Genomic DNA, 70385 nt, shown 5'->3' on the forward strand with positions numbered 1-70385 from the left:
GTTTAGGATGGATCTCTTGTAATCTGGGTATATTCCCTGTGAATTATTTTTCCTTATTTGATTAGATTAGGGTTGTATATCAATACCTCTTTATGAGAAGAATAATATAGAATCGAAAGCACTCTTTCTTCTTACCACGCCCAGCACGTTTGTTCAAACTGCATAGCAGTTCCGTTCAGTTTTCAAACTCCCACGTCCATTTATGAAATCCCTTCAAAGTTTGAGTTTTTTATTGACGTGTTTTTGGGATTTTAGGTTGCTAGCAGACCGTACGTCTATACTTTCAATGGGAAGGATAGTTTCGATCATTTTAGCCATTGCGTTTTTGGTACCATCTTGGCAATTGAAGATATCATACATGGTTTGAGTGAGCTTGGGATCATCCAGTTATAAGAAAGGTTTATATTTGTGATACAAACTAATACAACCTGGGTTGTGTGCAGTGGCTGCTCATCTTACAGGAATTCACAGTGCCATCAAGATGCTAAATAGCAGAATTAGGGTGCTTCATCACCATCTTCTTGCTATGCAAAAAGGTACGCACATACTTATAGTATACTTACACCCTGGTGTCCGTAGTGTAGCAGGGACATGGAATGCACCAAAGCATCTCGAGGATTTGCACACTTTGATTAGGTTTGTACCTTCCTTGGTTGATGTATTTTATTTTTTGCATTCAATTGGTGTGATTTTTTCTTTTCTTTACACCCTTTGATTAGGTTTGTATCATTCTTAGTTTTAATAGGTAGAAGAGTTCTACAATTTTTTCAGTGATTTTAATTCTGCTTTTACATGTACAATATAATATGGGAGGAAAAAGAACGAGAAGGAATGTTACCAGTAGAAAACAAAACAAGAAATCGGTAGAGAAATCACACATTATGGATTCTAAAGCAAAAATGTGACAGTCCATCCCGGATTTTTCGTACCGTATGGATGAAATGACGGTTTTGCCCCTAGTATGTTTGTTTCGTTGTGTGGTTGTTTTGGGTTTTGTTTGGCTGGTTTTGGACCACACACACACTCCCACACTCCCTCACCCCTTTCCCTGTCCCGTATCCCTGTCCCTTTCTCTCTCTCTCCTATTTCTATCCCCATATGTACGAACACACCCAAAAACCATTGAAACCTTCACAGATCGAGGAAACAAATTACATATTCGTGCTTGTGAGGTCTTTAGGAGTTTAACCATTGATAGGAGCATATTTATGCGCCTTAGTTTGCTTGTTTTCTTGCATTTATGTTGCTAGTACTTAGTAATTTTAGTACTTTAAGCTATTTTCGTGTGTTTGTAGGTCCAAAGGGCTAAAGGAGCAAGAAAGTGCATTTTGGTGCATTTTGGAGTAGTTTGGGGCATTAAATGGATTGCATATGCTTAAAGACAAGTAGATGGACGAAATTGAAGACCAAAGGAGGCTAGGAATAAATAAAGAGATGAAGAAATGAAAATGAAGAACAAAGAGTTCACATTCATCACCAACACAACCATGCAGCCACACATTCTTTCTCCACACTTTGCCGTGCATAACCCACCACTTTCCAACCTAATCCACATGCATTCATCATCAGAACCTAGCTGCACAAGCCACTCCACATTCATCACCACACATTCCAGCCATTCCACACACCTTTCCAACCTAATCCACATGCATTCATCATCGTAACCTAGCTGTCATTCCACTTCTCTGCCGTGCATTATTCCCCCTTCATACAAGCCACTCCACATGCATTTCCAACCCATATGCACCCTTTAATCATTCAACCATGCAGCCACATATTCATTCTCCTTTGCCGTGCATTTCATACCCTTTCCAGCATTCCATTTCATTATTGCAGCCACCATTCACTCTTTAATCCACATGCATTCATCATCATTCACCCTAGCTTTAATTCACATGCTTTCACATTCATTTCCAGCACCAAACATCCCATTGCCGTGCATAACCATTCAATTCCAGCACCTCCACACACTTTGCTGCAGCTTTCCAGGTTGTCCACTTCATCATTGCAGCCACACATTCACCCACATGCACTCCCATCCCATTTCCAACTTTCCACCAACCTCCTAGCTGTCATATTCCCTATTTTAATCATTCATCCACCTATAAATAAACATCCATTGCAGCCACAAGGGGGGATTCATTCATACACAAATTCACACCAACAACACCCTTTGTGCCGTGCCACTCCACCATTCCAGAAATTTAGCCATTCACACCATTCCATCCATTCATACACACACCCTACCATTACACAACCATTCCTCCATATAAATACCACCCCAAAACCTATCCTTAGACCTTGTGCCACAACAAAGAGGAAGAGAAGAAGGCCTAAACGTTCATACAATTCAAGTTTGAGTTGTTGGAATGTTTAGGTGTTTCTTTTCCTTTGATTTCAATGTTTAATTTAAATTCTCCTTGTCTTGTACGTATGAGGAACTAAACCCCCCTTGGCTAGGGGGGGGATTCGAAATATATGTTTATGCTTGCAATATGATTTGATTACTTCTAATTGCGTTTCATAAGTTGTGAATTCAATTTGTTTAACTGTTTGATTAATAACTTATTTATGTATGTTTATTGAGAGTGCACGCTTAATTTTCATGCATGAATATGACGCTAGAATATAAGTGAGTTTCACCTAATTGTTACAAACTTATATTCACAAGTAGTAAAAGTTGATGAGCTCAATTGCGTTAAGTAAATTCTTGGCATAAGTTTCATGCAGTTCATAGTAACGAGTGCTTCGTTAATGCTTATGGTTTTCAAAAAACTTAATGATTCTTGCTTGTATCTCTATTATGCAGTTCATATAGGGAACTTGTGGGGAATGCTTTGGGTTGTCGTATGCAATCATCCAATTCAATAACGTTAGGAAAATCTGAGGGTTAATTAGTGCAAATTCACGGTTAATCTGGGGCGTTAAGAATTCGTGGTTTATTGAAAAGTAATTGGAAATCGTTTTATATGAAAGTATAACATGTGTGGAGATGAACCCCTTAGCTAGCATTCATCCATATTTTCATCATATTCATATTTACATTCTGCCTTTAATTACAATCTGTTCATTTAGTTTAATTTCGTCAAAACCTAAATCCCCCTTTACTTTAGCGTCCAATTTAGTTAGAAAGTGTCTTAGTTTATGTTTTAAAGTGTTTTGAATCAAGCCATAATCTTAAATTCGTCCAAAATTGGGTTTAAGGTCAGAAACTGCCTAGTTAGTGTTTTTAGGCAGTTTTGAGTCTTTTGGTTTGTCTTAGTGTTTTAAAGTTTAGTTTTGCATTCTTTGAGTCTAGTTTAGTGTTTTAAACTTTATTTTACGTTTTTGAGTCAAATCCAAGTGATTAACAATCCCTCCTAATCCCCGGTCTAGAACGATCCCTACTTATATACTTACTACAATTGATAAAAAGAGGGTTTAATTTGTGTGCATATAATTCTCGCATCAACCATACCCATTTCAGGTAAGGATACCTTCGTTTTCACGTCGAACTCAGGATACCCCGATTTGGTCACTGTTCATGCACACATTAATTCTTGTGTTTTTGGGAATTTCAAGCTTGTAGGAAGCTTGGTGAGGTTCTTAGAAGGCTCGGGGTGGTTCGTTTGAAGGTTTTGGACGTCGGGATCATGAGTTACAAGTTTGGCTGGAGTTGGTGGTGTTTTCCTGGCGAGATTCCGTGGGTTTTAGTGCTTGAAAGTGGTATGGATTTGTTCCTCTTGTTGTAAGCTTCATTTTGGTACCAATTTTGTGAAATTTGGTTGAAAAACAAAGAAGATACAAGGTTTTAAAGTTTTCCCGGTTTTCCGGCGTTGGCGACGGCGACGGCGCTGGAGTTTGGCCGGAGAAGATGACAGAATATTCCGTCAGTTTGGACGGAATATTGCTAATGGCGTTAACGACATCAGTTAGATTTAATGGAATATTCCTGACGGCGTTAACTGACGCCATCAGTGTGCCAGGCACGTGCCTGTGCATGGGCGGCGCGTGGGGGCGCGTGCAGCGTCGGAAAATTTTTCTAAAAATGTGGGGATGTTCCTGAGGTTGAGTAGATCACGTTGGTGTATTCATACACTCCATTTGAGCATTGTATGAGAAGTTATTTCATAAGGTTGGTTATATGCTTTAAAATTAACATTTTTATAGTTGTTTCGCATATAGGTGAGACCTATCCCGAGGACGAGCGTGGCGACTTGAGGCAAGGGGGTTACGACCCTTCTACATACCAGTGAGTGGGCTCTTGGTTTTCCGTATATACCTATATACTTACGTTTTCCCCAGAAAGTGAATGGAAACGTTTATACATTTATATGTCATGCATTATGTTTGCCGTTTGTTTATGCATTATTGGTAGCATATATATAATTGTATGTTGGTGCTGCGGGCGCACAGGTAAGTGCCATGTGAGTATGGTTTATGCTTATACTTAGTAGTGATTTGAGATGCATAGAGAGCTCATAACCTGCACCCCCGGTGTTAGTGCTCCCGCCTAGAGTTGGGCACTGTCCTTCACGTGATGTTCACCTCCCACACCATACAATCATCTTGGATCCAAGTTAGGTGCACAGTCCTGTCGTACAAACCACTTTAGGTGGTTCCGACTCGTAGGTGACCCGCGATTATTTGCCAAGCCGTCACGTGATCGTAGCACTTGAGCGTACTTATATTACACCCAGTCCTGTCGTACAGATCACTTTAGGTGGTTCCGACTCGTGTGCAGGTACAGTTAGTGAGATGAAGATCTGAGCTCTAGATTCAGCCGTACAAGTCACGTTAGGTGACTCCGGCTGACAGATTACATGGCATTGATTTGACATTTCCTAAGCACTTGCATTCTATTTAGAGGCATTTGACATGACATACTTCCGAGCATGATTTATTTATATGTATATTATATTCTCTAGGAAGTATACACGTTTACGGCGAGGGGTTAGAACTTTGTTTATAGAAAATGGTTTTTGAAAAGCTTTGTTTTTGCCCACTCACGCTTTCTGTTTTGCGCCCCTCCAAGTTCTAGTTGGCTAGCACTTATGGTGGCTCCCCAGGGTATTTTCCCGGCATATCTGACAGATTATCACCAGTGTAGGACCAGCTTTGGGTGTGTTTTTGCAGTGTTGTTTCCCCCGGACTGCATTAGGTCTTCGTGCCCTGAACTTTGTTTTCACACTTACGCTTGCACATGTATGTTTCTACTCTGTGTATAGTTGGTTTTTATTTATTTGTACTTTTATTATTTATTTTATTAGCTTCCGCACTGTGCACATGGTTACGTCACTTCCACGTGACGGCCAACATGCCCTGATCTCGATCGGGATGTGTCAAAAAAAATATGAGTTAGAGCAAGATTACAAATAAACGTTGTATATTTAAAAAAAAATTTAGGCATGCATAGCACCTGCGAGAATAAAAGGTCTAACAAAAGAAGAAATCGGCAAAGAAATTAAACATTATGAATTAATCTAAAGTAAAAGATAGAGGGACTTAGAGCAAGATTTCAAATAAACGTTGTATATTTAAAAAAAAATTTAGGCATGCATAGCACCTGCGAGAAATAAAAGGTCTAACAAAAGAAGAAATCAGCAAAGAAATTAAACATTATGAATTAAGCTAAAGTAAAAGGTAGAGGAATTTAAAGTAAGATTACAAATAAACGTCGTATATTTAAAATTTTTTTAGAGATGTGCAACATTTACGATTAATATAATCTGTAACGTAGCGCGCTGTAATGTAAAAAAGATTTTTTGCACTCAAGAACCGTGCAAAAAGGGTAGTTTTAATAAAATGCTGCTCAAATTGGCATATTTCTAAATTTCTCTTATTTTATTGGGGAGAGAGAGACTGAGAGAGGAATGGCGAGATTCTCGTTAGGCGGAGATGAGGATGGAGAAGGCGAGGGATCCCGCAGCCCCAGGCACAAGAGGCCTCGTCTGAACGGTCTGAATTCTCGTCGATTTTACGCATCCACCTCCGCCAGCACCCCCACCACAATCGTACGACCACCGCCGCCGCCACCAGAACCACTACAACAGCTACAGACCGTCGAGGAAGAAGATGAACGAGTATCCGCAGAAGAAGATGATAGTGAGAGCGAAAACGATGTAGAAGAAGACGACGACGAAGAAAGTCCTGGAAATGAAGACGCCGAAACGGGAGACAGCGACGAAAGTGATGAAGAGGAAGAAGCAGCTGAAATTACCAACTTACCCCAACCACCACCACGCATTCCGCGGCCGCTTCTCGTTCGTTCGCTTGCCCAGTACCTCGCAAGAGAGAACGACCGTCAAGTGGGTTCTGCTTCGGGCAGCCTTGCATCCGCCGCCACCGCCGCCGGAGTCCAAGTGGCTCCTTCTTCCATCTCACCCTCCGCCGCCGCCGCCGCCTCCACCGCCACCGCCACCGCCATCGATGCCTCTGTTGTCTTTACCCTAACCGACTCAGACGTCCTTGATTGTTTCATTTGCTGTGAGCCCTTGACGGTCCCTGTCTACCAGGTATGCTCTCTCCCAGATTTGAATTGGTAGCCCTTTTCGTTTCTAAGGTTGGGTCTGCACTGAGAATCTAGTGTCTGTGATTTTATATGAGCCGTTCGTTTGTTTGCTTTGATTCGTGTATCAGATTAGGAAATTCTCGTGATTTGTCTGCTAGGATTTAGAATCGTCAACAATTCAATTCCGGTTGAATTCGATTGGGGATTTTGAATGTAGTGATGTAGTTTTTTCATTGTTTTGAGGTTAGCTCTTGCGGCGATATGGTTTGGGGGCTAATTTAAATGTCTTGTTTATATGCTGAAACTCAGAACATCCTTTAATTCAATCCCGATTGAATTTGATTTAGGATCGTCATTGTATTGATGCAGTTTCTTATTGTTCTTAGGTAAGTGCTTGCGGCAATATGGTTTAGGGGGTTAATGCTTATAAAAGTCTACTTACCACAAACTTTAGAATAGAGAGAGAAAAGGATACCCCTGAGAGAGGTACTTCAAAGGACATTGGCATGAGCTCCTTATTTACTGTCGTTGACTGATGCGCACAAGAGTGTTGCTCTTTATGGAAAGTCAGCCACTTTCCCAGTAAAGTTGTATTTCTCTTCCCTAGGTTCCCAAGTTTTATGCCCGACCATTCTCCTTTGGTTTTTGTAATGAGAGCCTAATTTTTGCTAACACAGATCCCAATATGATAAGGGACAAAGATAACCCCCCAAGGAAAGATCCAAATAGCTTAGTCTCAAGACAACTAACTGCATCCAAATTCGTGGTTTATTGTGAATTGATTATGGGACCTCCCATGGTGATTAGTGGTGATTAGTGATGCAATAAAGTTGTAGTAATTTTCAAGGTGTTTTTCGATAAATTTATCACGTACCTTTTTGAAGCAACATGTTTTTGTACTTGTTTGTTGTCTATCAGTCAATATGTATGTTTGCCTAGTAAAAGGACACTACTTGGTCTAAAACAGCACCCTCTCTAAAACTCCTCCAAGATTATTATCTGCAGCCAAAGGGACTCCTCATTAGTCTAACTGGTCTCCTTACAGACGAAGACTCCTCCTTGGCTTGAACCACACCACCATTCCAAACGTTGTAGAGGTTCCCCTTGGTTTAAGGCTTAGCATGTCTGAGAGTTGGGTGGTTTTGGTTAGAAGTTGAGCAATTCCAAGGTTTTGACTAATAACTTCGCTTAAAGCTTCATCTGGCGTTAAAAGACACTCGTAGCGTCTTTGCACATAAAAGATCCATTGACTTGGCAAAGAGTAATCTTCTTTCTCCAAGTTGGTTAGTAGAAAGCTTGGAGCCTGAATAATAATTCTCATCATTAATAAAACTGCTCTATTTTGATGTAAAAATAAAAGCAGCATTCTGGAATCTAGATGCACTCCTCTCTTTGGGCATCTGGTTGGTGTTAATTTTATCATCTCCTTGGGTCTCAGTGTCTAATGATTATAGGGGTGTGAGTTTGCCTGCCTTGTTGCTAGATTGGAAGACAGCTATTTTATTTGGTGCTTCTTTTTTCTTTTGTTCCTATGGCTAGTTTTTATTTGATCTTGTTTTGTTTGGGTTGCTGTATACAAATGGATTTCTGACCTCTGAAGTTTTTGGTAGTAACAAAAGACCCTAATCTTTTATTGTGGTCTGTTGTTAGTTACATGTTTTCATAACTTTAGGACACAAGTACAGTAACTTTGGGGTCCACATTGGATATGGAACCTGAGTTAACGATGGGCATGACACGACCCAAATGCATTCAACTATGCTATATGCAGCTTAAAAATTCATGAAAACACAGGAAAGCTTTTCTGCAACGGAAGAAGAAAGGTGTCGTAATAGTGCAAAAGCATTAGGAATAATGGTAACTTCCTCAATAACCTGTATTGTTTTAAATGCTGTGGGGACAATTAATCCCCCAAACCAGGGAAGCTTAAGCGTAAAAGAAAGAGTAGGATGATTTGGAATATAGTCAGTGAGCAAAAACTAACCAAATAGAAGGTGTGATCTGATTAATAGTGGAGGATGAAAAAAGTTCAGAGAGTTTAGACATGGCTGTGAGGGTGAAGGGAGAGGGAAAAAAAAAAACAGAAAGCTGAAGGAAGATCTTAAGAATTTGAGAGCAAATGTTGCTATAACACATGTACTTAAGCAAGCTCTAAGTATTGGTGTGCTATGCGTAAAAGTGGGTCCGGATTTGGACCATTTGCTTCATCCTTGTCCTGTTTCATTGTCTTTGTAGTCTAGGATGTTCAGGGAGGCTGATTTTAGTTGAATGATTCCACGTTCATCAGCTGCTTTTAGTGTGAGACGTATCTCTTTTTTTTCTTTTCAAGGGAAGTGTGTTGTACTTTAGGTTGAAAGACATGTATATATATATATATATATTATATTTTGACCATGTTTAGCAGGGGAGGAGGTGGATAATTTGTGGGTAAGAGTCTGAATTTGGGCAGCTTTATGTGCTTAGGTTCTCCAGAACTTATAGACTATCCTTTTCTGTTGTACTGTCCGATTGGAAAGTTGTGTCCTAGATTCTTGTTGTGGTAGCCTGTTATTTTTAGTTTTTGGTGACTGTCTTAATTTTATAGAGATTGCTAGTTCGTTGTTCTTTGGGCTCTTCGTTCTGGTTTTCTGTCTTAAATATTCTTCTTCTTCTTCCTCTCTCTCTCTCTCTCTCTCTCTCTCTCTATTTGCCAGTGCAAGATATATATGAGTACATGAACTGAATAATATAAGTATCATAGGGTGACAGTGCTACTTTGCTTATGTAAAATTGAACCAAATAGGCTTAGTTTATTTGTATCTATTTCGCTCTTGATATCCCTTCCAGGCACATAATTCATGCCTTAGACCTCGTTTGGTCATTAGTATTGGATTGGAATTGTGAATCCTCTAAATTCAAGGCATATTGAAGGTAGAGGAGAATGAATTTTCACTTTGAGGGGATTAGGCATGCAAGAAGCTTCTCTCTTCTAATCCTACCGTTTTGGAGGGGATTGGAATGGATAAGTTTTCTACTGAGCAATCCATCTTCTACCTCCAAGTTGAACTTTCCATTTCTTCCTTCAACAAACGTTGAAAATCGTACCTTACCCATTCCAATACAATCCTGTATACCAAACGGGGCTTTTTAAGTTCATTAATCAAACCTCTAACTTTTAAATGCTTTTCTGAAATTCAGTGTGAAAATGGGCATATAGCTTGCTCCTCTTGCTGCACCAAGAGTAAAAATAAATGTCCCACCTGCTCCTGGCCCATTGGTTATAATCGTTGCCGAGCCATTGAGAACGTTCTGGAAGCAATTAGAGTTTCATGTCAAAACATCAAGCATGGCTGCAAAGAGTCGATGACTTACAACAAGAAAAATGAACATGAAAAGGCATGTATATTTTCACCTTGTTCATGCCCCCAGTCAGGATGCAACTTTGTCTCTCCAAGCAAGCAGTTGTACCAACACTTCAGCAGTAATCATGTGAACTCTGCAACGTGCTTCCGGTACAACTGTGTTTTTTCCATCACGTTATTTCACAAGGACAAATCCCATACTCTTCAAGAACAGAATGATGGCACATTATTTATCCTTGACAACAAGGAAGAAACTCTCGGAAATGTAGTGTCGATTAGTTGTATTCAACCCAGCTTCATGGGAGGCTTCTACTATGATCTTCTTGCTCGAACCAAGAATGGAAGGGGAAGTAGTCTCAGACTTCAGTCGTTCGCAAAGAGCATTCCTGGCCAGGTTAGCAACCCTTCTTCGACAGATCACTTGATAATCCCATGTGGTTTTTTCGAAAATGGTGGCAGCCTCAAGATGGAACTCCGCATATGGCATAAAGGTAAGCCTCCCCCAAACTTACTATTGCCCGCTCTGTCCCATACCAAAGCTTGTAGTATAAAATGAACAGCATGGTTTTGCTTAACCATTGGTCGTTAAGGTGTATCCTCAAAATACCGATATCACTCAGAACCGTTGGATCCGCTGTTTTTAATGTTTCTAAATGTTACTGAAGATGGCTTTTTCTTTTTATGGACTTCATTTCTTGTTACCGACCGCACCCACGGTCACACCCACACCAACCGGTTATGCCTCTCGATGTACATGTATGCAATAAACGTGATGAACGTAGGTCGCTGAGTTGTTGGTTCTTTCTATATTATTTTTCGGTTCTGTGAATCTGTGATTAGGACCAGCAGCGGTATGCCTGAAAACCATGTCCCATGTTAAAAAGAACTGATGAAGTAGAAATCCGGAGAACAGAAACAAAGCACCATTGTTTGTATTAAGATTGAAGATAAATATGGTTGAGAATTGGTTATGTTTATTTATTTTTTGGGTAAAAAAATTCTTTTTATTCCCAACTAATGATATATAATGATATATTTACATTAGAAGGCTAGGGAATAAATTAGTTTCAAATGCGTTATTTACTAGATTCGAATTTATGATTTTTTACCTGAAAGTGGAAAAGTGCTATTAAATCGTAATATGACAACAGAAACATACTATTAAATCGTAATACGACAACAGAAAAGAACAACAGAAACGAATAAAGAAAAACTTGAATGGGTTGAAATTCCTTAAATGCGGGTGGATAAAAGCCTCTTGTTCCTTTAATTTAATTTAGTAATGTGCTCCATTGATTACCACTTAGATTTCAGTGTTGTGTAACCATTATCAAATTTCGAACTCGAGATGCATCAGTAAAAATGTGACACGCTATCTATTAAGATATTGGAATTATGTGCTTTCAATTTCTTATTCTTTATTAATGGAATAGAAAAGGGTTTCTGAAAGTCTTGGGATGAGTACTAGTTTAACCTAAAGAGGTGAATAGGTTCTAACTTTAAAAACATTCTCCAATTTTCAAATTTATTTTCACACTCATATAACATACAAAAATATCTTACACATGCAGGTAAATAAACAAATAAAATGTGCACACCGGATGTAGGATTTAGTGAGGCAAAACTCACCGCTCGAAATGTCCTCGAGCTTCCAACTAGGACAAACATTAAAAGAAAAGAGTATAGGAAGACTTACAAAACTCATCAACTAGACACGTATACTAGTTGACAGTTATGCCTTTGCGCTTTGTTACTCGATCTCTCTTCAACTTTCGAGTGGAAGTGGTACAATAATTAACATGGCCATCAATTACTTTCTTGTCGAGCTTTTTAAGATACTAACACGATTATGAATAATACGAAATGTAATGATTTTCAAAAATCAACCAATTACAATAATCACAAGGCATATTTTCATAATTGATTTCAAATTTTTTTTTTTGAACAAATGATATTGTTTACACTAAGCGAGATGGATGACTTAGCCTTACAATAAGTTAACAATAATTTGGTTGAAAATTGCCTTTGGCGAAAATCGAATCTAAGACCTCTCACTTACAAATGAAAAAGAAAACCACTAGACAATAATATTAAGTGACCGTAGTTGATTTTGAATCAAAGCCAAATAAAAAAAAAAACATGAAAAATATGATTTTCACTTAAAGTGAGAAAGAAACAGATGTAGAAACAGAAGCTAACTTCTTAAACGAAGGGGACTAGACAAGACATGAACAAGAGGGATCCACTGAAGAAGATCCTTTCCCTTCCCTATTTTCGGACTCACGCAATTGCAAGGGAGAGCTTTGATATGGTTTTGATGCTCATTTGGAGTATTTGGTAGGAACGCAACTCCTTTTATCGGAGTGGAGTCTCACAGCAGCCAATGGATATCCATTGTAGCATTGAAGCTTGGCCGCATAAATACAACAAATGGCACGGAAAGAAAATGGCAATAAAGCAAGTTACTGCGAAGAAGTGGAAGAAGCCTGAGTTGGGTGGTTGAAATGCAATTTCGATGGGGGCGTTGGAGGAAAGTGGCGAAACAGGAGGAGTGGGCGTGGTGTTCAGAGATGAAATGGGAGAGTGCATGCCGCATCAGTGGACTTCGAAGGAGATGCATAGTTGGTTCTTACGGCACTACAAGGGAATACAGAGGATGATACGTCTCCTTTGGGACATTTGGTGAATGATGCTCGACACTTCTTGTGTTCGATTCCCCACACAAGGCTGATTTTTACTAAAAGGGAGGTTAACAAGGTTGCACACAGGTTGATTATTGGGTTTATTCTTGGATGAACAAATGGTGTGGTTCGAAGAACTTCTTGATGTAATCACTGATCTTACGTTTGAGGATTTTTATCGAAACTCCTTAATGCACCTTAAACTTTCATTGTACGCTTATATCATTATCGAATCAATGAATACCTATTTTCTCTAAAAAAAATAATACGGAAGTTAACTGTAACAACCAATCTTCTACCTTTTTATTCGATTCAAGGATCTAAATTAACGAATTTTTATTTTAAAGACAAAATCTAAAAAGAAAATATCATTCTGTTAAAAGAAAAAAAAAAGAACAAAAAGAAGACTGGTTACTCACCTGCTAAATGTGAAAGGAAAACGAAACACCATAGCGAAAATCCAGTTAGTTTCTTTCTCGTTCGACTCCCACTGGCATTCAGCAATCTCTCGTCGCTTTCTCGAAACCCTAGCTTTTTTGAATTCTCCCTTCCAGTTCGCCCTCTTGACCTCAACCGCAGCCTGCAAATCTCCGAAAATCTCCGAAAATAGTACGGCTTCTCAAACTCCGCACAATTTTATTACGTATTGATTGTGTGTGTGATGATTTTGGGTTCGTTACTTATTGATGAATGTACAATGGTAGATGTATAATTGCAGTTTTTGCAACGGAATGAGATCCAGAAAAGCACTTCTGTTAACCTTTTGCTTTTGGGCACGCACTGTGAGTGTGTTTGGATAGTTTGATTGATATGTGAATTCAATTGTTTGATGTAGTTAGATTAGGCCGAAAGATAATTTAGAATGATCTGATTACTTTGAGCGATGGGGTTTGATGGGGTTTATGTACCTCTTGCTGTACTACTGATTTCTGAATTGAAGCATCCTATATTCTGTAAAGTTTCAATTTTGAATTTTTGAAAGAAATCTAAGAGTTGTGATTACGTTATAGAAACAAAGGGAAAACAATATCGCAATGCGTAACTTTGAAAACCATAAGGTGCCTAGAAAAGAGAAAAAAGGTTTGATATTTATAATGTTAAACACTTAAGGAATCTTGTTTATTTCCTTGAAGAGTTTAATTCTCGGTGGCTGAGGTTGCTGTTTAGTTTTCGCTGATCGAACTGTTTCTAGAGCCTCGGACTTATAACTGAAGAGCATTATGGCTACTTCTAGTTTGCTGTTTAGTTAGCGTTGAACTGCTGTCTGTTGAAGCACAATGGCTACTTGTTGTTTGGTGAATCATTGTGCTTTATAACAAAGACATATATTCCATTCAGCAAAGAATGGGTTGATAGATTTTCGAACAAACTTATCGTTTGGATAGCCCTAGGGTCTGGCTGGGCCGCAATGCAGTGTAGTGGTAGTTCTTGGGAATCAATTGGTCCTTGCTTCGTGTCTTGCTTATTCGTAATTATGAAATGATTGGTAGAGCTGCTGCTTATGGAACATGTTGTGGGGGTGGAGCAGAGTAATGCATAAATGACGTAGGAACAATTTTTTATAGTGTATATTCAAGACCCAGCACAATACTTGTAAAAGCAGCCTATTTCACATAATTTATGATGTCTCTGGCCAACTACCTACCATGCATGAAACCTTCTGAACTGAAACCTTCTGGAAGTAGAACTAATAACTCAGATACTCACAAACTTAGACACAGAGAGACATACATGCATGTAGTTTTATAAGGTGCATCCAAAACTTTGTGGAAAGTGACCCGTTATATGGGATAACTGAGATTACCTACTATATGTAACATTTTTTTCAATTTAAATGCTCAACTTTTTTATATTTAGGGTTAATAGTAGTAGCAAATTCAGGACATTTTTTTTAACAAAGGCATGGACAAAAACGTAAATCTAGAATGAAAGTTGTGACTTAATCTAAATGTTTGTGACCTAAACTAAATGAATACATTAAACTTAAGTGGTCCAAGCTATGAAGCATGGATACGGGTACAGGGATGGTGCTACAATACAATTTGACTTTCAGAGCTCCTAAGAAGGACAAGGGCAAGAATGAAGGCAGAGCAGGTCAAACCCGCTGCGTATTGGAAGTAGCTTTTTCATGATTCGCGAGTCGACGCAAATCGGTGGAGAATTGGAAATGTCACCGTTCCCGGACGTGATTTGTCACCCTGGTGACGAATCAGTGCTTCATATGGTCCAACTGAAAAAAAAAAGTGGCAACTACTGTTTTGTCAACAAAAGAAAGCAACTTAGTATTCAGTCTAAATTTTCTGTGTATTGGTTTGCCTATAAAAGAAACACATTTACTGCTGTACCATTTTCTTTTGTTCTTATTGTATTGGTTTTCCTATATAGAAGATCTTCACTAGCTCAAATTGCTTGCTTGCTTGCTTGTTTTATTTTATTTTATGCTTCTTTTCTAAATCCAAACCCCCAGGTGCCAAGTGAAGGAGATGTTAGGATGGTAAGTGCTGAAGAAAATGTTGTGTTACAAGGGAAGATCAAAGGGAAGAAGAAGAAGCAAGTTACCACTCCTCGTCCTGCATGCTCATGGGTGTATTTTAGGTACCAATCAGTTTCTGTAACTTAAATTCCTTTCGTATTACTGTATGTCTTCTTCTCCACATATTCATTGCAAATGTCGAAACCAACTTTTATAGTCGGGATTTCATCAAGGAATACAGCGCTTCCCATCCTGAATCCTCTGGCCTTAAAACTGTGAGTCTCGTTCTCTTTACTCTCCAAATGTTTGGCAGCGCCTAATCTACTTTGATAGTGCAATTAAAATATATTTAAAATGATGACCTTTTATTTCAGGCCACGAAGGCAGCTTCAGATGCATGGAAGTCTATGAGCCTTGATGAGAAAGAAAAATACACAAGGCGTTCTCGTGAAGTGTGGGATAACTACTTGAGTACAGCTCCAACCCGCACCCCTAAGCCAAGAAAACAGGTATCTTTTGTTTTTTTGTGACAGTTGTTTATTTGTTCATTGGACTGGCTGAATCTTTAGCTTTGACAATGCAGGCTAAACTAGTCACAAGATGTTCTCCTGGCCGCCTATTCAATGTGATACAACGTCTTACAAATGAACAGAAGGCTGCAGTGAAAAGCATGGGATTTGGGAGCCTTCTTGACCTCAGATGCCGAACTCTCCGCCGCAGCTTGTGTCTTTGGCTCCTGGAGAGGTTTAACACTACACGACGTAGCTTGGAGATTTGTGGTGAGCGTATTCCTATAACACCAAAAGATGTGGAGCTTGTGATGGGGTTAGCAGCTAGTGGGAAGGATGTGGTAAACTCAGGGTCTGATGACTTGATTGCGGATTTGCGGCACAGTTATGATGCTACAAATCATGGTATTTCAGTCAGACTCCTAGAGGAGAGGTTGGCAGAGCCTGAAGCAGGAGAGGAATTTAAGAGATCGTTTGTCCTCTATGCACTGGGCACGCTTTTGTCCCCAACAGCAAGGCTGGATGTTAGCCCTTCATTCCTTCACTTTTTGACAAATATGGATGTTGTCCATCAGTACAATTGGGGAAAATTCTTACTTGACCGGCTAGTTTGCGAGGTATCTCGTTTTCATCAAGGGAAGCAACGTGCAGTGGGTGGCTGTCTTTTGTTTCTCCAGGTAAAATACTCCTAAAATTGAATTCATCTTAGTTATTGGTACAAACCAAACAGTATTTTCTGAAATCTTATGTTTTCTCAGCTCTTTTATTATGAAAGCATCTCTGTTGAGGAGAATGGTGCATTGGCCCCTGCCCTTGTTCCATCCTTATCTTCATGGGGTGAGGACGAGATTACTGAAAGGGAGAAGCGGGAAAGAGAGCTTGGTGGCTATGGATGCGGGGAGGTACATTTACATTTGGAAAGTTTGATACAAAGCCATATATTGGGTTCTCAATGCTTGTTGCTCCTTTGCAGGTAGTGTGTAAGGAGAGGTGTCTTGATCTGGATTCTTGCGAGTTTATGGGCCAATTGGATAGGCCACGACCAGCATGCAGTACAAATAATGGGGTTGGGGATGATACTCTCCTTGAGCATAAGGAGAACAAGGTAATGATGGATGGATTATGCTTGTTGTCCAACAATGGGGTTGGGCATGATGCTCTCCTTGTTGGGCTTTCTTTTCCTTGGTTTGGTTGGTTGGTTAGCTGTGGTGATCGGTTTCTCCTTTCTCGTGTCCGTCTTTCGGATTTTTTGCATTAGCTGCTCTAGCAGGTAGGTTTTTTTTTTTTTGCTATCCCTTTGTTGTTGTTCTTTTGTTCTTGCTTCCTGGGTTTGCCTTGTCCCCGAGTCTCTTAATGAATTCATGTACTTACCAAAAAAAAAAACTCTTTCTTCTGTTGTAATTGTTTACCAACATTTCTTCCCTCGACAGATTATGAACCCGCAAAAACTCATACTTGTTTTTGGGACTGCCTCTTAATGAGGTTTCTCATTTTCATTTTGTTGTTGCACCATCTGGTAATTCACTTATTAACTGTACAACAACAACAACAAAGCCTTATCCCACTAAGCGGGGTCGGTTGTATGCATCCTAGAATGGCATTGCGCTGGTTTTTGCGCCAAGTCTTCCGTTAGAACGCCACCGCGCTCAATTAATATTCTCCTATTAACTGTAGGGAAAGAAAATGACATAAATATTTACAATGTGCTTATGTACTCTGTAAGTTGAAGAGCAGATTGGTGAAATTACTTCAGAGGAGGTAATAAATTCACTGCTTTTTCACTTGTTCCTTGCATATTCCATGTCTTCTCTTGGATACGATGATTTTGTTTGTTTGTCATTTTTAAGCTTTTGTAGTATTTTCCCTTTATGTATTTCAAGTACGTAGTAGTGAACTAGCAGATAACCCTGACTCTGAGAACAGTAACGAATAACAGATCATCCTGCCATGAAAAGTTTGAGGAAAAGAAGCGAAAAAGGAAACAACAATAGAAATAGAAGATTTAAATTTATTTTCTGTCCATTGTCTTGCTCTGTCATTTCCTATAAAGGTGAATCCCTTGATAGAGTTCTCTTCCCAAGGTTAGTGTAAGTGTAACAGGAAACTGTTGTGATATTTGCAATGTTTGGTAATCGAAGCGATAAATTTTGGGTCCTAACCTAATGTGCTTTAAAGAGAGAAGAAAAGACAGAAAAAAAAAAAATATAATGAGACTTCTGTTTACTAGGATGTCATGGTTACAGAAGTAAATCGATACGTCAGTAAAAGTTATGTTACCAATTTTGAGTCTTTAACTGTTTTGTCCCTCATCATCTTGGTGTAAATAATCTTCGTTAATATGTTTATACAGGAAAATATGCTAGTCTTTGTTGGGAATAAGGACATAGTGTGTGGTGACATTGAACTAGTAGTTGAATCAGTCAGAACACCGTGTCGGAACAGAGAGTATGGGTGTGAGGAAATAGTGGATTACGTGAAGAATATTGACCATGAAGAAACATGCATCTATGCACCATGTCCATGCCCACATCCAGACTGCAACTTTGTAAGCTCATTTGAACAGTTGTCACTGCATTTCAGCAGTAAGCATTGGGATTCTGGAAGGCGTTTCAGGTACAACACCCCTTTAGCTGTCTCACTGGGGATAAACGAACAATTTCTTGTTCTTCAAGCAGAGGAGGATGGCGCTCTCTTTCTACTCAACAAGGGTACAGAAAGTGTTGGAAACACAATCACGATAACTTCAATCAGACCAATTTCTTCAAGCGGAAGGTTTGAGTATGCCCTTGTATCAATACGTGGAAGCAGTTCTCTCAGATTAAAATCAGTGGCAGAAAACTTTCCGGGCGGGGTGGAAGGATTTCGCTCAATGGACTTTCTTCTGGTTCCATTTTGTTTTCTCACTGCAGCCGGGCAACTGAACCTAGATGTGTGTATACAGAATTCTAGTGAGCTCAGTGTGCATGTCCTTGATTGAGTTATTCGTTGGTGAAAATTGTAGTAAAGGACGTGACAAATAATGTTACCTCAGCTGTCATTATGTCCAAGCTAGGTTTCCTGGAAAGTCACTTTGTAAATAGCGATCTCGAAAGTGACTAAACAGCAGGGAAATGCCGTTCGCCAGCCATATAAGGTATGTGTTGAGAATCCGCGACAGGTGTGACTAAGAGTTGATCTGCCTATAAACTACAGTTAAAATGGAGCTTGCAATTCTTCCTGCTTCCTGGAAACCCTCTGCAGAGCATCGTTGTGAAGTTTGATCGGTGACACGTTGATCTGTATATACGATATAATCCAGCACGAAACTGATGAAATACATATGCAGATTAGGATATAGGTTACAGATGCAACTGGGAAATGACGGCGATGCAATTTGTACCATGTAGCACAAATCTTGAGCTTTGTTTCTTGTACAGTAAGTTATGTTTGTCCAAATTTTAGATGAACAAGTTGTTCATCGTATCAAGTAGTCACACTTGTAACTTTTAACAGATTACAGAGCTGTAGATTAAATTGTGTAGATGTTTGATCCATTTCTCCGTTTATTTGTTTTGCTCAACAAACATTACTCTATCAGTGCTATTCTCCCTGGAATTGAGAATCAGCAGCCCCCATCCCTCCTCTTCTCTCTGATTCTTAATTCGTCGTAACCTTCCGGCTTGAGTGTTGGGGTTGAAATCTTCTCTGGAACAACAAAATGGTTATGCAGGACTTCTAAGGTTCGCATCGAACTTCCTCTCACGATGAAGTGGGACGGAAATCTACGTGTGGTTCCGGTATCATTGTGTGAGGAAGTCCTATAATGTCAATTTAGTTAAGTAGCTAAGGGCTCGTTCACGTAACTATAATCAAATTTGGAGAAATTGGATTGAGGAGAAATTGAATTGAGCTGGAGCTGAAATGGCGGGAATCAGAATCAAATTCTCGTTGAAACAATTTACTAAAATGATCAAAAGTTGGCGTACCAGATCATATAAACTGTTTACTAATTCATATGAATTGAAATTAAAATTAATGTGATTATTAAAATGCCCCTATTCTAGTGATTTATTTCATATGCTAATTGTTATTTATTTATTTATTTTTTTTGTAAAACTTTATTTTATTAAAAAAAATTTAATTCTTTTTAGTTTTAATACTTGATTTTTTTTGCTAAGAGCAAAATTTGGTGTCGGGTTAATGTGAAAGGCAGTCTTGGAATTTTAGAAATAAGTGAGGGTATAATGGGGAGGAAAAATTCATTCTGATTCCCTCAATAATCCGGAATTCAATTCCCATCAAATTGTAAGAAATCCAATTTCTCTAAATTCTAGAGTTGCATGCCAAAATTTGTGTGAGTCACACCAAATTTTTGATTCCTCAATATTTGGTAAACACCAGAGTATTTCGTAATTAGAATTTGATTCCACTTTTTTTTATCCCAATTACCCTTCCGTATATGTGCCATAAAAGTACACACAGGAGCTGGGTAGTGCCGATTGAACATCATAGAAAGGAGGATCAGATGATTAATTACTTAATTAGTGGTGTGAGTGTGAGTTGGGAAATCCTGCAAATCCAAGTCCCCCATTGCCATGAAAAACCCATCATAGAAAAAACATTGCCATCAGCTCCAATTGCATTTCCATTTCCATTTCTGTCCACACAAATGCGATCGAATTCAAAATTTTCTCCTTTCACTGCCAATCATATTTGGTTGGTGGTGGTGGTGCTTGTTCTTCTGGGATCTCCGTTGGTGTGGATCAATTGTTGGTTGGAACTTGGAGACTGAAGAAAGTTGGGGTTACTCAATAAAATTAATTCGTAATATGGGAAATAATTCAACTACTTATAAGTACATACAAAATCTCTCTTTCCCCGATAAACGATGATACTCTCCACAGTCCACACGACCCCTCAATTGTGGCCGTTGGTCTTCACATGAGGGACAACCTACTCTGATACCAAAATTCTAACTTTCTTCATGGTACCAGAGCGGGTTTTTAGATCTGGGCCTAAATTATTGGGTTCACTTACAAACATGATCAATGTAGCTCCACGTCTGGCCAACTCAAAAGCAGTCCGACGTGAGGGGGCAATGTTGAATAAAGCAAAAGGTCCCATATCGGTCTTCTTACAAAATAAATCACAATTTTTTTATTAAATGATTCCACTTTTAATTGTATCGAGATCATTTGCATAAAAACTTCACACCTATTGATTGAACAAATAATTAAATGAAGATAATATTAATGTTATTAGTTGTGGACCGTAGCCCATCTCTCTCAAACTTTAACAGAGGCCCAAGCTCTGGATGTTTGCCAGCTCTCACCAACTTTGTAATTGAAGTAGAAAACTCTACATTTCCTATAACTGCGATCTTCTCTTCTTCTGCCTCTATGTTTACACTCTAAACACCTAAATTCACCTCAAAATTCAAAAAGTGAGAAGGGCATTCTGATAAGTACACAATTAATGTTAATAACTCAAAAAGAATCTGATAAAATGTTTATGCGCCATATGTGAGTAAGACAAATTGGCTAAGGCAACGTGACCGTTTCTTTGCATTGAAGTTTGAATCCTACTCCTCATAACTTAAATTTATTCAGAATATCACATTGTCACAAACCAAGAAGTTAAAGATTCTAACAAATTTGCACATACCGTACTCCATCAGTGCTAGGGCTGACCAAAGGCTTCCTATGTGCGTTTTCCCTCACGTAGTTACTAACAAAAATATCCTTTTTCTAAACACAAGGGACTAGTCTCAATTGTTAAGAGTATTTTACTCTGCATCTGAGATCTAATATTTGATTGTTTCCCAATCCCCAATATAGTAGTATGATGGTAGGTTGCCTTGGTGGATAGAACTTCTCTTCAAGACATTGTGTTTTAGGTTCAAACATTCCTCATTCTCTTAATTTAAATAAATTAATATAAATTATCTTATCGTTTATGAAAGAAATAAAAAAAGAAATATTCTTTTACACATTATAAAGTCAGCTGAGATCTAATATGGGGGCTAGGGTTAGTTGGAAAACCATTATACACATTAGAATCCCAAATGCCACCCAAACGAAGTGTTAGAAACCAACCAAGAAAACTGCTAGTTTGCAACAGTCATACAAACAAGGAAAACCACAAATACCAGTAAAAACTAAAATCTATATCGAAAAACAAAAATAAGGGGTAAGTGTCCCTAACCCCATCCGTGACTAATCTAACATCTAATCTAACAAGATATATCATTTGACGAAAAAAAAAAACAAAAACAAAAAAGCAAGGGCATGTTCAAGATATATAGAACCTTGGATCTTTCCGAGGAGTTTTTTAGCTGTCTGCTCACATCCTTCACAGTTAATGTATATATCCAAGTACAGATTCTCTCTGGATCTAAAAAAACTGAGCCTAAGGATCAAATGATTCGGACCATTGAAATTTGATTCAACCGTTACAAATAGGCCCCTCTAAAAGTTGTAATAATTGTAGCTGTTTGATCAAATTTCAACTGTTCGGATCATTTAATCCTTAGGCTTAGTTTTTTTAGATCCGAAGATGATCTGTACTCTATATATCCATCCTTGTCAAAACGGATGGGGTACATAAAAAAGTGAGTGCTGAGTCCATGACCATTTTGGTCTGTTCATATTCAGTCATTCACTTAACTGGAAGAAGTATTTGAAAAAAAAAAAAAAAAAAAACTCAAAAACAAGGAAGAAGAAAAACTCAAACCGAATGTCATGTTACATTGATCAAAACAAGAAGAAGAAAAACTCAAACCATTAGTCTTATTCCATTGATCAAAACAAGAAGAAGAAAATAATTATAAATTGACAAGGCAACTACATCTTCTTAAATACCGAAACATTCTAACATAAATTACACCAAAATTCTAATTTTTCCAACAATTTTGGTTTAAAAGTCTGAAAAATATAATACTTGAGAAAAATTTACCGCTGAATTCTTTTTTATTTACTAAAGTGCTGTTTATCAGTTTCATGATTATCAGTGCCATTGAAAGAATTATGAGGTAAAAAGCTTAAAGATGCATGAAGTGGTTGGCAAGTACCAAGCAAGTACTTGGTTCGTGCCCTCCTCTTGTTTTTTTTTTTTTTTACTAAACCCCCACGGTATGAAGTAAATTTAATTAAAAACGAAAAAAAAAGTTACAAAAGGGTATTTCTTCATTATGATGAGTGAACCCCCAGTGCATATAATAATTGGATGCATCAAATTAAAACCCTTTTTATTAAATAGTAGAATATTATGAAAAGAAGGCAATAATTCATTCCCACTTTCATCCTAATCGAGTGCATAAAACTTTACTGGGGCCAAAAGTGAGTGGAGAATATATAGAACACATTTCAGTTGGCCTAAAGCATTTGGATATAGGAAATTCCGGCCCCTCAGAATTCAAAAATATTAATTTCAGTCCTGATGTTGTTATCAATTGTAAAAATTAATGCATGATTTTTGAGAATTATTAACTCTATTTTTTATTAGAAGTTTGTCATTTCCTCAGTTTTTATTAGAAGTTTGTCATTTCCCGAATATAATGAGTTTCACCTTCTGTTTTATCCACTTTAGGTCAAAGAAATTCCCCGATATACTGGCACAGAAAAGAAAACAAGAAGAAGGAGATAAGTGGGCAAAAGAGAAAGTCAAATATGTAAACTTATTGGTTAGGTTTAGGATCCCAAGGACATGATTACTACTTAGTGGTGCTTATTGTAATGCCAGTTTGATTGGTAAAGCAGGATCTTGACATTGACTCCCCTCCCTAACAGGAACTGAGATGCTTTATGGAACACTATGTTCAAAGCCAACGGATTTGAAGATTCAAATCATTGATCACTCGTTTAAATTTCTTCGGCCTTTATTAGCAAATTCATTGGTTTACTCACGTAAGATCAAAGATTCAGGTCTCTTTCTTTTAAACAATTCGAATCTTTAAATCCATCGACGTCCGACACAGAAATCTGGAAAACATCTCGATTCCACTAACAGAAGCTTCAGTTCTTTTGTTCTAATCTTCGTTTAAAATAGTGAAAAGGTTTATTGTAAACAAATAGTGGTGCTCTTATAATCATTTTCCTTTGCATTTGAATAAAACATATAGGAATGCTGTCTCCATTGTCTATTATTTTAATCATACTTAGCGGCGTGCGGCGTGCAACAAAGATAAGCCAAACACCATGATATGAGTAATGATAGGTAAAACTCAATTTGAAAGCTAAATTTTGAGAACTAAAAATATGGAAGTTGATGATTGATTTATTTGTTAAGTGTTGATGGACGTGCTCATTTCTATTGATGATACATCATTTAGTTTGCAATTTTAGTCTCCAAATTTAGTTTCCCTAACATTACTCCCATGATATATATTTCTGTTTGACCCCCACGCATGTTTCTTCCACATATGTTTCCAAATTTAGTCTCCCTAACATTACTTCCAGGCCTGTCAAGATTTTAGACTGATGGGCTAGTGGCCAACTCCTAACTATAATAATATTGTGTCGCACCCATATCACTTGCACAATACGATATGTATGAGAGTTTAGAAATCAAACTCTTTAAATGTCATGTGGCCTAGTTCAATAATATTATGTTATGGGGAGAAAAACTTACATATGACCTAACATTTTTTAAACCAGGATACCACAACAGCAGGAAATCCATACCATATAAGTCATTCTCAAAAGAGGATCACGGGAATTAATATCCAAAATTTTATAGCTATAAAATGATTATAATAACCACCCTACCATAGTATAACAACAATGATGTCACTCCATTCGTGTAAAAGCCTAAACTTAGGGATATGTCGTTGGAAAATGGACACTGTGAGGCGCATTAATTATTAAGCCAAGCAAACACTCTTTGTTGTTTTGATTAAAGGATACCAAAATTTTTAACGAAATTTGCAAATAAGATGATTTATTGTTAATAAAAAATAAACACGTTAATCAATATTTAAATAATAATTTAATTATTAACAACAACATCATTTGGTTTGCAAATTTTATTTAAAAATTTAGTCTTCATAGTATTATCTTTTGATTAAGGGGTGTGCTATTCACACACCCTATTTTACTTCTCACACATCCTTGATAATTTCTGTCCGTTGATCTTTTTCAATTCATCCGATCCAACGGCCGAAAATTAAAAATATGTGTGAGAAATAAAATGGAATGTATAAATATCACACCCCTTGATTAAAGCATTTTATTCGATAAGACACGAAGAGTTTTGTTTATTTTAACATGTTGCTTTGTATTGTTCCTGTGTGCGTCTGTATATAATTGAAGACATCATTGTAACATTATTAGAAAGTTACCAAAATTTGAGACAAGTAGGTGACTTACTACTGTTGAAAGAAGATGGATAGATAAGTAAACTCATTTTTTATCTAGTGATATGTCTCTGTTCTTAGTAGATTTTTCAAGTTCAAATTCCCTGAGAGGATATATATAAATGTCAAGTTAATTTGTCTTTTTATGAGTGGGGAAATGAGTTAAGTCTTACAATGGACTAATAATAATATGGTTCAAATTCGCTTTTGTGAGAATCAAATCTAAGACCTATCACTTACAAGTGAAGAGGAATACCACTAAATCGTAGTACTAAGTTGTTATATGTGGATATAGTTTCACTATAAAGAAATATAGCATGAGATGAAACAATCATTAGAGACAAAATGTTTTAACTTTCTTGACACATACCACCTAGCTAGTTTCTTGCATGCTACTTTCTTTACCTGGTTTATAATCTTCTATGTTTCAAGGGGCATATGATTTGAGCACGTGGATTTTTATGCTTTTGACTTTGCCTCGTCATACGTTTTTGTCACTCTAACATGTTTCACATAACTAATTCCAAACAAGTAGGGTTAATTACTTCAATTATCTCATTGTTCATTGTCCTATCATATTATCTCATTGTTCATTGTCCTATCATATTACTTTGAACCATTACACTGAGTCTCATTCTCGTAGATTCTATGATTTAAGAAAATTATAGTCATTCACTGTTCGGATCAAAGGCAGAGAAAAAATACAATAACAAAAATTAATGACCATCTACTGTTAAATTAAAATCGAACAACCAGTGATACAATTTTGTTGGACCATAGGGTCTACGAGAACGAGAGTGCCATCAAATCAAACTAGCGTTCTTTGGCACATGTTATATAGCATAAGCCATGCGAAAGTGCATATGATTTTAAGTATATTTACGTACACCATCAATTTTTAAAACCATTCATCATCATTTTTTTTTTAACCATCTTGTCCGTGCCCTACGTACATAAGGCAAATGTGTTTTGATTATTTTGACATCATGATGGGTGACTAAGGTCTGGTTTGGTACTGAGGTGATTCTGAAAAAAGCTGGTATCAAAAAAAGCTGGGAGCTGTTTTTGTGTTTGGTAAACATTCAGCTTCAGCTTTTTTTCACAGTTTTGGGTGAAAAAAAAACCAAAAACAAGAAGCTGCAAAACCCAGCTTTGAAAAATTGGCTTTTTTTTCACATCTGTTTTATATAAAAGTTTACCAAACACTATAATACTGCTTTTTTTTTTCAAAAGCACTTTTACAAAAAAGTTTACCAAACACTCTGCTGCTTTATTTCACAGCTGCTTATTCTCACAGTACAGCAGAAGCAGTTTTTTTTTAAAGCACAGCAATACCAAACCAGCCCTAAATCTATCTAAATTTCATGATGGAGTTTCAAACTTGAGTGTAAAGGTGAATTCACATTATTTTAGTTAACTTGATTAAATTCAGATCTGCGTGTTTGTTGGTTGTTATAGGTAGCCGGGTCCATTAGATGTTGAAGCGAGTGCATGATTAATGAACTAACTCAGATCAAATCAAAGCATAGTGCATAATTAATGAACTAACTTATCTCAATTACACACCTCCCTTAAGGAACAGGGATTCTCCAACCATCAAGCAGTACGTTGCCTAATTAAAAAGAAAGACTTCAGCTTTCATGCAGGAAATAACTGTTACCGCTACATTATGGAACAAGCATTGACATTATCATCACTGAAGAGGGTGACCATGTTCTCCTCAGGTGCATTTATAGACGCCGGAAAAGCTTGAACCACATTCCGGACATAGCCTTTTGGCGCCCGCCAGTCGTATACTCCAGAGGCGTAGGGATAGCGTACTAGATGTTGATCAATGTAGGGCCAGAACTCAGCTCTCTTCTTGCCTGTGCTTTTTACTCGCTTCAACACCTTGTTCGGTTCTACATACCCGCTCACTATCACCCGGCTTTGTTTCCGGTTCACCTCCACAGATTTTACACCTAATTTAGACACCGGTATACACAGCAAAAAACAGTTACTCATTGATCATGTATTAGTCATGACTAAACAAATATACAATATATACTTCCGTGAATAATAAAAGAAAAAGTTTTTTTTTTTAATATGTTGGTTTACATATTCTAAGAGTGGTACGTAAGTCAATAAAAACATAGCACTTCTCCACCTTCCTTTAAAATCCAAGTCTTTATGAAAAGAAGGAACTATGCTGTTATGCAAGAGACCAACCTGCTGTGTGTTTTCTTGTTTTCTCTTACTATTAATTTCTTTCGGTTAATTAGTTAATTAACGTGCTCAGTTTCACCATTATTTTAGAGGCTATCAGCCATCGATTTATATATAAGAACCGATGTAATGAAGTTTCAAATATAGAGTATGGTTAGAGTAGAAAACTTGTAGAGTTGGAATATTATTATGAAGTTATATCATTTAAAATCACATTTTAGAGTTTGAAGTTAGAGTATCGTACGAGATGCTTTTAGAGCGTTAAACCTAAAAGATGGTTTGCTTTTTCTTTAAAATGTTGTTGTATCCAGTTCTTGTGGTTGGTTTTCTGAATATGCCAGAGAACTGCAACTGCAACTGTAGAACCAAAGCTTGAGAGAGAGAGAGAGAGAGAGAGAGAGAGAGAGAGGAATACCTTTCATAGAGGTAACAGCATGCTTGACTCTTCTTTCACAGCCATCACAGTCCATTTTGACTTTGATCTCAACTGTCTGAGATAAATCAAAAACAAGAGAAAGCCATCTTAATTAAATACTTTTAGTTAAGAGTTAATCCAAACAAAAAAACTAGCTTATAATTAACCCACAATAAACGCAGATTAAGTAGTCTAATTAAGCCTCTAAAAAGTAGTGATCAGGGGCTAATTGGTTGGTGATGAAGATAATTATCAATGATGAGTACTGACTGAGTAGTACCTGCATTGCTTTACGCTTGCTTCTTGTGCTGGTGACTGTGCAAAAGTTTGAAAGATAATCAAGAGCACCCATTTTAATTGCTTCTCCTTAATTAGAGAGAGAGAGAGAGAGAGAGAGATGATTGATAAGGTGAGAGTTGGTATCTATATACTACTTTGTTCGGGTGTTATGTATGAAACATTTCTGCTTAAAAGTGCTTTGGCCGAAAGCACTTTTTGTTAGATATGAACATCAACATTTTTAATAAAACCGAATGGATCACTTTGGAAGTGCGCGTGGAGCCGCTTCTTGATAGACTAGTTGGTAGTTATATATTGAGGGAGTACTAATTTTTACAGGGTATATCCACACACTCCATTTTACTTCTTACATACCTTTTGAATTTTCGGTTGTCGGATCGGATGAATTGAAAAAAATCAATGGACAGAAATTATCAAGAGATGTGTGAGAAGTAAAATAGGGTGTATGGATAGCACATCCCTTATCCCTTTTTATAACTCATGTAATACTTTGTTAGACTCAAAGTACTTATTGTATTCTAAAATAAAAAACTCTTTTCTTTTCTGATCAGGTGAGAAGGATTCGAACTTTAAATATCTTTCAATATTATGAATAAAAATACTAATGAACCAATTATTCGTTCGTTAGTTTCGAAACGCTCTCAAACCCTAAGAGAGCTTCTTTTTAGATTTGACGAGCCTAACCTAAGGAGATGAGCAGGAAAAAGCAGTATCTAGCGAATATAAAGTCAAATTGTATAACATAGAGTGAAATGAAATGCCAAAAGCATAATTGAGAGTTTTAACGAAAAACTCACGGTACTATTCACTTTAACGAAAAATCACATTTTTACACTAAAAGATCAATCTTGGTACTATTCACTTTACCCTTTATTTTGTCCTTATCATTAAAACTCAAAGTTTTCAAGTTTTTTTCATTAGTTTTTCTAAAATTTTATAAGAGGCCAACAATGCTTTTGGATGTAGATATGAGTTTAGTCAAGTTGACTAGAAGAAGATAAAAACTAATCAAGTAATTTGGGTCAATTCAATTGTGTTTTCTTCTCTCCTGAGTCATGACGAACGTTGTTAAAGCATTCTTCCACACCAGAAGTGGCTTTGTTCGAAGGAGACCACTTCGAACTCTATCAAATATATCACCGAGTTTAGCAAGAAATTCATTAAGTACTTTTAGTTGAAAAACATAATACCAAACGGAAGAACATGTCATTTATGAAACTACGAATATTATTGATGGAAAACAAATATAAATAAAGAATGTTAAGACGGCTACAAACTGAAGACTACATCTTGACTAACTTGTTCTCAACTAAATATCAAAGCATCATATTCATAATAAACTACTCCAACCCTTAATAAGTAAGAAAAGGAAAACCTAATTCTAATAGGCCAGGCCCAAAACCCAAACGATAAAATTAACCCAAGTATAAATATTTTCCAACACTTTTTTCTTGGTCAAGGAAAATTCATTTATAACTGCAAAGATAACAAACTAAAGGCCCAGAAACGGATAAACATAAACAAGCAAAAAAGAGGACAACCTAACAAACCCACAAGAGCTCAACCAAACCGCTAAAGCACCCCCCCCGGGGGCGCAAAAAAAAAGGACAAAATCGAGAAATCTGCTGCTACTACCTCCGTTGGAACAGTGCATCTTGACCTGCACAAATCCACGCCCACAACTGACCATCGCCTTGCCAAACTCATCATCCAACCCCAAATAGTTCCCCGACCACAACCACAAAGTAAAGATGACCAACAACGATGAAATGAGACGACTCTTAAGAAAAAGAAGCCTATGGAAAACCATGAGCAACACTGCCAAGAAACGATAGGCAATAGAGAGAAGGTGGTGGTGTTGAGAACACCGGAGTTTGTTGAAGCACTAGAACTCTATGCACAATCCCCACGGAAAGTATGACTGAAGATCACATCTTAGATGAACGAGGAGGAGAGATGCCAATGAGGTAAGAAGAGGAGAACAAATTGAGATGGAGAGCAGCATAAAAGGGGCAATGAGGACACAAAGAAAGAAAGGGGAGATCGGCCACCAACCCCAGCCGAAGCTAGAGTCGACACCACTAGATTTGATCAGGATTGAAAACACCCACACAACCATGGGAAATACTCTCACAAGCATAGAGAAGGTCTCTCACAGTTAGGCCTTATATTTTCCAACGCTTTTAAATATCGTAACATTGACAAAACTTATGCGAGAAAGTTGGAGCAATGGTCTCTGAATTTTGGCTCAATTAGAGCTTTTGTCCCTGAACTAACCGTGAGTGCTGGTTCCTGAACTTGTTATAATGTAGAGCAATAATCCTTTTGGCTAACTCTATAAGAACTTCCATCCAAAATAAAGGTTTGAAGGATCATTGCTTCAATTATCTCAATTTATGCAAAGGACTTCAATCGGAATTTTTCGAAAGTACTTGCACCTGAATTATTCAGTATGGAGCGGTATCAAAACATTGACTGTGGCTTTGCATTAAATTTATTATTTATTTAGAAAAAGAACCCGGAATAATGGCTTCTAATGGATTATGGAATAATCTATCCAAAATTACAGGAGGAGAAAAGGAGGAGCTGTGCAGGGAAGGGAAGGAAACAGCTCCACCATTGACTGCTCCACTCAAGACCCAGCCCAGCAACTGCAGCCGACGCCCTCGCAGTGGCAGAAAACTCGGTGCTGCATATGTCAGTGACAAATGATGGCGTTTGGGTTTCTGCCATCGGTTGGGCGGCCGGCAACGAGTATGGCACTTGAATTATGCGACCAAATGTAATTGATAGTGTTGTTTTCTATTATTATTATCTTTTGGAGGTTATTTTCACACCTTTCTTAGCTTCTCACAGACTTCTCTTTCTTGTAGCTGTTGAATTGAATGAATCAAACAGAAACAACATACATGATTGTATCAATTCCCGTTATGTTTATCATTTGATAGAAAGAAAATTACCAACATTTTGATACGAACCAATGGAAATAATGTTCTACTTGTCCATATTTTGGTTTCACTAAATCATATTGGTATCTTTGTACCTTAAGAGATCAATACAGGAAGAATTCCAATAAATATTACATGTATTTCCAATAAAATTAATTAAAAGAATGGGGGATGCTACTCAACAAAATTGCTCAAACCTTTAAACTAACTAGAATTACCGTTTACATTGGAAGCATGGTATATCTTCAGTTTTTGACCACGCAAACCATTCCAGAAGGCAGCTGCACTTATTGCCTTCTTACCCGGAATCTGAACCTCCAATACCTAAATACGTTGTCAAAAGCATACATTCAGTTTGAGAATTGACGGACCAAATGTATCATCCTAAACATACCTTTTCCAATATGTATTTAGATTGAAGACAGTAAAATTAAATTAGACTCGCCAAATGAGGTGTTAGTGCGCGTCAGCATTTAATTTGTTAGAAAGAAAGAGAGGGACAAAGTGTGTGTAGCTTTGAAAAAAATTTAGATTTGGTAAGTAAATATGAGGAGCGTAACAATATGGTCAGTTAGACTGTTGATCCCATACTTGAATGTTGAGGGGGGAGGACTTAAAGGGGGTATTGGGATAGAAGTTGTTTGGTCACAATTTTGGCCAATGACTTGCAGAAATAAAAGACAACAAATTTATAGCTCACAGAGGAATAATGATAGGACATGAAAATGCATGAGCTCTGCGTTATAACTGCTAAGCTAGCAGTAGCAGCAAGACTAGACAATAACAGAAGCTGACAGAGATAGAACGTACCTCAAGGGCTGTGCCCCGTCCACAGGGAAATACTAATGCAGGCTTTATAAAGGTGATTTCATCCGCTTGGTTGACCTGAACATTTCTCTGGCTGCAGACTTTAGTTGTCATAATTTTGAATTCCATGATATTCTCTTGACCAGTTTTGTTGTCAATAATTACAACTTTAGCTCGAGTTCCAGGCCACCCTGCAAATGCACGAACCTGTAGGGGTTGTGAGTCATGACTCCGTAATCCATTATGAGGCAAAAGAAGAGAGCATACCTTATTATGTAGAACTGAAGCCTCCTGATCAAAGGACAGCCACGATTCTTCCGGAGCAATCTATGCAAAACACAAATGAACTCAAAATTAAAATCAAAGGCAACCCTAGAAAACATATCTGGTCCCCATTGTGTCGTAGCATAGAAGTCACTTCAACTGCAAGGTTTACCTTGGGAGCTAAGGTAGCTTTAGAGTCATCCTGGGGACATGCTTTCACCTTAGCTGACCCATCAAATATAGAAGGAAGCTCGGTGATCAATAGTTTAGATCCTGCACAGTAAAACAGTAGGTTACATCAGTGAAGTGTAGTTGAACCAAAGCTGCACTAAATTGGTAAATATGGCTTCAACGGCGTAGATCCGACTCAAACCAATTCGCACAGGTGGCTGCTCATGGAATATGTACAGGATAATGACACATGAGAAAACAATATATGCCAAGGACTAAACACCATGTTTCAGGAAGACTTAAGGAAATGTATAATGCATAATGTCAAATAAGATTCTCAGCGGGATAGCTTAGTAATTTATATTCTGCCACTGAATTCTAAGCATCAATAGATTAGACTGCAGTATTAAGCTAAAGTATAAGTAAGTTATAAACTATAATTAGCAAAACCGAAATTAAGACTATAGAACATATCAGAAAAAAGGGGGAGTAAAAGGAACAAAGCACACCTTCATTAAATAGTAGTGCAAGTAGATCCGGTGCCTGCATGAGAACTAGAATAAACATTACTTAAAAAAAAAAAAAATTGCTTTGAAAGTGGCAGCAACCTTGAAACTAGGCTCAATAGGGAAGAAGAAAGTAGTCTTGAACTAGGCTTTAATACACCTAAAAGTTTCATATTTCCCCAAAATATACACTCAATTTATGGCCGCAAAAAATCTCCCTAACCCAAAGAAAAGTTTCCAATGTACTCTCACCGTTACTATTGAAGTTTGCAACTATGCGTGTGCATGGGTGTGCATCCACTCATATTGCACTCACTAAGATTAACCTTTTTCCTCCCTATTTGGTGGGGAAGTGCTATTAACTTGTAGGCCCCAAGATACACATGTACATACAAACCATCCCATCCCATGGATCTTGCACCTCAAGGATGTCAGATACTACTTGATCCAGACAAATCGTTACTGACTCGAACCCAGAAATAACACAGCTCAGATGAACATCAAAACATCAACATTGTTACGCATGAAGATCAACTTTTTTTGCCCTTCTTTTTTACTAGGAATTTAGTTTACTTGTGGGTACATAGATATATAGAACGTGTACATAAACCATTGTGTATTAAAAATCTGGTACATTTTTTATTTCTTTGATAGGAGAAGATGTTGTACCTAAGGCATGTTAGTTGCTAACTTACTACTTCATCGGTCCGGACAAATCATTACCGACTTTGACCCAAAAATAACACAGATGAGATGGATCCTAAAACTTTTGCATCCATAAGTTCACTAGATAAGCATCATTCATACCTTAATTTGATCATCAATTTCCATTCTTTCACAGGCAATGACAGGCCCGGCATCCAGTGCACGAACAGTGAGCGCTAAGGATACTCCTGTTTCATTAACACCATCCTAATTCAAACAAGAAAATGCAGAACTTCTTATTCAGATATAATAAATGTGACTATATAACACATGCAAAAACTTATAGCCTAAGAGATAGGGAACATCAAAGCCTAAAAACCTGCAAGGCTCTTTGAACAGGTGCAGCTCCACGATACAATGGAAGCAAACTTGGGTGTATATTGACCGTACCTGAGAAAATTGTCACTTTGGATTGAGAAATAATGCTACCAGCTGATTAGGTTTGAACATAGCAATCTCAACTTTAGAAATTCATTTATGCTCACTAAAGATATGCAACTCGCCAGTTCACATTGTGAATAAAAGATGCCGTATCAAAGTAAAAACAAGCATGGTGGAATTAAAGCATACACTGCAGTAAATAATCATGAACCATCTATTATGATCTTCAGACCACCAATTGCCTCGAAAAGGTTTAAAATGAATGCAGAAAAAAAAAATCTTGATCTGCTAACCAAATTATTAGGAACAAAGTTCATCTGCCAACCTTCCTCCCCCTCAAAAGTTAACTTAAATATCCCAGGTACAGATACTGAATAATCTAATAAGTGTGCAATATCCCTTAAAAGGCAAGCTCTAAGAGCCAAGAAACATTTCGAGTTCAATTACTAGTCTCATGCCTCCATATCACTGATTTACCCTTGGTACATGACTACTAGCTGGACAGGGCGTCTCAAATTTGAAGCATTGAGAGGATTACCCAAATTGAAGGAATCGGAATGACCAACTCTCATCAATCGTCTGGATTGCAATGAGAATAAGGTTGGTTTCCGTTAAGATGTTTTTCATTTCTCCTTAATTCTTTCTATTCTAAATAAAAGTTGGAATGGGGACAAATGGCAACAATTCCCCATTCCAAGTAACCGTGCTGAGATTATTCCCATCTGATTCCAAAGTCAAATGCAGAAAAGTGCATGGAAAATTAATATGCAGCAGAGAACAAGAATTCACTTTTGTCAGGGAAATTCATTCGACTAACCCAATGTTGGGATATTGAGAAACTTGGTAGGTAAAATGTTCCCATAAGCAGCAGTGATGCAAAGGTGTGGCTGCAAAGCTCTTAAGTCGGACAAAAACACATCCTGCACGAACATTAATAAAAATGAACCCTCTTCGTCTAAATTCACTCCTAACACTATCAAAGAGACAATAATCTAATGAACACTAGGAATATATGGAAACCTATTTTAATCATATAGAGCAATAAGAAGCAGTATTGGGTTGTTTCTAATGCACATGACCTTCGGCATAAGAAAACCTAAAATGCAGCTCTAAAGAAAGTGTAGCACCCAATATCAGAGATTTCTAAAGATAACTCCATGGTGCTCATAAGCACATCTCTAGTCACTACATGGATTACTCGTAAGGAATAAATAGAGAAATCATTTCCTACAAAAAGATGATAGAAAATTACCTCTCCAGCCCGTTCAGGTGTGAAAATAAGGTTTGAAGGGAAGCCTCTGTCAAGAGCATGCTGTGCTAAAGGAGAAGGCATCAACTTTTTCCCCCTAGACTTTCTGGATGGGGGCTGAGTAACAATAGCTGCAACCTAAATCAGAGCAAATTATTCATTCATAATCCAAGCAATTACTCTGTATTGTTACACTATATCAATAGCGAAAGTATGCATCACCATTTTTCCTGGCCTACGTCAGTCCCTACTATCTTCCCGAAAAAAAAAAAGGGTAAATATGAAAACAAGTTTGACACAAAACCGATATGAAATATTAGTAAGCTCATATGCAACAAGCCTAGGTTCGACAAGTTTGGCATAAACTAATCCAATTGAACCTTTAAGATGCCTTATGATGCCGCAACACAAGAGAAGGCAATGACCGAAACACAACACAACCAGATAAATGATAAGTCTACTGACTGCCTAAATTCCACAACACCAGAAATTAACCCCCATTCACAATTCAATCCGGCACGAACGCTTCTTGGACATAATGTGCTTAAAAGACATGTCACATCACTAAATTATGTAACCCAATAAACCAAGCTCAAAAACAATCAAATTGTAGAATTCTAATGGCATCATAAAATGAAGAAAACCCAAAATTAAAAATTGAAAAAAAATAAAAAATAAAGAAGAAGAAGCCAGAAAAGAAAACCCATTTGAGGTAAAGTTGATAGCATGGAGAAGGGCATCCATTGAATACCTCAAAGAGTGAGTCTGCGGCTGTGGATGCATTGAGAAGGGCATCCAGAACAGTTGCTGACACCTTCAAAACCAGTAGACATTTCATCACCTCATAACCACAAATGTGTGTGTGTGTGTGTGTGTGTGTGTAGAGAGAGAGAGAGAGAGAGAGAGAGAGAGAGAGAGAGAGAGAAGGCAGCACCTGAGGAGAGCCTAAGAAGACGAGGGGCTTCTTGTTGGAAGCGAAGCATAAAGTAGAAGAAGAAGAAGAAGTTGCGGCACTGAAGCACCAGAAGCGACGAAACACCAGCGACGAATTCATGCTCACAATTTCACTTGCCTCCTCGTACAAACCTACCAACTGAGAACGCTTTGGGACTATATCTACTACTGCTTATCCGCTTCTTGCAATTCTACTTCGGCTTATTTTCTTTTGTGCCCTCAATCTCGGGCCCGATTCTCTCCCCTCCTCTTTCTCACCCCTCCTGTGGCCTCCCTTCATCCACAGCCGTCCACAACATCTACAAGTCGATCAAAACACAAGATTGTGCCACGTAAGAAACAAATGAGGCGCTGAAATAAGATGGTCAACAAAGGCGCCATCAACCACCGTGCTGCCGAGGCCCAATACGATGAGGTGGAGCCACTGGAACCTCTTCTGCATGTGGGAGCCGAAGCGAGCTCGGACGGCGCTCATTTCGTCGTCGGAGACGGAATTGGCCTGGCGACCGAGGCGGGAAGGTATGTGAGCCATGGATCGGAGGTAAGCCTCGAGGCTTGAGAAAGAGGACAAGAAGCTATTTCGACACTGGCTGGATTGATTGCAGCCATGGCATTAGTGATGGAGGCAAATGTTGGAGACGACGGGGGGAGAGAAGTAGAGGGGAATATAATTGGGGTTGTAGGACGTTGCATAGCTCTTACCCATTGGACCTGGTTTCTATTATTAGGAGGGAGATAGGAGGGAGAGAATTCGAGTCTTATCAAGCTACATTTTAACGTTCTCTTTTTTTATCAAACGTTATTTTACTTATAAGAGACCATCTACAGAAAAGAGATTGAATTAGGTCCCATAATAAAATATTTAACGTATAATATATTTGTGTTATCTTAAAACTCTATTTTATTTGAGTCGAAATTTAGATCTTTGATTCAAGGAGAGTTTTGGTAACCCTTAAGTTATTTACTCAATTTGATGTAGAAATGGGTTGAGGGATTTGTCTAAATACGAGTGTGCCACTATTAGGCACTAGAAAGTGAATGATTTGCTCCTTAAAGAAAAGTAACACTGACTTCCAATCAAGTAATTGTGCTCCAATGAATGAATTAACTTAATTTTATCATTTCAATGCCTCTAGTGAATGAGGACTTGACAATTCAACTAGATTTAGAGGGTAATTTGGCAAAACAAAAAAAAAAAAAAAAAAAAAAACATTTCAAGTGGCTACATGAAACAAAAAAAAGTTCAGGTGATAATTTGACACGAAATAGTGATGACAATGATTCAGACATAACTCATATTTTAGAGTAAATCTTATCGGTTTTGACGGTAGGTGGTATTTATGCAAACAAGTTTAGTTTAGGTGGCAAATGTCACAAAACAAAATTTCAGTGGTCAAGTATAACACTGTATAAAATTCAAGTGGTATTGCTAAAATTTTCCTTCATCTTTTTTGAAGCAAGCCTAACATCACTTTATCTTTATGGCACTGCAAACTTAACATAGAAAACTATGGGACTGCAAACATGTGTGTGATCACATTAGAAGTACAACTGGACAAGAACCCGTAAGAGAAGTAGAACATATATAGTACTGAGAAACACACACCATAATACCAGCATTTATACAATATAACATGTTATAGTTTGCAAGTTCGACAGATTGAAACAGTAAAGAGGAAGAACGACGAGGATACAGTTAGCGCTTTTGTGCTTTCCTCCGTCTAGATTGTACTTTCTGCCATTTCTTTCTAGCAACTAGTTTTCTCTTTGGTTTCAACTTCAACTCAGGTGAGAACTTATAATTAGGATCTCTCATACGCATTTGTATATCCTTGAAAAACTGCATATTCAGTTTCTTAGGCCCTCCCTGTCTAAGCTCTGCATATTCTGGCCCTGATACTATATTTTCAAATGCTCCTACCAAAATATCCAAGTCACTCATGACCTCCCACACGTTAATATAACGCCCGTCTGGCCCTTTCTTCAACTTTTTCAAGGCATTCTCAACTGCAATTTTCCTAGCTTGCTTTCCAGGGGACAACTCCTCTGGTTCCTGCTCAGCTTTCAATAATTCAGAAATTGTCCGATACTTTGATGTTTCTTCAAACTCAAATAGTTTGTCTATATGTTTATCACTACTTTCATTTGGGTAGGCTTCAGTAGGAATATCGTCATCATCATCATCTTCACTCCCAGTCCACAGAGACTTCTCCTCGTCGCTTCCAGACCAAACACTTCTCAACTCATCACTATCATCGGCATCAATCAGGTCAGAGTGCTCCCTCGCCTGCTGTCTTACTTTACGAATCTCTTTTTCAAGACGACTCTTTTCATCCTTTTCATTGTCACTTTCGTCTTCACTCCCTGTCCATAAAGTATCATCTTCATCAATCTCTTTCTTCCAGGCTTCCCTAAATTCCTTGTCACCAGGTTTTCCATTTCCAAAGAGATCATAAGGTTTATGACCACCACGAGCATATGATCGTGAAACTGCAACAGTTCGAAACAGTCATACAGGTAGCACAAGTACAAAAGTCAGAGGGAAAATACACGTCTATTTATACACCTTTTTCTGCAAATCTGAACTTGCAAGGAAACCTATTTTATATAGAATGCATCATATTATGTAATATGTATATTAGTTTACAGATCAACATCAGATACTTGGCTTGAACTGCTAACCAAATTATTAGCATACACTGCAGTAAATAATCATTAACCATCTATTATGATCTTCAGACCACCAATTGTCTCGAAAAGGTTTAAAATGAAAGCAGAAAAAAAATCTTGATCTGCTAACCAAATTATTAGGAACAAAGTTCATCTGCCAACCTTCCTCCCCCTCAAAAGTTAACTTAAATATCCCAGGTACAGATACTGAATAATCTGATAAGTGTGCAATATCCCTTAAAAGGCAAGCTCTAAGAGCCAAGAAACATTTCAGAGTTCAATTACTAGTCTCATGCCTCCATATCACTGATTTACCCTTGGTACATGATTACTAGCTGAACAGGGCGTCTCATATTTGAAGCATTGAGAGGATTACCCAAATTGAAGGAATCGGAATGACCAACTCTCATCAATCGTCTGGATTGCAATGAGAATAAGGTTGGTTTCTGTTAAGATGTTTTTCGCTTCTTCTTCATTCTTTCTATTCTAAATAAACGTTGGAATGAGGACAAATGGCAACAATTCCCCATTCCAAGTAACCGTGCTGAGATTATACCCATCTGATTCCAAAGTCAAATGCAGAAAAGTGCATGGAAAATTAATATGCAGCAGAGAACAAGAATTCACTTTTGTCAGGGAAATTCATTCGACTAACCCAATGTTGGGATATTGAGAAACTTGGTAGGTAAAATGTTCCCTAAAGCAGCAGTGATGCAAAGTTGTGGCTGCAAAGCTCTTAAGTCGGACAAAAACACATCCTGCACGAACATTAATAAAAATGAACCCTCTTCATCTAAATTCACTCCTAACACTATCAAAATCTTTGAGAGACAATAATCGAATGAACACTGGGAATATATGGAAACCCATTTTAATCATATAGAGCAATAAGAAGCAATATTGGGTTATTTCTAATGGGCATGACCTTCGGCATAAGAAAACCTAAAATGCAGCTGCACAGAAGGTGTAGCACCCAATATCGGAGATTTCTACAGATAACTCCATGGTGCTCATAAGCACATCTCTAGTCACTACATGGATTACTCGTAGGGAATAAATAGAGAAATCATTTCCTACAAAAAGATGATAGAAAATTACCTCTCCAGCCCGTTCAGGTGTGAAAATAAGGTTTGAAGGGAAGCCTCTGTCAAGAGCATGCTGTGCTAAAGGAGAAGGCATCAACTTTTTCCCCCTAGACTTTCTGGATGGGGGCTGAGTAACAATAGCTGCAGTCTAAATCAGAGCAAATTATTCATTCATAATCCAAGCAATTACTCTGTATTGTTACACTATATCAATAGCGAAAGTATGCATCACCATTTTTCCTGGCCTACGTCAGTCCCTACTATCTTCCCGAAAAAAAAAAGAGTAGATATGAAAACAAGTTTGACATAAAACAGATATGAAATATTAGTAAGCTCATATGCAATAAGCCTAGGTTCGACAAGTTTGGCATAAACTAATCCAATTGAACCTTTAAGATGCCTTATGATGCCGCAACACAAGAGAAAGCAATGACCGAAACACAACACAACCAGCTAAATGATAAGTCTACCGACTGTCTAAATTCCACAACTCCAGAAATTAACCCCATTCACAATTCAATCCGGCACGAACGCTTCTTGGACATAATGTGCTTAAAAGGCATGTCACATCACTAAATTATGTAACCCAATAAACCAAGCTCAAAAACAATCAAATTGTGGAATTCTAATGGCATCTTAAAGTGAAGAAAACCCAAAATTAAAAATTGAAAACAAATAAAAAAAAATTAAAAAAAAAGAAAGAAGAAGAAGCCAGAAAAGAAAACCCATTTGAGGTAAAGTTGAAAGCATGGAGAAGGGCATCCATTGAATACCTCAAAGAGTGAGTCTGCGGCAGCGGATGCATTGAGGAGGACATCCAGAACAATTGCTGACACCTTCAAAACCAGTAGACATTTCATCACCTCATAACCACAAATGTGTGTGTGAGTGTGTGTGTGTGTGTGTGTGTGTGTGTATATATATAGAGAGAGAGAGAGAGAGAGAGAGAGAGAGAGAGAGAGAGAGAGAAGAAGGCAGCACCTGAGGAGAGCCTAAGAAGACGAGGGGCTTCTTGTTGGAAGCGAAGCATAAAGTAGAAGAACAAGAAGATGAAGATGAAGTTGCGGCACTGAAGCACCAGAAGCGACGAAACACCAGCGACCAATTCATGCTCACAATTTCACTTGCCTCCTCGAACAAAGCTACCGAGTAATCTTTGAGACTATGTACCACTGCTTATCCGCTTTTTGCAATTCTACTTCGGCTTATTTTCTTTGAAGACTAATCAAATTTTAAGTTTTAATAATAATGATAAAATAAAAAATAAAATAAAATAAAAAATATCAAAATTTATTTTTTAATTTAAAAATATTATTTTTCATTAAAATAAATAGTATTAAAATTTTTTCGTTAAAATTCATTTTTCTTTTGTGCTCTAAATCTCAGGCCCGATTATCTCTCCTCCTTTTTCTATCCCCTCCTGTGCCTTCCTTTCATCCACAGCCATCCAAAACATTTACAAGTCGATCAAAACACAAGATTGTGCCACGTAAGAAAAAAATAAGATGGTCGACAAGGGACTTGGATCCTCTCCTGAGCTAATGGAGAGGATCCTCCTCATCAATCATTCTGGGCCGTTGGATTTTTATCCAACGGCTACAAACAGGGGTCCCTTTAAAGTTATAATGATTGTAGCCGTTGAATAAAAATCTAACGACCCAGGATGATTGATGAGAGGATCCTCTCCATTAGCTCAGGAGAGGATCCAAATCCGTTGACAAGGGAGCCATCAACCACCATGCCGCCGAGGCCCAATACGATGAGGTGGAGCCAGTGGAGCCTCTTCTGCATGTGGGAGATGGAGCGAGCTCAAACAGCGCTCATTTCGACATCGGAGATGGAATTGGCCTGGCGACCGACGAGGGAAGGTTTGTGAGCCATGTACCGAAGGTAGGCCTCGAGGCTTGAGAAAGAGGACAAGAAGCTATTTCGACATTGACTGGATTGACTGTAGCCAAGGCATTAGTGATGGAGGCAAAGTTGGAGACGACGGGGAGAGAGAAGTAGAGGGGAAAATAATTGGGGTTGTAGGAGGTTGCACAGCTCTTACCCATTGGATTTGGTTTGAATGGTCCCGATTATAAGGAAGGTGCACAAGGGGAGGGAGATGAGAGGGAAGAGAATCCGATTCTTTTAAACTCCATTTTAATGTTCTCTTTTTTAATCAAACATTATTTTACTTATAAGAGACCAACTACAGAAAAGAGATTGAAATAGGTCACATAATAGCGATATTTTACGTATAATACATTTGTGTTATCGTAAAACTTTATTTTATTTGAGTTGAAATTTAGACCTTTGGCTTTCAACTGTAACCCTCATACCAAACCTAATCTTGGGCTAAATGCTATATTTTAGGTTTTATTCCCCCTCGCCACCCAACCCAACCTAACCCAACCCATGCTAAATGTGTGGGCTAAAAGCTAAAACCCAAACAAAAGTCAAATTCCCTTTAGGATTTAGCCCAGAAAATGGTGTGGACACCACTAGTGGGACCCCCATCCACATGGGCCTGTCTCCCAGGATTTATTGAATCCAACGGTTGAGATCGAATATAATTAAATCCAACGGTAAAAAAAGATCTAATGGTCCAAATTTAAATCCAACGGCTAAAATAATTTAAAAAAAAATCATTTAACTCAAAATTCTCCCAAATTTAGTGATTTTTCAATATTTATCTAAATTTAAATAATTTTAGGTTAAAATATTCATAAAATTAAATTATGATAGTGTACATAATTTTTTTAAAATTCCTTTTAAAGAAAAAAATAGCCTAAATTTATTTTTTAATAATCTCAGGCTAAAAAAATTTAGGCCAGAAAAGTTGGAGCAGAAAATCTGTTTCTGGGCTAAAACCTAAATTTTTTGGGCTAAAAATTTTAAGTTTTAGCCTAATGGTTGGATATGGTCTTAATTTGATGTAGAAATAGGATAAGGGATTTGTCTAAATATGAGTGAACGATTTGCTCCTTAAAGAATAGTAACACTGACTTCCAATAAAGTAATTATTCTCTAAGGAATGAATTAACTTAATTTTATCTTTTCAGTGCCTTGAGTGAATGAGGACTTGACAAGGTAATTTGGAAAAAAAAAAAAACAAAAAAAAAAAAAAATCCCATTTCAAGTGGCTATGAAACAAAAAAAAAAAAGTTCAGGTGATAATTTGACACGAAATAGTGATGACAATGATTAAGACATAACTCGCATTTTAGAGTAAATTTTAGCGATTTTGACGGTAAGTGGTATTTATGCAAACAAGTTTAGTTTAGGTGGCAAATGTCACAAAACAAAATTTTAAGTGGTCAAGTATAACACTCTGTAAAATTCAAGTGGTATTGCTAAAATTTTCCTTCCTTTATTTGGAAGCAAGCCTAACATCACCTTATCTTTATGGCACTGCAAACTTGACAAAGAATACTATGGGACTGCAAACATGTGTTTGATCTCATTAGAAGTACAACTGGACGAGAACCCGAAAGAGAAGTAGAACATATATAGAATTGAGAAACACACACCATAATACCAGCATTTATACAATATAACATGTTATAGTTTGCAAGTTCGGCAAATTGAAACAGTAAAGAGGAAGAATGAGGAGGATACACTTAGCGCTTTTGTGCTTTCCTCTGTCTAGATTGTACCTTCTGCCATTTCTTTCTAGCAACTAGTTTGCTCTTTGGTTTCAACTTCAACTCAGGTGAGAACTTATAATTTGGATCTCTCATATGCATTTGTATATCCTTGAAAAACTGCATATTCAGTTTCTTAGGCCTTCCCTGTCTAAGCTTTGCATATTCCGGTCCTAAAACTATATTTTCAAATGCTCCTATCAAAATATCTAAGTCACTCATGACCTCCCACACGTTAATATATCGCCCATCTGACCCTTTCTTCAACTTTTTCAAGGCATTCTCAACTGCAATTTTCCTAGCTTGCTTTCCAGGGGACAACTCCTCCGGTTCCTGCTCAGCTTTCAATAATTCAGAAATTGTCCGATACTTGGATGTTTCTTCAAACTCAAACAGTTTGTCTATATGTTTATCACTACTATCATTTGGGTAGGGTTCAGTAGGAATATCGTCGTCATCATCATCTTCACTCCCAGTCCACAGAGACTTCTCCTCGTCGCTTCCAGACCAAACACTTCCCAACTCATCACTATCATCGACGTATATCAGGTTAGAGTGCTCCCTCGCCTGTTGTCTTACTTTTGTCTTCACTCTCTGTTTATAAAGTATTATCTTCATCAATCTCTTTCTTCTAGGCTTCCCTGAATTCCTTGCCACTGGGTTTTCCATTTCCAAAGAGATCATAAGGTTTATGACCTCCATGAGCATATGATCGTGAAGCTGCAATAGCATAATATAGTCATACAGGTAGCACAAGTACAAAAGGCAGAAGGAATGTATGTGTTACAAAGCTCTATCTATATACCTTTTTTTCCTGCAAATTTGAACTTGTAAGGAAACCTATTTTATGTAGAATGCATAATATTATGTAACATGTATCTAAGTTTACAAAGCAACATTACATACTTAGCTCAAACTGCGACTACAAACTCGTCATTTTATCTGGGCCATAGAATTCACACATAATGCAGCGGCGTTCTAAGATTCATACAGCCGACCCCACCTGATAGGATAAGGCTTGTTTGTTGTTGTTGTAGTTCAATTCAAATTCAATCAAGAAAGGCACATAATCATACTCAATATAAAAATGCCACAGAACATGACACAGTGGAAGTTCGGAATATTGCTTATGCACTTTCTCGTGGTTGTTTCTTTGTTTTCGAAAATAGAATGAATCCTTATTCCACAAACTAAAGGTTTCAATGAAAGAACAAAATAGTGATGACAATGATTCAGACATAACTCGTATTTTAGAGTAAATCTTAGCGATTTTGACAGTAGGTGGTATTTATGCAAACAAGTTTAGTTTAGGTGGAAAATGTCACAAAACATAATTTAAGTGGTCAAATATAACACTGTAAAATTCAAGTAGTATTGCTAAAATTTTCCTTCCTCTTTTTTGAAGCAAGCCTAACATCACTTTATCTTTATGGCATTGCAAATTTAACATAGAAAACTATGGGATTGCAAACATATGTGTGATCTCATTAGAAGTACAATTGGACGAGAACCCGAAAGAGAAGTAAAACATATAGTACTGAGAAACACACACCATAATACCAGCATTTATACAATATAACATGTTATAGTTTGCAAGCATATTGAAACAGTAAAGAGGAAGAACGAGGAATATACACTTACCGCTTTTGTGCTTTCCTCCGTCTAGATTTTACTTTCTGCCATTTCTTTCTAGCAACTAGTTTGCTCTTTGGTGTCAACTTCAACTCAGGTGAGAACTTATAATTTGGATCTCTCATACGCGTTTGTATATCCTTGAAAAACTGCATATTCAGTTTCTTAGGCCCTCCCTATCTAAGCTCTGCATATTCTGGCCCTGAAACTATATTTTCAAATGCTCCTATCAGAATATCCAAGTCACTCATGACCTCTCACACGTTAATATAACATCTGTCTGGCCCTTTCTTCAACTTTTTCAAGGCATTCTCAACTACAATTTTCCTAGCTTGTTTTCCAGAGGACAACTCCTCCGGTTCCTGCTCAGCTTTCAATAATTCGAAAATTGTCCGATACTTTGATGTTTCTTCAAACTCAAACAGTTTGTCTATATGTTTATCACTACTTTCATTTGGGTAGGCTTCAGTAGGAATATCATCGTCATCATCATCTTCACTCCCAGTCCACAGAGACTTTTCCTCGTCGTTTCCAGACCAAACACTTCTCAACTCATCACTATCATCGGCATCAATCAGGTCAGAGTGCTCCCTCGCTCGTTGTCTTACTTTTCAAATCTCTTTTTCAAGATAATTCTTTTCATCATTTTCATTGTCACTTTCGTCTTCATTCCCTGTCCATAAAGTATCATCTTCATCAATCTCTTTCTTCCATGCTTCCCTGAATTCCTTGCCACCAGGTTTTCAATTTCCCAAGAGATCATAAGGTTTATGATCACTACAAGCATATGATCGTGATGCTGCAACAATTCGATACAGTCATAGAGGTAGCAGAAGTACAATAAGTCATTGAGAATGCACGTCTATTTATACACCTTTTTCTGCAAATTTGAACTTGCAAGGAAACCTATTATATATAGAATGCATCATATTATGTAATATGTATATAAGTTTACAGAGCAACATCAAATACTTGGCTTGAATTGCGGCTACAAACTCGTCATTTTATCCCGTGATAATTAAATTTCTAAAACAATTCTAACTCAATCAAGAAAGACACATAATCATACTCAAATCTAAAAACGCCACAGAACAGGACACAAGGAAGTTAGGAATATTGCTCATGCATTTTTCTCGACGTCGTTTCGTTGTTCTCGACAGTGGAATTAAACCTCATTCCATAGGCTCAAGGTTTTTCACAATGACAAAGATGTCAACAAAACCAGTATCCTCGAGTTGAAAAATACGCGGACAGACAGACAAGAAAGCCCACTGAAAGACCAATCTTCCTTTATGTGGGGCATTTTATCGAGCACGTAGATTGCATATCATAACTCCAACAACATAAACACAAACATACATATGATTGATTAATTAATTGTAAAATTTTGAAAAATCAAAGCATAGGAAACCAACCTTGAAAATTTGGAGAAAACCCAGAAAAGAAAATCGGAGTTGTTGAAGTGGTTACGGAAGATGCAAAATCAAACATGTTTTGCAAGGTGAAGGAGGAGGAGGAGGAGAAGAGGGGGAAATGGGGATTAGGGTTTTTGCAAATATAAGAAATAAGGTAAAAGCGGGAACACAGTCTCCGAGCCATCCTATCGTATCATATCACGATCATCTTCTGCACCTTTTGGGGTTTTGTTTACTCTTCAGCAAGGTGGGAGCACTTTTCCTTTTTTCTCTTTAAATTATAATTTGGCATTTTTTATTAATTTTTAGTTGTATTTCCACATACGATAATATCTACATTTAAAAAAATGAATTTGAATCAACTTTGCCTTCTACTAAAATAAATTGGTTAGTATAACTTAGGTAAAATGATATTTAAACGGTGAATAAATTTAAATGATATTTACACTATGAGAATAATAAGTCTTTAAATGTTATCTATGCACTTAGTACTATGGTTTTGTGGTATTCTTTTCCACTTGTAAGTGAGAGTTCTTAGGTTCAATTCTCGCCACAGGTGAATTTTAACCGCATTATTAGTTGTCATCTATGAGCATAAATTTACATGTGGTCCAATATCTTAGTGGAGTGTGTTAAGTTTTAGCCCTCCCTTAAATTATGGTAATAGGTTCAAAATCATCCCTTCTTCTTAGTAATAATTAAAATAAAATAAAAACTCGTCATCTATGGGTCAAAACTCAAAATGCTGATTTCAAATTTAAAAAAATGACTAGTTTTTATAGCATGTTGTCAATATCTAATTAATGTCACTAATCTTTGGTATAAATTGTCCATTTTCAATTTTTCTTACTCATCAATTAAAATTTAATTTCTAATCATTTTAACCAATTTTTCCTTTTTTGTTTGTAGAACCCAAATTCTCTGCATAATTGTTATATTTTTAATAAAAAGAACTATGCAAAAATCACTTTCAGTTCAACCTATAAAGCACAAATTCCAACTGAGAGATCAAACGTTTTTACTCTTTCAGCAACAAATTCGGACATTTTTCCTTCCCTGTTACGCTGCAAACTGTTAATGCGACAACATTTGCGACCGAAGTCATAAACTGCTGGCTTCGCTACAACTTGGGTCGTCCAACTTCAGAATCATGAGATTAAATTATTGATGAATGTTGGGGGTAGACGGAATTAAGTCTTAAACTACTGGTGCTTCACTAGAACTTTGGTCATCCAACATTTCAACCACAAGAGCATACTGCAAATGTTTAACGTTTAGGGATGTGAGGAAGAATATGTGGGGCAAAGTGATGACAGCTCAATTTCAAAACAAATAATCACTGACGTCATCATCATCTTCAAAATGCATCCCATTAACTGCACTGTCATTATGGAATTCCCATCCAAGATTGTTTTCAAGCAACTCCTTAAGCTTCCTTGGCCACTTCCCCTGAGCTTATCGACTTTTTTTCCCATCCAGATTCAAATTTCATTGAAAAAAAAAATGTTATTTTAAAATACATTGTATCCAACGGCTGAGATCGAATATAATCAAATCTAATGGTTAAAAAAAAGATCTAGCGGCCCAAATTTAAATCTAACAGCTAAAATAATTAAAAAAAATTATTTAACTCAAAATTCACCCAAAAGCTCTATAAATACCTATGTATTTGTTTAAACATCCACACAAAACTCAATTTTCTCCTACAATTCTTCCAATCTATCTTTCTACCATTTCTTTCCATTTCCAAATTGTTCGACATGGCAAGAGAGCATATTAGAGGTCATAATTGGACCTGTGAGGAAGTTGTTTTATGCTTGGCATGGGTTTCTGTTAGCGAAGATGGTGTAGTTGGCAGAAATCAAAATAAAAAGGTTTTGTTGGATAAAATCATTGCAAAGTTTCAAGTTCAGCTTCAACGTTAATCAATTATGCATTCTCAATCTCAATCCTTGCTAGGTATTGTGTCATCTGCATTACCATACTACGCCTTCTTCTATCACCCATTGATGAGATATTGAGGATTTTTAGGAAACAAAAACTCTTTGAAAATTGAAAGATTGGTGAATATAGATGATCATTGAAGGTTGAAAGGTTGTGTGATCAACTAATATTGGACATGTGTTTATGTAGAGGATGATTGATGAAAGTTGAACGGTTGGTGAAAGTTGAAAGTTTGGTGTTGAACGATTGGTGAACTGAAAGTTCGGTGAAAGTTGAAGACTTGATTTGTAGAAAATTTAATGATTTTTAAATGTTTATCGGAATTTAAATATTTTTAGATTAAAATGTTCATAAAATTAATTTATGATAGGCTAAATATTTATTTAAAAAAAAAATTAATTTAAGAAAAAAATTAGCCTAAGTTCATTCTTTAATAATCACAGACTAAAATTTTAGGTTAGAAGGATTGGAGCAGAAAAACTATTTCTGAACTAAAAACTAAATTTTCCAGGCTAAAAAGATAGGAGGGAGAGAATTAGAGTTTTCTTAAACTCCATTTTAATGTTTTCTTTTTTGATTTAACGTTATTTTACTTATAAGAGACCATCTATGGAAAAGAGACTGAATTAGGTCGCATAATAACAATAATTTACGTATAATACATTTGTGTTATCTTAAAACTTTATTTTATTTGAGTCGAAATTTAGATCTCTTGACTTGAGAGTTTTGATAACCCTTATGGTATTTACTTAATTTGATGTAGAAATAGACTAAGGGATTTGTCTAAATACGAGTGTGCCACTATTAGGCACTAGAAAGTGAACGATTTGCTCCTTAAAGAAAAGTAACACTGACTTCCAATCAAGCAATTGTGCTCTAAGGAATGAATTAACTTAATTTTATCTTTTCAATGCCTCGAGTGAATGTGAACTTAACAATTCAAATAGATTTAGAGGGTAATTTGGCACAAAAAAAAAAAAAAAAAAAAACACATTTCAATTTGCTATATGAAACAAAAAAAAGTTCAGGTGATAATTTGCCACGAAATAGTGATGACAATGATTAAGACATAACACATATTTTAGAGTAAATCTTAACAGTTTTGACGGTATGTGGTATTTATGCAAAGAAGTTTAGTTTAGGTGGCAAATGTCACAAAACAAAATTTCAATGGTCAAGTATAATACTGTGTAAAATTCAAGTGGTATTGCTAAAATTTTCCTTCCTCTTTTTTGAAGCAAGCCTAACATCACTTTATCTTTATGGCATTGCAAACTTAACATAGAAAACTATGGGACTGCAAACATGTGTGTGATCACATTAGAAGTACAACTGGACGAGAACCCGCAAGAGAAGTAGAACATATATAGTACTGAGAAACACACCAAAATACCAGCATTTATACAATATAACATGTTATAGTTTGCAAGTTCGACAAATTGAAACAGTAAAGAGGAAGAAAGAGGATGATACACTTAGCGCTTTTGTGCTTTCCTCTGTCTAGATTGTACTTTTTGCCCTTTCTTTCTAGCAACTAGTTTGCTCTTTGGTTTCAACTTCAACTCAGGTGAGACTTATAATTAGGATCTCTTATATGCGTTTATATATCCTTGAAAAACTGCATATTCAGTTTCTTAGGCCCTTCCTGTCTAAGCTTTGCATATTCCAGCCCTGATACTAAATTTTCAAACGCTCCTATCAAAATATCCAAGTCACTCATGACCTCCCACACGTTAATATATCGCTTGCCTGGCCTTTTCTTCAACTTTTTCAAGGCATTCGCAATTGCAATTTTCCTAGCTTGCTTTCTAGGTGACAACTCCTGCGGTTCCTGCTTAGCTTTCAATAATTCAGAAATTGTCCGATACTTTGATGTTTCTTCAAACTCAAATAGTTTGTTTATATGTTTATCACTACTTTCATTTGGGTAGGCTTCAGTAGGAATATCGTCATCATCATCATCTTCACTCTTAGTCCACAGAGACTTTTCCTTATTGCTTCCAGACCAAACATTTCTCAGCTCATCACTATCATCAGCATCAATCAGGTCAGAGTGTTCCCTTGCCTGCTGTTTTACTTTTCGAATCTTTTTTTTCAAGACGACTCTTTTCATTGTCACTTTTGTCTTCACTCCCTGTCCATAAAGTATCATCTGCATCAATCTCTTTCTTCCAGGCTTCTCTGAATTCCTTGCCACCAGGTTTTCCATTTCCAAAGAGATCATAAGGTTTATGAGCACCACAAGCATAAGATCGTGAAGCTGCAACAGTTCGAAACAGTCATACAGGTAGCCCAAGTACAAAAGTCAGAGGGAAACACACCAAAATCTAAACTTGTAAGGAAACCTATGTTATATAGAATGCATCATATTATGTAATATGTATATAAGTTTACAGAGCAACATCATATACTTGGCTCGAATTGCGACTACAAACTTGTCATTTTCTCCCGGTGATGGTTAAATTTCTAAAACAATTCTAACTCAATCAAGAAAGTTAGGAACATTGCTAACAATGCAAATCTAAAAACGCCACAGAACAGGACACAAGGAAGGGATTGTGATACATAATTACACTCAAATCTAAAAATGCCACAGAACAGGACACAAGGAAGTTAGGAATATTGCTCATGCATTTTTCTCGACATCGTTTCCTTGTTCTCGACAGTGGAATTAAACCTTATTCCCTAGGCTCAAGGTTTTTCACAATGACAGACATGTCAATGAAACCAGTAATCTCAAGTCGAAAAATGCGTAGACAGACAGACAAGAAAGCCCACTGAAAGACCAATCTTCCATTCTGTGGGGCATTTTATCGAGCATGTAGATTGCATATCATAACTCCAACGACATAAACACAAACATACATATGATTGATTAATTAATTGTAAAATTTTGAAAAATTGAAGCGCCTGTAGGAAACCAACCTTGAAAATTTGGAGAAAACTCAGAGGAGCAAATTGGAGTTGCTAAATGGGTTACAGAAGATGCAGAATTCGAAAGGTTTTGCAAGGTGCAAGAGGAGGAGGAGGAGGAAGAGAGAGAGAGAAATGGGGATTAGAGTTTTTGCAAATACAAGAAAGGAGGGGAAGGCGGGAACACAGCCTCCGAGCCATCGTATCATATCATATCACCATCATCTTCTGCGCCTTTTGGGGTTTTGTTTAATCTTCAACAAGGTGGGAGCACTTTTCCTTCATTTCACTTTAAATTATAATTTGGCATTGTCTATTAATTTTTAATTGTATTTTTTACATACGATAATATTTTCATTAAAAAAATGAATTTGAATCAACTTTGCCATCTACTAAAATAAATTGGTTAGTCCATCTCCAACCGAATGGTCCAGAGGGCAGAAAATAGCTTGAAAACCGTCTCCAATCGAAGGCTAGGCCAAATGACTCGTTGGTCCCGCTGGACAAAAAAAGGTCCAAAGGGCCAATCGACTAGCCATCTTTAGCTAACCAACCAGCCCGTCGGCTAACCTACTTTCCTTTTTTTTTTTTTTTTTTTTCATTTGCCCAGCCCACTTCTTTAGGGTTTAGGGTTTAGGATTTTTTTTTGTCCCAGCTCACTTTTTATTTTATTTAATTTTTATTTTTATTTTTTATAATTTCTAATTTTTTCCTACACTATTGCTCACATATTTTTTACTATTCCATAATATCTTACCTCATTTTATTTCAATTCTTCACATTTCATACTATAGCCCTTTGGCTCTCGGTTGGAGATGGTTTTTTGTCACAGAATTATGTTAGGCCTATGGCCCTCTGGTCTCTCGGTTAGAGATGGTAAGAAATATAGCCATGCACTGTTCATTAAAATATTAATTTCTTGGAGGGCTAGAGAGCTAAAACGAGCCCTTTGGCCCTCCTTTGATTGGAGATGGCCTTAGTATAACTTAGGTAAAATGATATTTAACTGGGGAATAAATTTAAATGATATTTACACTATGAGAATAAATTTGGATTAAGTCGTTATCTATACATTTAGTACTATGGTCTAGTGAGATTCATTTTCACTTGTAAATAAGAGGCCTTAAGTTCAATTCTTGCCAAATGCGAATTTGAACCATATTATTAGCGTCATTTATGAGCATAAATTTACATGTGGTCCAATACCTTAATAGATAGTGTGTTCAATGTCAACCCATTGCATGTGGTCCAACTTTTAGTACCCATCGTTTGAAACTCACTCTCCCTCAAATTATGGTTATAGTTTCAAAACCAACCCTCCTCAGTCCATAGTAATAATAAAAATAAAAAAAACCCTTGTCATCTGCGTGTCAAAAACTCAAAATGCTCATTTCAAATTTCAAAAAATGACTAGTTTTTATAGCATGTTGTCAATATCTAATCAATGTCAATAATCTTTGGTATAAATTGTCCATTTTCAAATTTTCTCAATCATCAATTAAAATTTAATTTCTAATCATTTTAACCAATTTTTCCTTTTTTTGTTTGTAGAACCCAAATTCTTTGCATAATTGTTGTATTTTTAATAAAAAGAAGTGTGTAAAAATCACTATCAGTTCAACCTATGAAGCACAAATGCCAACTAATGGATCAAACTTTTTTGCTCTTTCAGCAATAGATTCGGACTTTTTTCTCTCTTCCGTCAGGAAGAAAACCGAATCTTTAATGCATCAAGTAAAATTACCTCATGCAGTTTCAGAACTGAAATAAAATTTTGGATGAATGGTTAAACCATTTTAAGGGCACCAGTCACATCCGTCTTAACATTTAGCACAACATCAGCATATATATAACATCCATCCTTATCACTTTACATGGAAATTTCAACTGCATGTACAAGGTTTACACAAACAAAACCAGGCCATCGTTGAAGGATATCATACTGATCCCTTCCTGTTATGCCGCAAACTGTTAATGCGACAGCATCTGCAACGGAAGTCATAAACTGCTGGCTTCACTACCAACTTGGGTCGTCCAACTTCAGAATCACGAGATTAAACTATTGATGAACGTCAGGGGCAGAGGGAATTAAGTCTTAAACTACTGGTGCTTCACTAGAACTTGGGTCATCCAGCATTTCAACAACAGGAGCATACTGCAAATGTTTAGCGTTCGGGGATGTGAGAAAGAATGTGTGGGAATAGTGATGACAGTTCAATTTGAAAACAAATAATCACTGACCTCATCATCTTCTTCAAAGTGCATCCCATCAACTGCACAGTCATGCTGGAATTCCCATCCAAGATTGTTTTCAAGCAACTCCTTAAGCTTCCTTGTCTTTAAGAATAAGAAATACGGAACTTAGGATTCTTCTCAACACAGTTATTCAAAAGGAGACAACTTGCAATAATTCAAATTTCAAGCGCTATTCGTTAATGAATCTATACATATACATCCTGCGTTACTTTAATTTTCTACCGTATAACACAACTGTATTCTCTGACCAAGTTTACTCTAAAAACACAAAAACAGATGACTTCACGAGAAATGCTTCAACTCAGGACTCGATTTATATGAAAAAACCCATCAAATGGCGGTAATAACATTAATAAACCTTGAGGTAGCAACACGGCACATAAAGAGGGTTGCAGTAATAGTTTACTCTTCTTGGGCAAACGTGCAGGATTTAGATGTTTACATCTTTCTCATTGGCCTCTCTGTGATATTACACCACTCACACATACATTTTACTGTTTCTATCCTGTAATTCCATAATTATACAAACAAATGCTGTCTCGGAAGACGAGTGCCATGGGTTATGAAGTCAATTTAACAGATAGGTTCTAAATTGCTAACGGATGAAGGGAAGGCTATTACGAGAAGATCTGGGTTATATGCAATTATAATTTTAAACACAAAAGGTAAAAAATCCAATCTGGTCCAGATTCTTCCCATCCGAGTTAGTGTTAAACTAATGCATAAAGAGAACCATACCTTATCATATTATACACTCCTTTAAAGTAACAAAATAAAGGATTCTGTTTATTTATGTTTGCATATGCATATCATGATAAATACAAGGGAAAGTGTGAAGATAAATTATCAGTAATTTGAATCATCCATAAGGTAAAAACAAGAATTGTAGATAATTTCAAGAAAGAGCATATGATTCTTTTGATACCTTCTTTTGCTTGATAGAATATAAAAGATTAAATTAAAAACTAGGCTTAGATTGCATACCCATGACAGAAGATCTCCGTCAACAACTGAGGCATCTTGCACCAACAAAAAAAATTCCTGGAATCACATTTATACATTCAGTCAATAAACTCAAGGTTCTACACATTTGATGGAAATGATGCTTTTCTTTCGTTGAATTTCTTTTTCATTAGAATAACAAACTGAATGCAAAAAAAGTTACAAGAAAACTATGAACGAACTTGATCAATGGAAAACTATGAATGAACTTGATCAATGGAATGCAGAATCAAGCACCCAATTAATGGTATATAACCTCGTACCTTGAAAAGACGGTGCAAAAAGCTATCAGCAGAAAACCATGATTCATCTAACAATGATGACGCAATGCTTGTGTCTGTGCAACCTTTCTGAAGTCCATGTTTCAATTGATAGTAGATGACTTTAATAAACTGCGAGATTCCATCACATGTCATTTATCAGAGTAAACGAATGGACAAAAATAAGGAAAGCATTGTTCACTGTTAGTTTACAACTTTACAGGAAAAGAAAATTAGTTTAGATCAAGAATAGCTAAATGTGTTACTTTCTCTGGGCAGAAAAGTCAGTAACCTAGAATTTATTGCATTTCCTTCTCTTTTTTAGGAGAAACAGAATCATTTTATTACAACGAAAATAAAGACAAAACCCCAGTGGACACCAGCTACTCAAAACTATGTGAAACCTCTAAACTACCAGATGCTCAAAACATCATAAAATGTCCCAGGATAACACGAAAAGAACAATACAACATATCTCCATCCCCTTTCAGAAACCTTGATCCAACACTCTACCTCCTATATATCATTATTTAAAAGTTGGGAAAGTTTTAACACCCTTCAATCCCGGTTCTTCCATTCTCCAAAACCTTTAACTTCCAAAATAATATCCGCCAAGTCCCACTCCACACAATCATTTTCCTTTTCCCAATTTATCACACAAACCAACCCCGCTTTTTTCTTCTTCCACACTTCCTGAACAACCTCATTTGCCATACCTACTGAACCAAAAAAAATCACTCTGATGCTAGATCAGCTACAAGGCTCTCAAAGGCTAAGTGGGACAGTTAGCCAACTTGACTTGGGTCTTAGCCGGCTGGGGGTTTTAGTTGTTTCCGTATACTTTATTGGTCTTGTTTAGATTTAATGTTTTACTTTTAGTTGGTAGATCATAGTTATGCTCCTACGTTTTCAAACTGATAATTTTATCCCAAATCACCATGACGATTTCTTAGTTATCTGGCAAAAAGTTCTAGTTATAAATAGCACAAGTATGGACATTACCTTTGCAAATAGCAGACTTCTTGTACGGAAAGGCTGCAATAATGATAGAATTGTCAGAAACTTATTTCAGCTTTCCTGTTTTTCAGTATCAATTTCCTATGATGCAAGCATCACTTCAAAACTCCATATTTTAGTATAAAAAACTTAACATAGTAAATGGGAACAGGAAAGACTATATTTATTTATTTGTTAATGATTATAGTATTAATGATTCCCCATTTAGCTGATTATGCAAGTATCTTAAAGAAAAAGACAGTTCAGGTAACTGAACTACAATGCAGAATGCAGAGAGGCCCCACTAAGTAGAACAGTATTATTCGGAGGATCCCTATCCTGGAGGGGATTAAATATATGTATGCATGTAACATGGACATGTATATATAAATTTAAAAAACTCATGCAGAATGCAGAAAAAATAAAAATTACAATTATACAAATTTGGTAGTGTGAATAAATCCCAACAATAAGTAATGTGAAACACGGCGACCAATACTTACAGCTTCAGTGCATCCAAATAAAAGACTGACCAAGGACTTCCATTGTAGAAATGCTTCAAGTGATTGGCCCATCTGCATAAGCTCGGAATATCATAAAGATCTGAGTATCTGACAGTAGTAATTAACATAAAATTATGATCAAGTCTGCATTCTCCATGTACCAAAAATGCAATAAAGGCAAATTGCAGCTCTGCAAGAAGCAGGTCCTCAGAACCACCATAATCTTCTAGCAGTACACTTTCTAACAATTGTGTCTAGACATCCAGTAAAAAGAAGAAAAAATTATCAGCGAAAGCTTACAGCTAAATCAGCTATCCGTAAACATTCAAATAAAAAAACCAACAAAATAACTTAAAAGAGTAGAGGGGGGTTCTCACCTTGTCAAGATTCAAAGAAGTAAGTTGTTGGCCCTGGATTCCTTTTCGTTTGATAACACGAGGAATTGATGTGTAGTAACATCCTCTCATCTGAGACTTGTCACTGGGTGTTGAGAACTTGCTAGCATTCAACTGCTCATCTAGAGCTTTCTCCATCGTTGTGTTAGGAGTGTTTATACGCATTGCAGTTTCAGATGCAATAGTAATTTCTCCTCCAATGGGCTCTGTACAGTAAATCGGCCGTTTAAAATTCAAAGGTTATAGGACAAGAAAAGTGAGTTTATTAGAAAGCCTTAGAATCAAATTCAGGCACCCTATTTAACACCTCTGTCATGAAATTTCATGAGTAAAACATTTCCCTATATAGCAGCAAGCTTTAGAAGATATGATCAACTGTTTTAAGGTCAGGTTGTTCAATTAGCTTAGTTCAAGGCTAATCTTTTGAGTAGATTTATGACTTGATGTCCTCCATAAAAACGTGTACTCTATTCTGAAGACTTTCCAACACTTCTAAATGAACAAACAAATGCATGAATCTAGAACCCCTCATAACCAGCATCCCCAAAAATTTCCTCCCAAACTTAACCCTTTCTCGCCCTGCAATACTTGGCATCTTTTTGCATATAAGAAACAAATTGGGAAACACATAAACATTAGCTCTTCTTCTTTGAATAAAATAAATAATATTATATATCATATATAATATCAACTCTATTATGAGCAATACTGAAGCAAGGTTCTTGCTTTCCAAATCATGGGGGATGGATTGTAAATGGAATGAAATAGCTCGTTAATCAGTCTGCTAAAGTAAAAATTTCACCTAAGCGAAAGGACCTGAAAACTAAATCCCAGAACCTTCCATTCAATCTAAAAGATTGTAATGAGATACTTCCATCAAAGAGAGTAAATAAGAAATTTCCATATCATTCAATTTCTCCAGAATAGAATTCCAATTGGTTGGAAAGCAAGGGACAGCAAACATATTGACCATGGATGCATAGATAAAGAGACTACCCTCTCCAGTAATTCTGCCCAAAAACTCAATTTTCCCCATTACCCACCACAAATGAAGATTAAGAGAGAAGGAAACAATGCCTAATGAAATGTCTTTTGCAAGCTCAAGGATTTGAGCCTACATTAAAAATCAGAATCTTATTTTTTTCATGTCAAAGAGAATCTTAATTACTTGATGTGACCCACATTTTCTTCTTTTAAAAATGTCAAGGGACTCCTTTTCCATAGCAAATCTTCACAACCACTTCTCAATTAGAGCCATGCTTCCATGATGATTTCATTCAATGGTATGTTTTATAGAACTTATGTTGAAAGTGAGTCACCACTTCAAACAAAGAACAAAAAAAGCTTCTTTTGATGTTCAAGAAATCAAGATCATTTTGTGCTTCTCTCCTCCAGTCACTAAGCTCTAGCAATTTTAACCAAAAAAAGCCGTTAAAGACCTCCCTGCCGAAGAAGCAAGCTAAAATATTACAGACTCCATATAGTTTCTAGCATTCACTCTCAAGTGGGAAGAAAGTTCATAGCTAAGCATGTGAAAGGAGCCTAACAGCCTTCTATTTGTTTATGCCTGATTGAATTCCCTCCATGGCCTTGTCTATCGAGTGGTCCTTTTGGCAGATTTTCTCTCCCTTCTTCTTTTATGAACATGAGGGCTCATCAATTATTAGGACATCTTGGTAAGTAGAGGAAGTGTGAAACAATCTGCACTGTGCTGAGCTAGACCTCAATACATCCTACCTAAAGTGAATTAGGCCTGGTCATGAATTTGGAGGAAAGGAAGAGCTACTTCTGTCAGTCTTTAACAACTAAAAAAAAGTGCCAAAAATTATGAAATTGTGTCCAAGTGTCACTATAACTATAAACAGAAAACATCTGACATGCAATGTTCTTTTAGATTTCCTTGCAGTCTTATTGGTAGAAGTACTTCTAGAAGAAATTCTTTTATATACTTTTAGAAAGTTTTGCAATAATAATCTCCATTTCGATGCAGAAATTTGAATGAAAAGCTACATAGGAAGATTGTTATGAAAGAGCTATCCATGCACTGTACAGAACTTCATTACTTTCATGGTACCTTTTTCAATTCTGGTCATTACCTATTTCATCATGTCTACAAGCTTGTAGCTAATACCACTATACTTAAATATCATATGAACTCTTTGCAAGTGAGCAGATGCACCACCCTTTAAGTTTACTGGACAGGAAGTCATAACAAATACTTCATGGAAAATTAAGATTCTCACCATATGTCCATGTTGAGAATTTTCCTAAAACAGATTAAAAAAAATACTTTTTTTAATATTTTCATATTGCTCACACTCCACAGGGGCCTATTGTACCTTATGACAAGATAAATACTCAGACAAAGAGTGTGGTTTCTATCCCAAAAAAACAGAAAAAAAGAAAAAAAGAGGATACGCATTGCAGATCTGAAGATAAAGAAAGTTCAAATTGAAAAACTCAGAAGGAGAGACGGAGAGAAACGCAGTAACAACAGCAGCAGTTAAAGCATTAAATGTATTCGCTTCACAAAACTCTAGCAACAAAACTGAAGAAACACCTGGTGGAAAACCTACAATAATGGTGAGTGTAAGCTACTGAAGTTGTGAATAATGCTTACCAATCCGTTGGATGATGCTCTTTGTAACGTAGCTAGATAATTGTTTCCAATCTCCATACTGGCTTAGATTATAAGGACCAAGATGTCTGTCAAACTCCAAACTTCTAACTGCTTGGCAGTATCTCTCTTCCTGATGGAACAAAAAATATAGCGATATGAAATAAAAATCTTATACTGAAATAAAGAAAACAGCTACTGTCTTTCCAGCAAAGAATTTTGTTTGAAACAAAAATAAAGAAACTCCCCTCACCCCTTTTAAAATTTAATAGTTTCACTAATACAATAAAATTGGACCAAAAGAATGACAAAGAAATTAAATAAACAAAAAGATTTTCAAAAAAGAGATATTGGCCATATTTTCTTGCTTCTTAGTACTTCGGCAGGTTATAGTTTATGCATCAACTTTGTTGTTATTTGCCTCAACCTTCTCTAGTGAGTTTAGACTTCATATACTTCATGCAGCTTCTTGGAAATTGAGTTTGAATAATATCATCTATAGTGTCAGCCATCCATTTGGAATCACTTTGATTCTGTACATGGCAGAAATAAATATAGTAAGACAATCTTGCAACCAACACGAATACAAACCTCTTCTTCTGGTACTTTGACTAATCGTTCGTCTTGTTGATCCCACTTACGAACAATTACCTGTTACACGAGAAAAGTGAGTCTTGCTCACAATTGTTTGGGTGGGGTAAAACAGCACTGAAATGTTACAACCCAATTGGATTTAAGCTGACAATAAAGAGACGGCATTGCTTAACTAACCTCCGATGGCCCGGCATCAAGAAAAAACCCGATAATTGGCGCAAACTCCTTGCCATCTCTGCGTGGCCAAAAACCAGACACATGAAACCAGATTTTTCAAATAAAAATACAGCAGAAACATGCCACAGATAAATACGCGAAAAATGTCGATTTCCATCCAATCAACTACCATTGGGAATTTACAGAAACTACAAAACAGAATCACCCCCAAAATACTTCAAAATTTAAAATTCAAAATTACATTCTCTGACAACATTCAACAAACATATGGTGAGCAAGAAGAGCTAACCTCGTGGATGAGCTATAGTACACAAAATGAGGACCAGGAGGAATCATCTTTATGCCTTTGAATTCCGGGCCCACAGAAAACATCTGCAAAACAGAGAATCGAGTGTTGAGGGTCAAATTTTCTCGCATTTTCTCGGCAACCAAACGCAGCACGAGCATGTGTTGGTTGGGTTAGTACTTTTTAGTAGTATTTTACCTGAGTGTCAATGCCGATGAGGGTGTGCTGAGGCACGTCGAGGAAGAGAAGCGTCACGCCTCTTTTCACAAGCTCCAGCGCCGTTTCGGAATCCATCGAAGTTTCTGCAATTTTTTGTTGGACTTCAAAGTTGTCGCTGTGAAGTTCTGAACACCTTCCCGCTTAGAAAGCTCTGGTAAACGAAGTGGGTGCTCCGACAGTCCAGAAGCCTCTTCTAATATGGGCCTCGAAGAGGTTTGAAAGAAGGCCCAAGATCTAAGCCCATCGGGCATCGGCCTACTCTAATATCGACGATTTTAGTAAAAACTAAACAGTTCTATAATGAGCAAATTTGTTTGATAAATAGGCATAACAATTGTTTTGCTTGAGTGTTAAATGATGGTGCAACAAATATGGAAGAAAATTCATATACAATTTATCGAGCAAATTCAAGGTATATTCTGAATCAAGCAATCTCTATTATATAGGTACAAAAATCTACATAAAAAGTTGAAATCATGGCAAGAAGCCCTTACAAAAATCAAAGCAATTTATCAAAGCGACAATAATCTAGCCAATGAGGTAATGACATTTTATTGTTAATAATTTTCAAATGTAATTAACATGTTATTATTTGGACCATTAGGTAATTAAGAGTAATTATTAGATTAAATTATTTTACAATTTTTCTTTAGCAACTACAAGTACAAATGTGATTCAATCTTCATAACAACAGATCACAAAGCACGAATATTGAACCATTGTAAAGCATACTCCAACAAAATTATGTTATATGTTGGATATCCTAACACCACACATTGGATGCCTTAAGTGGTAGATTACTGAAAATAATATAGTTTTAAATATTAATGATATGCTTTTACTTTATATTTGAAATAAGTTATTTTCAAAAGAAAACTAATGAAAAGGGATTGAAAACTTTGAATTTTAATGATAAGAACAAAATAAAGGGTAAGATGAATAGTACCATGATTGATTTTTTAGTGTAAAAATATGAATTTTTGTTAAAATGAACAGTAACGTGAACTTTTCGTTAAAACTTCTTACTTTCAATTACCAAAAAAAGAAAAAGGAAAAAGTAATTATTATTAAACAAACTTACAACTAAAAGAAATATTTGTAAATAGTAAATAGTAATTATGAAGAATGGACCACCGACTAGTGAGAGAAGACAGTAGGCGATCTTCTTCGCCCCCAAATCTCTGCACCTCTGCCCGCCCTCATCAACGCCCGCAGCTTTCTGACAATGAAGCGCAAGAAATGGTCGGAGCTCGAAGAACAGACCCTTCTCACCAACTACTCGGACCTCCACAGCTCTGGAGCTCTAGCCAAGCTCAAAACCCGCGAGAAAAAGTTCAAGCCCATAGCCGACCACGTGAACTCGGCGCACCACCTCCGCGACCCAGTGACCTTTCCGTTCCGGTGGTCCTGGCGCGACGTCTCAATCAAGGTGCAGAACATGCGGCACCAGTACCTGGGCGTGAAGCAGAAGATCCGGGTCTCCAAGGACGAATTCAACTGGAAAGACGGCGAAAACCACTGGGAAAATTTCTTGAGGTACAAGGAAGTGTTTGGAGATGTGGAGCTTGATGTTAGGGGGAAAAGGGGGTGTGAAAGTGAGAACCTTGATGTTTTTGGGGATTGTGGGGATTTGGGGTTTGGGATTGACTGTGACGATTTGGAAGAAGAAGAAGACGATGAAGATGGAGTGCAATTGGAAGAAGGTGAAGATGGAGAAGAAGAGGAGAGTAGTGGCGGTGGCGAAGGCGACAATGGTGTTGAGGAATTGGGTAGGAGTGAAGGTGGTGAACTTGTGGGTGAGAGGGCAATTGGGGAAGTGGGTTTTGCGCAGAAAAGGAAATTGGGTAAGGTTGGATTGCATAGGAGGTTGGGGTTGGTGAGTGCACAAGTTTTGGATTTGAGGGATGTAGTGGTGAAGAGGGAAGAGAGGAGGAGAGAGAGGGAGTGTAGGAGAGAGAAAAGTGAGGTTGAGAGAGAGGAAAAGAGGAAAGAAATTGAGTTTAGGAGAGAGAAAAGAAGGAATGAGAGGGAGGACTGGTTGGAGGATAGAGAATTGGAGTTAGAAGAGAGGGAGGTGATGTGGGCAAGAAGAGAATTCGACAAAAGGTTGAGGATGGAGAGGGATCTGGATGATGAGCGACGGAGGAGGATGAGGATGGAGGAGAAGAGGGAGGAGGAGGAGTTGGAGTGGAGGGAGAGGATGATGGGTTTGCAAATTGAGCATGAGAAGCAAATGATGCAAATGCATGCTGAGGCGTGCCATAATCAAATGCAGATTCTTGGGGTCATGGCTCGGCTCGTTTGTCAATCTTTTGGGTCTGTGAACGATGGGCTGGGAGGCGGTTTAGGGTCATTGCCGCCTCAGGTTTTGCAGAATTTACAGCATCCAGGGGATTTGGGCGACAATGGGAAGCCGGAGGACAATTCCCCTTCTGAGTTCCTCTAAACTGTAATTTAAATACCTTTCCAGATGTTACTACTGTTATAGTTCTGATGAAATGTTAATAAAGTTGATCTTTATCATACGAGTTATCTGTACTGTTTCCAATGTCTATACTGGCAGTGCCTATTGTATGTTTCAAATGATGTATATGCGTTTGTCTTATTTTTATCAATATGATACTCGTTTTTCAAGCAGCAATTACTTAGGGTGTTCGTGTTTGCTGAGTTTTCTGTCATATCAGTTCGAACTGAATAATGTTCATGTAACAAGTCATACAACTATGTATTCTCCAGAAAACGGAATCATGTCACCTTTAGGGTGTTGACTTCATAGGCTGTTCCATCTGTTCATACTTGTCTTTTTTAATTGATTATGAAAAGGTTTTAGTTATTTACAGTCTGCTATTGTTACTAGAAAAAGCAGTGGTAGCTAATTGTTATTACACCAGAGTGCTGCTTTGCTTCAACTTTTGATTGTTTAGAAGGGTTTTAGGATGGTGTTATGTATTAAGAAAGGGCATTTGGAGAAGAAAACAGAAAGAAGAGAAGTATATTTCACATGGTAGAAATCATATACATGTTAAAAGATAGTCAAATGCAGTTCTGAACATAGGATTGTCAGTAGCTGCGTATGCTACAAACCACATGCTGACCCCTCAGGTAATTTAAAAAATATTGCAGAAACAATATTTTTTGCCCCTTAATATGGGGCAATAATATTTTGTTGAACATTATATAGGCAAAAATGTTGCACAGATTATATTATCTAAGACTAAATTCATCTTCATAAGCTATTAAAAAGGTAAAGCAGGGGGATACTACTAGTCTAATAAATCTTAAATTGCCGGGACCAGGAGCTACCAGATTACAAATCTGTTACAATAGGCTAAGCTCCCTTGAATATATTTGAAATATGGCCTGGCCCAACAGGGGTATGGATATGAGAATGTAACCCTTAGCTATACAACTAGGCTTCCCTTTACTACTGTTCAATCTACTAGATCCACATTTGTCAAAAGAAATGACCAGATAACTTGGAGGGGCGCTGTTGAATCAATCTTAGTAGACAACCAGGCCTTAGGGTTTGGATCTCTGGTGGCGTCTGTTCTGGGAGTTTGGAGCATCCACAGCGATGCATTCTCCTTTTTATCTGAGAACATGCGATACCAGGGAGGGGGAGGAAGGCCAAATTTTTATGGGGATGCATAGTATTGGCAGTTTTTTAGGCAGTTTGGCTGGTAAGGAACAAGATGATTTTTGTAGATGGTGGGACAGAAATTTTTTTGAACCCAAAAAAAAAATTTCTGGTCATCTTTATGTCTTCAGTCTCTACAGATTTTAGGGGTTTGTATTATTCTAGTCATTGGTTAGATTGGAAAGCTGTTGTATCTTCGTTCGGTGGTCTGTGTTTATGTCATACTGATTTTGCTTCTATGATTTTTCTTATACTGTTGCTGTCCAATTTTGGCCATCTTGTCCACTCATTGTGTAATTTTATTGTTTTATGCAATAAAATTTGTTTAATTTTCAAAAAAGAACTAGTCCTTCTTTTATGGGTTGTACACCTTTGAAATTAGTCTATGGAAATTCCAGTGATTCAGGGATTGCGCAAACCACTTTGATCTTCTTTCTTTCAGCGGTGAGAATTCTGAAATTTTAAATTGGCGGTAGTTTGCCCTTCATTGTGACTTGATACGATTAATTTAATACCTGTATTCACTTTGATCTTCTTTCTTTCAGCGGTGAGAATTCTGAAATTTTAAGTTGGCGGTAGTTTGCCCTTCAGTGTGACTTGATACGATTAATTTAATACCTGTATTGCTCCAATGTTTGTAGCTGACAGCATTGGCTTCTTTTTTTCTTTTTTGTTTTTTCACTTTTGCTCCTATTTTGCTTTAGGTGGTTGAAACAGCCTGAGATCACAACCTCCAGTTCAGATGAGAAAGGGAAAGACATTTTGATTGGTTGGTATGCATGTTCTTTCATGTTAGATGAGTATCCTAATTCCAATATGCGAATTATTTTGTATACACCATCTTGAATTAACAATTACATGATTGGCTGTTCAAAGGATAACAGAAAATTTAAAATGTTTGTCTTACCTCACCTATACTGACCGATAATATTGTATCAAGAGTCAAGACACACCTTTGTGGACCATTGAATATGGAACACAATCATATTAACATCTTGTGATCCTTTTCTTTGCCCTCTAATCTTCTGGAGCGTACATTATTTTTTTCATGTCAACTTTATTTGAGTATATATGTTGATGAATGCAAAGATGTTTCTGTTCCTTTGAGTGCACTCGGAAAGAAATTTATATGGCCAGAATCCCACGGCAGTTGTTCTTGTCATGGGTTTGAAGGCAATTAATCCAGAAAAATGAGTACTAACATTCAAGTTGGAAGAAGAAGAGTGAATATATGTTTTTCAAACAAAAGGTCTTTTAATGGTTTGTTACCAAAACACATCCACAGTTCACAGTCACACTCTTCGATGGAATTGGGGATAACTGAAACAATTCTAGAGAGAAGTATATATGTAATGTAAATAAGAAGATATGGATGATCTTTTAGGATTTCTCTGTTGTGCAATTTGTAGTGATCTGAGAGGGACACCGAGGTCATTATTTGTTATATAATTCACTGCGTGCAAATTTTGTTGAATGATCAGATAAGATGACATTACAGACACATGCCCTTTGATCTAGCAAGTTAAAGTTGCATGTTTGTTGAACAATTAGGCAGTCTGTTTCATGATAGGAGATTTGATTTAGAGACAATTTTGAGGAAACACATATCGGGGAAATTAGGTGGAAATTTATAGCCTTACGAACCTTTCCATCCTTGTATATTTAGGTTGACGAGATAAGACACATTGAATCTAGTTTCCGCAACAATGGAAGAACCTTGCTGGTTGCAAAAATGTGTACGTGTGACATTTGTTGCTTCTGCTGGGGTATATCAGGAGCACAGTGGGACTTAGAGCATGCATTAGGTGTTCCTCATTAATTAAAGAGAGAAGAAATTGTCACCATAAGACACAAAAATTGTCATAACTCATGTATCATACGCATGATTGGAAGTCTGGAACTAAGGTTTTACTTACGAACCTCATTAGCTTAGCAACTGGTTGAGATTTTGTTTATAGATGATTGGTTGAAATTTCATGCGAGTTGTGATAATGTTTTAGGGAAAAAATCATTTTTCCATTTGTCGTTTGGCCCAATTTCATTCATCAACATCATGATTTCAATTCCGCATTTTCCATTCGAACCTTTTCTTTTATTTGCCGCTATATGAAATGAAATGATAAGGTTGATACCGTGCAACCACCGTTTCCTTTATTTGCATTTGAGTTATGATTTGTATGAATCTAAGAAATATATAAGGTCAAAACTAATGAACTTGACTTTGTAGCCGTAAATCATAGTTAACTACATCCTATGACTTTTGAACCGAGTTGAGATTTCCATAACCAAAGGCATTTTAGACTGGTTGTTCCCAACTGTTGGTCAAATAGTAAAGGTAGTTATAATGCTACTGGGAATTTCAGGACCTCAGCAAGTTCTATATTGTTTTTCCATGTTAGTGAATGCTGCTGTTGTATTCATATGACTATGTAGGTCGTGCAGCGGATAATTGATTGAATTTGATGATTGTTAGTTCTGAATCTGCTTTTGACATCTCGTTGCATAACCGACAAGAAACAACGGAAATTGTCCGTTTTTCTATCTGCAGAAATCTGTGAACGCCTGACTGTTAGATGGAGCTGGTTTCACGACCGACCGGTCCACATGAAAGTGGATCATAGCCTTCTAGATACATTTGACAAGGAGTCATGTTGAAGTAAGCTGCAAGCATGATTAAATGTCTATTATTTCTTGTGCAATTAAATGGTGTTGATTCTCTGCGCTGTCGTTATTTGGAACTTTACATGTTCTGCTGTCAGTAACTAGTTGTTTGTGAAATACAGGAGTAGGATTCTGAAACATTCTATCGTTGCAGCTCTTCTATCCTCCTTTGAAGGTAAAGCAGCTGGAGCGGCCAGAAACTTTTTTTATAGGTAAACATCCCATCAATTCTACAAACAATATTTGGCTGAAGCCGTAATTTTAACTGGTTGGTGAGCTTTCGCATGTTGTATAATTATGGTTGCTTTAAATTTAAAAAGGCAGCATGCTTTTAAATTATATAAGGATTCTTTTATTTAAAAAAGGCAGCTTGGTTTTCGTCTTATCTTTTTCACCCACTGGTCTTTCATTTGCAACTTCAGTGTCGTTGTACCAATTCTAAAAGATTAAGTCCCTACAAAATGCAGGGGTCCTGCTTAAACATCTGGCTGAAATATCTGTGGATAGGGCTTCGTGGTCATCCTAATCTTATCACTTACCTTTGGCTGCCCCCACCTTGGTGCTCCTCACTCCTCACTCCTCACTCTTCACAGCTTCTTAAAGAGATGGGTATTTTTTTTTTTCAATGTAACTTGGCAATATATTAAGATTTGTGTTTATTTGTAGCCTTGATTTTGTACTTTCATGAGTTCAATCCCTTATTAGCAGGCATTAAAACCTTCTCAAGAATATAATAAATCCCCAGCTGTTGAATGAAACCTCTCTGGTACTTGTGTTTTGGATTGTTTCACTGACCTTACAATTTCTCTCTTTTGATATGTACATCCATCACCAACAAGTGATGTTGATTAGCCAAGCTCTCTTTCAGTGTAACTTTGCAATCCTTACAAATTATATGACCCCCTTTCCTCATTAGTAAAAAATATATTTGTGTTTTTGACGACCCCATTTAGTAGGAAAAGGCTTTGGTGTTGTGTTTTTAATGACCTGCTCTTATATGGACATGTTCTTCTCTTTCCCAAAACCATGGCCACCATGAAAACCTCCATAGTTGCCTGTCTCCTTGCCCACATGTCCATATAAATCTCCTCCTATAAATATCTTCTCCGTTTTAGCGATTCCTTGCACCATGTCTCTGAATTGCTCAAATAGGAGGAGGTTCCTAGCAATGTTCAACAACTTGTATAAATAACTGACTTCCAGATACAACCAAATACCAATACAAAGGGAAATTCCAAGTTTTGAATTAGAAAAACAAAATAATGTTCTGCATAACAACCTCTTAAAAATACGCACAATAAATCCAACCGACGATTCAAACACTAATGTATAAGTCTTGCAAGACTGATCGCAGATATAAATGTATACGGACATGATATAGACGAACCCAGCTTCGATACTTCATCTCCAATGCACAAAATCAACAGGAGACAAACAAAATACAAAAACTGTCGCCATTGTTCATCCTTGTTTTCAAGTTATTCTATTAGTACAACAACAACAACAACCAAGAATTATCCCACTAAATGGGTCAGTTGTACGAATCCTAAAATGCCACTCCGCTCGGTTTTGTAACATGTCTTCTGTTAGCTTCAAGTACTTCATATTCTCTCTCTATAATATGATATGTAATTAGTGATTAGCTTAATCACTATTAAAGGTTTTAATCTTGGGATTATTAGGCTTATTCCTATTTTAGTGAAGTTTGTTATAATTAGCCAGCTGGCATGATGAGTTGTGACTTGTATAAGAGCACTAGCTGTCACTATTGTAATCAGATCAGAATTTACAAATAGAAATACAAAACCAAAAAACAATTCAAGAGCTCTGCTCTCTTTCTTTTCCTTCCCTCTCATTCTCTATCCTCTGTGACTTCAGGTTGATTAAGGGGTTAGAGATTTGGATCCTATCAATGGTATCATCCTTCTCGAATCCTGGTTTCCCTATTGTGCATACCCACCCGACCCGTCTTCCTGCCATGGATGCACGCCTCTCCGCTGCAATTGACTCATTTGAAGCTTCGATGCATGCTGCAATCCGTGATGTGATCTGCGAAGCTATGGATTCTGCACTCACCGTTATTCACAAGGCTGTGAATCCTGTACTCGTAGAAATCTGCAGTGACCTTGCTCAGTTACGTCGTGACTTGGCTCTCGATGTCGAGGGAGATTCTGATCCAGCCTCAATGTGTTCTAAGGAAGCTGAATCGATCGAGGTAGGTCACCAGAAACTTCAAAAACTTGAGACGCATGATGGAGACGGCAACCTATTGCGAATTCCATCAACAATCCACGACCATTCCATTCCGCCATTGCTCTTATCGTCACCGATGTTGAGAGCACTTGCAAGTTCTCCGGTCAAGTCCCAATTAAAAGAGTCTGTGGTAGCCACAATTCCACTGCAACATTTTGAGAAACCCATGCTTATTGCGATGGTGACCATAATGTCGTTCCCATTTTCAGTAATCGTTGGCAAAACTGAGGCCTTATCTCAACTGGCAGACCAGGACGCCAATGTTACCACCCACATTGAGGGGTGTTGTGACATCCCGTCCCAAAATTCATGTTAACGTACGTGTGAAATTACAACTTTGCCCCTAGTTCATTTTCGTCATGTTTTTGGTTATTTGTCGTTTGTGTGGTGTTGGCATGTGTTGGGCCACATACACTTACACTCTCATTTTCCCTGTCACTCTCTATCTCCCTCTCCTGTGCTGCTATCCCTTCCTTTTCCCTTGAAACTGTACGGACGAACCCAAAACCCCTCAAATCTCAACAGATTGAAGGAACCAAGACCACAGTCGAGTTCGTGAGGCTGAGAGGAGTACAACTATACCATTTTCAGGTGAGAATCCTAACGTTTTCACGTCGATTCGAGGAGCTCCGTTTGGGGTACTATTCATGCAAATTAGTAAGTTTTTGGGTTTTTGAAGCTCGTAGGTAGCTTGGTGGTGTCCCAAGGAGCCTCGGAGTAGCTCGTTGGATGAAATTGGACGTCGAAATCGTGGGTTTTGAATTTGGCCGATTTTTGGTTTGTGTGGACAGGTATGATCTTGTGGTTTTTAGCCCTCAAAACTTGTTTAGATTTGTTCTACTAGTTCTAGGCTTCAATTTGGTGCAAAAATCACGAAAAACGGTTGAAAAACGAGTGAGAAATCATGATTTACAGGTTTTCCAGTTTTCCGGCGCCGGCGACGGCGCCGGAGCCTCGTCGGAGGTTCGCCGGAGAAGGTGACGAAATATTCCGTAAAGTCTGATGGAATATTCCTGATGCCGTTAATGGAATCTGTCAAAACTGACGGAATATTCCTAACGGCGTCAGTTGACGCCGTCAGCGTGCCAGGCACGTGCCTGTGCGTGGCCGGCGCGTGCGGCGGTGGAAATTTTTTCTAAAAATATGGTTGTGATCCTGAGTTTGTGTAGGTCACGTTGGTATATTCAATTGTTCAATTTGAGCATTGTATGAGAAGTTATTACGAGAAGTTGGTTATGTGCTTTAAAATTGACGTTTTTATAGTTAATTAGGTGATACGTACCCCGAGGACGAGCGTCCGCACTCGAGGCAGGGGGGCTACGACCCTTCCACATACCAGTGAGTGGGCTTTTGGTTTTCCGTATATACCTATATACTATATTTTCCCAGAAATGATTTAAATGTTTATTAGTTATATGCCATGCATACATTATCGTTGGTTGTGCACTGTGAGTACATTATTATTTGCATATATATATACATATGCATATTGGGTGCTGTGGACGCACAGG

The 70385-nt window shown here is 37.2% G+C and overlaps 5 protein-coding genes and 4 pseudogenes across 6 annotated transcripts; 2 read left to right on the forward strand and 7 right to left on the reverse strand.

Moving 5' to 3' along the window:
- The first annotated feature begins 5773 nt into the window (after positions 1–5773).
- On the forward strand, positions 5774–10812 carry LOC137739402 (E3 ubiquitin-protein ligase SINA-like 10; annotated as a pseudogene).
- A 2078-nt stretch (positions 10813–12890) lies between these two features.
- LOC137739401 (uncharacterized) lies at positions 12891–19014 on the forward strand. The gene is made up of 8 exons (XM_068478970.1): positions 12891–13121; positions 14980–15107; positions 15203–15260; positions 15360–15494; positions 15569–16171; positions 16253–16396; positions 16468–16599; positions 17845–19014. The coding sequence occupies exons 2-8, from the start codon at positions 15004–15006 to the stop codon at positions 18469–18471; spliced, it is 1803 nt and encodes a 600-aa protein (XP_068335071.1). The 5' UTR covers positions 12891–13121; positions 14980–15003; the 3' UTR covers positions 18472–19014.
- A 7403-nt stretch (positions 19015–26417) lies between these two features.
- Positions 26418–27802, reverse strand: LOC137738786 (heavy metal-associated isoprenylated plant protein 21). Its single transcript, XM_068478260.1, has 3 exons — positions 27726–27802; positions 27446–27521; positions 26418–26786 (listed from the first exon to the last, which is right to left on the reverse strand). The coding sequence occupies exons 1-3, from the start codon at positions 27795–27797 to the stop codon at positions 26488–26490; spliced, it is 447 nt and encodes a 148-aa protein (XP_068334361.1). The 5' UTR covers positions 27798–27802; the 3' UTR covers positions 26418–26487.
- Positions 27803–30375: 2573 nt separating this feature from the next.
- Positions 30376–36442, reverse strand: LOC137740161 (uncharacterized). The gene is made up of 11 exons (XM_068479980.1): positions 35711–36442; positions 35528–35590; positions 34780–34914; positions 34345–34447; positions 33466–33536; positions 33249–33353; positions 32445–32478; positions 31937–32037; positions 31768–31827; positions 31504–31707; positions 30376–31017 (listed from the first exon to the last, which is right to left on the reverse strand). Exons 1-11 carry the CDS (start codon positions 35828–35830, stop codon positions 30898–30900), a joined length of 1116 nt encoding a protein of 371 aa, XP_068336081.1. The 5' UTR covers positions 35831–36442; the 3' UTR covers positions 30376–30897.
- Positions 36443–37265: 823 nt separating this feature from the next.
- On the reverse strand, positions 37266–40657 carry LOC137740160 (uncharacterized). 2 transcript variants are annotated; one of them, XM_068479978.1, is made up of 5 exons: positions 40467–40657; positions 40259–40321; positions 39499–39633; positions 39056–39158; positions 37266–38220 (listed from the first exon to the last, which is right to left on the reverse strand). In XM_068479978.1, exons 1-5 carry the CDS (start codon positions 40593–40595, stop codon positions 37427–37429), a joined length of 1224 nt encoding a protein of 407 aa, XP_068336079.1. In that variant the 5' UTR covers positions 40596–40657; the 3' UTR covers positions 37266–37426. The 2 variants fall into 2 exon arrangements, with proteins under 2 accessions (XP_068336079.1, XP_068336080.1); XM_068479979.1 differs by lacking the exon at positions 40467–40657 and having other exon boundaries at positions 39499–39626.
- Positions 40658–43090: 2433 nt separating this feature from the next.
- LOC137740741 (uncharacterized) lies at positions 43091–43847 on the reverse strand (annotated as a pseudogene).
- A 904-nt stretch (positions 43848–44751) lies between these two features.
- On the reverse strand, positions 44752–46345 carry LOC137740742 (uncharacterized; annotated as a pseudogene).
- Positions 46346–49580: 3235 nt separating this feature from the next.
- On the reverse strand, positions 49581–50375 carry LOC137738979 (uncharacterized; annotated as a pseudogene).
- Positions 50376–52785: 2410 nt separating this feature from the next.
- On the reverse strand, positions 52786–60582 carry LOC137740171 (uncharacterized). Its single transcript, XM_068479990.1, has 13 exons — positions 60303–60582; positions 60108–60190; positions 59819–59876; positions 59639–59698; positions 59051–59180; positions 56413–56636; positions 56197–56289; positions 56036–56107; positions 55539–55571; positions 54540–54668; positions 54259–54315; positions 53260–53355; positions 52786–53173 (listed from the first exon to the last, which is right to left on the reverse strand). The coding sequence occupies exons 1-13, from the start codon at positions 60396–60398 to the stop codon at positions 53114–53116; spliced, it is 1191 nt and encodes a 396-aa protein (XP_068336091.1). The 5' UTR covers positions 60399–60582; the 3' UTR covers positions 52786–53113.
- Positions 60583–70385: the final 9803 nt, after the last annotated feature.

The sequence above is a fragment of the Pyrus communis genome, chromosome 7 (assembly GCF_963583255.1).
Source record: "Pyrus communis chromosome 7, drPyrComm1.1, whole genome shotgun sequence".
NCBI lineage: Eukaryota > Viridiplantae > Streptophyta > Magnoliopsida > Rosales > Rosaceae > Pyrus > Pyrus communis.

Coding starts and splice junctions, on each gene's coding strand:
- LOC137739401 (XM_068478970.1), top strand. CDS start 15,004: ATGGTAAGTGCTGAAGAAAATGTTGTGTTACAAGGGAAGATCAAAGGG. Junction 15,261..15,359: donor AATCCTCTGGCCTTAAAACT/GTGAGTCTCGTT, acceptor CTTTTATTTCAG/GCCACGAAGGCAGCTTCAGA. Junction 16,600..17,844: donor TTGAGCATAAGGAGAACAAG/GTAATGATGGAT, acceptor ATGTTTATACAG/GAAAATATGCTAGTCTTTGT.
- LOC137738786 (XM_068478260.1), bottom strand. CDS start 27,797: ATGGGTGCTCTTGATTATCTTTCAAACTTTTGCACAGTCACCAGCACA. Junction 27,522..27,725: donor GCAAGCGTAAAGCAATGCAG/GTACTACTCAGT, acceptor GATTTATCTCAG/ACAGTTGAGATCAAAGTCAA. Junction 26,787..27,445: donor TGCTGTTACCTCTATGAAAG/GTATTCCTCTCT, acceptor TGTCTAAATTAG/GTGTAAAATCTGTGGAGGTG.
- LOC137740161 (XM_068479980.1), bottom strand. CDS start 35,830: ATGAATTCGTCGCTGGTGTTTCGTCGCTTCTGGTGCTTCAGTGCCGCA. Junction 33,354..33,465: donor CTGTTCAAAGAGCCTTGCAG/GTTTTTAGGCTT, acceptor TGTTTGAATTAG/GATGGTGTTAATGAAACAGG. Junction 32,479..33,248: donor AAATTGATGATCAAATTAAG/GTATGAATGATG, acceptor GTTCTCATGCAG/GCACCGGATCTACTTGCACT.
- LOC137740160 (XM_068479978.1), bottom strand. CDS start 40,595: ATGAATTGGTCGCTGGTGTTTCGTCGCTTCTGGTGCTTCAGTGCCGCA. Junction 39,634..40,258: donor CCGCAGACTCACTCTTTGAG/GTATTCAATGGA, acceptor GCTCTGATTTAG/ACTGCAGCTATTGTTACTCA. Junction 38,221..39,055: donor TCTCAATATCCCAACATTGG/GTTAGTCGAATG, acceptor GAACTGTTGCAG/TTTCACGATCATATGCTCGT.
- LOC137740171 (XM_068479990.1), bottom strand. CDS start 60,398: ATGGATTCCGAAACGGCGCTGGAGCTTGTGAAAAGAGGCGTGACGCTT. Junction 56,637..59,050: donor GAGCATCATCCAACGGATTG/GTAAGCATTATT, acceptor TTTACTGTACAG/AGCCCATTGGAGGAGAAATT. Junction 53,356..54,258: donor ACGGAGATCTTCTGTCATGG/GTATGCAATCTA, acceptor TTATTCTTAAAG/ACAAGGAAGCTTAAGGAGTT.